General features: G+C 36.1%; 1 protein-coding gene across 1 annotated transcript; it reads right to left on the bottom strand.

The window, feature by feature from the left end:
* Positions 1-52,013: 52,013 nt before the first annotated feature.
* Positions 52,014-53,922, bottom strand: LOC149197285 (senescence/dehydration-associated protein At4g35985, chloroplastic-like). The gene is made up of 4 exons (XM_089408636.1): positions 53,024-53,922; positions 52,459-52,628; positions 52,287-52,371; positions 52,014-52,173 (listed from the first exon to the last, which is right to left on the bottom strand). Exons 1-4 carry the CDS (start codon positions 53,920-53,922, stop codon positions 52,014-52,016), a joined length of 1,314 nt encoding a protein of 437 aa, XP_089264762.1.
* Positions 53,923-72,089: the final 18,167 nt, after the last annotated feature.

The raw sequence follows: 72,089 nt of genomic DNA, 5'->3' as shown, positions 1-72,089 counted from the left end.
TTCCTTTTGCAAATGCAACCAGACTTTGTCGCCCACCTGAAACTCGTGTGGCACCCGATGTTGATCATGTCACTGCTTGTACTTGGCATTTAATTTCTCCAGAATGTCATGGACTTGCTAGCGAATATGTTGGATGTGCTCAATGAAGCTGGTTGCCTTATCTGTTTCGGACTGGACATGCGTTGAATCTGTGTGAGTAGATACAAGTAGCATGGCCACATCAATGGGGCATAGTGGTTGGAATCCCAAGCCCACCTGAAAAGGGCTGTGGCCAGTTGAGCTGTGAAGAGCTCGGTTGTAGCTGTGTTGAACATAGGGGAGGCTCTCATCCCATGTGCATGGATGCTTTGAGTTGTACATGCGCAGAATGTGTACAATCATCTGATTGACAACCTCTGTCTGGCCATCAGTTTGAGGATGGAAGGCTGTGGACTTAGTGAGTTTTGTGTTCAGCATTGACCAGAGACTGGACCAAAATGTACTGAGGAATCGACTGTCCCGATCTAAGATGATAGACTGTGGGATCCCAAAGTGCACTCACACTCGTTCAAAGAAGAGTTTAGCAGTGGCTTCTGATGTGATATTCTTCTTGCAGGCCGCCATAATGGCCATCTTCAAGAACCTATCGACGACCAAAAAAACACAATCATTTCCATGCTTAGTGGAAGGAAGACCTGACATGTAATCCATGGAGATGGATTCCCAAGGTCGACTAGGGGTAGGCAACGGGGTATAGAGGCCTTGCTTCTTGATGGTTGGTTTGGCAATGGCATAGGCAGTACATGATCTGATGTACTTCCCGACATCCTGTCGAAGATTTGGACAATAGAAATACTTTTGCAGTACTGCCACCATTTTCTCAACCCCAAAATGCCCACCAACCCAACTATAGTGTGCTTCCCAAATCATCTTGGCACGCTCGCTTGAAGGAACACAAAGGTGACCCAGGTGGCATAACAATGCACCTTGGAGGTGAAAATCTGGAACATGCTGACCCTCCAAGAGTGTCTGGTATGTGTGGCCAAATTCTGGGTCACTTTTGTAGAGAAGTGGCCAATTAGAAGTCTCGTGCCCACAAGAGTTGAGCACAGTGGTTAACGCCATGATTGGTGGTCGTCTGAGGCAATCTACAACATTATTTGTGCTACCCTTCTTATACTTGATATTCAAATGGAACTGTTGCAGATATGTAGACCACTTCTGATGGCGATCATTCTGCAATTTCCCTTGGGTCTGTATGAACTGTAGGGGTCGGTGGTCTGTGTGGATGACCGTTTCCTTCCCCAAAATGTAATGCTTCCATTGTCGGCAGGCCTGCACAATGGAATACATCTCTTTATCATAAGTGGGATACTTCTGGACTGTGTCTGAAAGTGTTTCACTATGATATGCCACTGGATGCCCGTGTTGAGTAAGGACTGCCCCAATAGCATAGTCAGAGGCATCTGTCTCGACCTCAAATGGTTGTTCTAAATCTGGTAATGTGAGCACTGGTGTCGTGTAGAGGCAATCTTTCAACTCTATGAATGCCTTTTGTTGAGATTCAGACCAAAAGAATTTCGCTTTCGCTCCTCCCTTGGTGACTTGACTCAAGGGCCAAGTGATATGAGATAACCCCAACATGAACCTGCGGTAGAAGTTGGCAAGACCTAGAAAGCTGCGGAGCTCTATCAGAGTGGTCGAAGATGGCCAATCTTGAATGACTTGGATCTTGGCTGGATCCACATGCACCCCCTTTTCATCAATAATGTATCCCAGATATTGAACCTGGGTCATGCCAAAAGTGCATTTCTCCAAATTGGCACATAGCTTGTGTTGCCGCAGTGTTTGAAGAACCTGTCAGATGTGGTGGAGGTGCTCTTCCAAACTCTGATTGAAGATCAGAATGTCATCCAAGTATACCACTACAAATGAGTTGGTGAATGGCCGCAAGATGTCATCCATTAGCCTCATGAAGGTTGCGGGAGCATTCATCAATCCGAGAGGCATAACCAACCATTCGAAGAGACCCTCCTTGGCTTTGAAGGCAGTCTTCCACACATCATAGGGTTCGATTGGTACTTGGTGATATCCTAACTTCAGATTGATCTTGCTGAAATATTTTGCCCCCTTTAGTTGGTCCAAGAGGTCATCAATCCATGGGATCAGGTACCTATTACGGACAGTGATCTTGTTCAGCGCCCGATAGTCAATACAAAGTCTCCAAGTCCCATCCTTCTTCTGTACCAACACGATCGGGCTCCCACAAGGCGATGAACTCGGACGGATGTGACCTTTCTACAACAGCTCCTGAATCTACCTCTTGATTTCATCGTTCTCTAGAACGGACCGCCGATAAATTGTCCCATTGGGTAGCGGCGCACCTGGGGTTAGATCGATGGAGTGCTTGACCTGACAGTGCAGAGGAATCCCTGCGGGGGAGGTGAAGATGTCCTCGTACTCCTTCACGACCTTATCCATCTGTAGTTGTCGTGCGGAGGGGTCCTGTCTGGAGGTCGTGGCCACCATCTTCTTCTTTCCTTAAGGGCGTATCATTAGGAAAACAAATTTCCCAGTCTTGGAAATGAGCTTACTGCATTGTTTTTCAGTAATCAAAGAGATGGCAGTAGGCGGTGCTACCTCTGGTATCCTGTACAACTTATTCCCCAACGTAACAATAACAGCCCGGGGCCTTGATTCATACACAGCATGTTGCTTCCACAAGTATGGTTGTCCTAATAATACATCACAAACTTCAAGGGGAGCAATGTCACATAATACCTCATCCGTGAAGGGCTTGATGTTGTACAGAAGGCGACACTACTGGCTCACGCGAAGATCTCGTCCTTGGTGAAGCCACCCGATGGTGTATGGTTGTGGATGTGCTGTGGTCGGTAAGCCCAACCACTTCACAACCTCTGCCGAAATGAGGTTCTTTTGGCTCCCGCTATCGACAATGAACTGTAGCGGGGAGCCCTTTACCCACATCTGGGAGTGGAAGAGGCGCTCCTCCTCTGGATCTTTAGGTTCATTTTTCTGGATCTTGGCGGTAGCAACAGTGGCATTGGGATCCGCATCAATGATCTGCTTCCCTTTTTCATTCCCCTTGTCGGGTTCTGACTTAGAGTCGGAACATGCATCTGATTCTGGAACCTTTAGCTCAGCCACCAGTGACTACTTGGCCCGACACTCACTGGTGTTGTGAGTGGAGCTCTTCTGGAACTCACACCATTTCCTTGTGTCCTTTTTCGTCTTCGCGGCGCTGTTCTTTGCCTGTAGCTTTGGCGGGTTGTCTTGGGCTGCCCCGCCTTGGCTTTGTCCTTTGTTCTATGTTTTAGGGGCACCTTTCCCTTTCTTCAGATTCGTAGATCTAAAGTCTCGCTTCTTTTCTTTAAACTTTTGCTCGACCTTGACGGCATATCGGTATGCTGTGCCGAGCGAGGAGATGTTCAGGAATTGTATTTCTTCCTGGATGTACTTGTGCAGGTAGCCATGGTGTTTGAGTATCAAATGCTTCTCTGTATCCTTGATACCCAACTTTGTACGAAGGGTATGGAAAAGATTGGTGAACTCCGGCACGTCTTGGTCCCTTCCCTGCCGAAGCGTGGTCCATTTTATGTATTCATCCTCATAGCTTCCGAGAGGGTAGTACTGCTCCTTGATGGCATCCCAAAATGAATTCCAGGTGGGTGTGGGTGAAAATAGTGAGCCAGTATTTTCATCCTTCTTCTCGCAGTAGGTTTCCCACCAGTCCTTGACGTGGGGGGCTGCTTTGAGAAGAGCGAAAATAATCTTTTCCCGACTTGAAAATTCATGAACAGAAAAATAACCCTCCAGCATATTTAACCATTTATCTACGGTATCTGCATCTATCAAACCCTCAAATATGGGGATTTCAAAATTAACTTGTACCTTAAAGGGCGTGGTGTTTCCAGAGTCGTTGCTGGAAGCCGATGCGTCGCTTCTGGGTAGCCGTTGAAGGATTTGGGGAAAACTGTCCATCGTCGCGTTCCATTGTCGCTCGAGGGCTTCTTCAAGCAAGATTTTGATAGGATCTCCTTCCCCCTCGTCTTTCTTCTCATCTGCCATAGGAGGCCGTCAGGATTTGCGAGGCTGGTCTTGCAAAGGTTCGAGCAGTTCAAGCCCTAACTCCTTATATCCCGACCTCGTTGGGGACATGCAAAGAAAAACAGAGAAAAAGCAGACCGCTCTGATACCACTAATCCGGATTTAAACAGGAACACAATAAAACACAAAGATAACCATAAACATAGATATGCAGTGGAAATAATACTTCACTTCATTAATGTAAAATACTGAAATATGCTTACAAACAGTAATGGAAATAAACCAGCTAGGGCGATGGTAACTTATCTCTGAGAAGAGATGTGGTGGCTACATGCCTCTGAACTGTCTTACAATGAGGCTCGAAGGCCTATTTATTGTTGAGAAACAATGGAAAACCCATAACATTCCCAAACATAACCCTAGAAGATGAAACACCAAGCTATGGGCCCCATTTGGGTAAATTGGTACATCAACTTCGCGGGGTGGTAACTTTGGCATACGATCTCTGTTTGGCGCGTACAATAGCTCATTATAAAGATCTATCCGAGCACTACCACTTTAGGATGCAATATGGGTCCATGGACCCATGTTACCCCAGATATCCCAAAAAACGTTGTTTAGGGCCTCAAAACGGCTCCGAAAGTTCAGGACCCGAAAAACTGCTAGAAATAGTAAGTTGTGCTACAATTAAGGAAACTGAAAATGCTGAGAAAAACAATGGTGGGGGTCCAGGTGGACTTGGTAGGTGGCTACCAAGATCCACCTGGATCAAAACATGCTCTAGATAGATAGTTAAATATTAAAAGGATATTTTTTTGTCCATGATTTTTCTGAGAGGGAAAATATTACCTTTTCATTCCTTAAGGCCATCCCCCATGTCAAGGACTAGTGGGAAAATTATTGTGAGCAAATGGATGAGGAGGATTCCTCACTAATTTTAGGTTCACCCTCTTGGAATAATTTCTGGTATGTTGTTAATATTACCTATTGGTAGCTATCAAGACAAGTACATAAAATGGACCACACTACGATAGGAAAGGGACCAAGAAATACTGGAGTTCACAAATATTTTTCATACCCTACACATGAGGTTGGGTATCAAGGACTCTGAGAAACATCTAATACTCAAGTATTGTGTCTATATGCACAAATACATCTACTAGGAAGAAGTGGAGTCCTTGAACATCTCCTGACTTAACATAGTGTATCAATATGTTTTCAAGATCAAGAAGAAATTTAAATAGAAGAAGAGATACTTTTCATATGCAAACATGAATAATGGAAAAGGCACCTCCAAACCGAAAAAAAAGGATAGTTCCAAGGTGGAATGACCCAAGAGAATCCATTGAAGCCAAAAGCAAAGGATAACAATAGGAAGAAAAGGAAATACATTGTAAAGTGGTGTGAGTTCCATAAGATCCCACTCACAAGAAAAATGATTGTCATGCAAAGCAGTCACTGGTGGCCGAGCTAAAAGATTTAGAGTTTGATGCATGTTTCAACTCTGAGCCAAAATCCGACAAGGGGAAACATATCATTGATACAGAACCTAGTACTACCATTGGCACCACTAAGGATAGGAAGGTTGAGCCTGAAGATCCAGAGGAGGGTGATAGTATATTCCACTCACAAATGTGTGTGAAGGGATCTCCACTACAGTTCATTGTTGATAGTTGGAGTCAAAAGAACCTCATCTTAGTAGAGGTTGTTAAGAGGTTGGGAACAAATCCACACTCACTGCCATACACCATCAGGTGGATCCAACAAGCTGGGTGAGATCTCTACGTCAAACAACAACGTCATATCTTTTACAACATTAATCCTTCCATAGACAAGATATTGTGTGATGTTGCTCCCCCTGAAGTTTGTGATGTTTTATTAGGCTAAGCATACTCTTGGAAGCATCATGCTGTGTAAGAGTCCAAACCTCATACTATTATTATTACTTTGGGTAGAAAAATATATAGGATAATGGAGGTAGCCCCGCCTACTACCATTTCTTTGATCTATGTTAAGTAATGTAGTAAGATCATCTCATAGACCAGGAAAATTGTTTTCTTCCTAATTCACAGTCAAAGTAAGGGGAAGATTGTGGCCATGTCCATGGCCCTAAAAAAGGGTTCCTCTATGCAATAGACGAATGCTGATAAGGCCATGGAAGAGTAGAAGGACATCTTCTCCTCAACCGTAGGGGTACCTTTGCACTGTTAGGTTAAGCATTCAATTGATATGACTCTCATAGCACCTCTACCTAATGGGTCAATATATTGTCACCTCTTCTAGAAAATGAGGTAATCAAGTAACTGATCCAAGGGTTCATAGAATAAGGGCACATCTAACTAAGTTACTCATCTTGTGGGAGCCCAATTGTACTTGTACAAAAGAAAGATTGGGTTTGGAGACTCTGCATTGATTATCAAGCACTGAATAAAATCACTGTCAGGAACAAATAAATGATCCCATAGATTGATGACCTTATTGAACAACTCAAGGGGGCTAAGTACTTCAACAATATTGTTTTGAACTTTGGATATCACCAAGTTGATATAGAACACACAAATGTATGGAAAATCACCTTCATGTCCAAGGAGGTCCTTTTTGAGTGGATGGTCATGCCCTTCGGGTTAACAAATTCCCTTGTGACTTTTATGAGGTTGATGGATGACATGTTGTGGATTTTCACCAATGTTTTCATGGTTGCATATCTAGATGACATCCTCATCTTCAACAATAGTTGGGAAAATTGCTTGCAATATATTGGGTACATCCTTCAAACCCTGTAGTAGCACAAATTATGTGCCAACTTGGATAAATGCACTTTTGGCATGGACCAGGTCCAATATCTCGACTACCTAATTAATGAGAAAGGAATTCATGTGGATCCACCTAAGATCCAAGTCATTCAATATTGTCCATCCCTGACAAATCTAACATAAATTCTCAACTTCTTGGGCCTTGCCAATTTCTATTGAATATTTGTGTTGGGGTTCTCTCATATTGCTTTCCCATTGAATAAAGTGACCAAGGGTAGAATGATTTCTTTTTTTTTTCTAAGTCACAACAAGAGGAATTTTTTGAGCTAAAACATTGACTTTGCTTAGCACCATTCCTCACATAGCCAAAATTGCAACAACCATTTGAGATTGAGACAAATGCCTCCAATGATGTTATTAGTGTAGTACTCACCCATCAATGGAATCCCATGGCATGTGACAGTGAGAAACTCTATGATATTATTTTTAAATACCCCATCTATGATAAGGATATTTATTCCATCATGCAGGCTTGCTGGCAATGGAAACATTACATTTTTGGGGAGGAGATGATCATCCACACAAATCATGAACCTCTTTAGTTTATGAAGAAAAAGGGAAAGTTGCAAAATAATCACCATTATAAATGGTCTACATATCTACAAAAATTCCATTTGAATGTTAAATACAAGAAGGTTAGCACCAATAACACCACAGATTGCCACAATCAACCCCTGGTTATGGTGTTGACAACCATTCTCAACCCTTGCAGGCATGAGACTTATGGATGCTTGCAACTATACAAAAATGGTGTAGAATTCACCACCACATACTAGATGTCGATGGATGACAAGAAAGTTCTAGACTTACACCTCTAGGACACACTATTATGCTACATAGGACACCTTTGTGTTCCTTCAAGTGATCATACAAAGTTGATTTGGGAGGCACACTCTTGTTATGAAACCAACTCACAAAAAGATATAAAAGATAGATGAACGCCTTAGAAATCAGCCTCTTCGAGGGGGAAACCTCCTTTACATTACACAAATGAAAAATTCTTGGATGATACAAATGACAAGACCTCCTTTCAATATATAGGAGTCTAAGGGGAAATAATATAATCAGAGCCGACATAACAATAATAATGTAAGGGAAGAATAATAACAATAGTGGGATTCTATGGGGCACAATAATAACAATATGGGGATTACATGGGCACAACAATATAATAAGGGGGTTGTACTAATAAAAATAAGGGGTTAAAATCGTAGTATAGGGACCTAACATGCCCCTCTCCTTCAAAAAGTGTTGTCCTCAATGCTTGAGTAGTTATGGATGATTATGTATAGAATTATCGTCGTCCCATGTGGAATCTTCAGTGGGTAACTTCTTCCACTTGATGAGATACTCTAAAATTCATCTATTTTGTAGCTTTCTATTTCTTGGTTCTGTGACTCCTTCAGGTTCCAATATGATTTTTCCTTCCTTTTCAAGTTCTCGCAATACTATTTGAACTAGGATCTTCTGCAACTTTTGAATGAGTTCCCACTATGCTTCGTCATTCTTCCATTCATCCCTTTCTTCATTTATCGAATTTGGTTGGATAATTATACCAACCTATAGCATTTCGGCAACCATACATTCAATTTCACTCCTTTGGGCATATGGATATCTATAAGGCTTGATGTTTGGAGGAACACTTCTGAGAATCAAATGAATAGCATGATCATGATCTTGAATAGGTGGGAGGCCTTTGAGAGTCTCAAATACCTTGGAATGATTGTCCAAGACTTTTTAGAGATCTGGAGAAATAGATGATTTTGATGTGGGAAGTGAAATTAAAAGAACCAGGGCAACGTTAGACAGGCTCAATCGCTTGGCCCTTTCCTCCCATCTAAAACTAACTATGAAAATCAGCTTTGATCTTTGGAAAATAATTGATGCGAAAGCTGCATTGAAGGCCCAGTCAGAGGGTAGAATCGCCAGGGAAAGACAGTCCAGGAAGCTGGCCAAGTTAGAGGAAGGCGTGGGTTTATCTACTGTGGAAGGAGACAACACATATTCAACAGCAGAAACAAGAGACAATGCGGACAGTGCTGAGGATGTTAACGCTGAGAATGTTAATGCTGTAAGCAGAAAAGAGTTGAACATGCCAATCTCTTGCGCTGTTCAAACTTCCTACGTTGTTCCCAATGCCATGAGAATAGCAGCAGAATAGGTGATCCCTTGCGATGTTCATCCGGACAACGCTTCACTAGCAGAAGAAGAAACAAATTCAGACAGCGCTGATACTAAAAGCAGATCTGAATTAGAATACGCTGAAATGAAGGTGCCATCAGAATGCAGGAATGCTGTTTGGGCTACCTACGGTGATCAACTTGTTACCTCCTACACTTCTCCCTACAACAACTGCGCTGTGGATGATACCAACTGCGTTGTGGAGCACGCAGGCAACAACAATAGCATTGTGGATGATATTAGATGCAATGTGGAGCACGCATGCAGCAACAACATGAACATGGTCTCCGACGCTGTCCCTTATGGTGATTCCAACAGCAATGAGAAGAAGCGCATTGAAGGCTACCCTAGCACTAATAACATTACTATCACATCATAATTCGTTAGTAAGGATGTTGAGATTAGGGATACCAAGAACATTAACGTGGATGCTAAAAGAATCATGGATGATTATAATATATATAAGAATGAAAGCAACTTAGAAGGTAAAGATCTTGATGCTGAAGCTAATACGAGCTATAGAATTATTAAGAATGATAATGCTACCAGGGATAATTCTGACAATGATAGGTTTGTTATTGGGAACCCCATTGTTCCAAATAAGCATGATAGGAGAGTCGTGAATCTCTCATCCATAATGCTCAACTCTGAAGAAATCAAAATCCTGAGTAAAGGATTGGGATTTGCGGTCTCACCTAAGAACATTCCTTTTGAAAGCATCATTTGCAACATTGAGAATGGGACTCAAGGTCTTTCATCAAACAACAGGGAGATATTAAGATAGGAATGTTCCCTTGCTATGTTGAAGTCTAAACGCCCAAAGAGTAGCCTGAATAAAGAGGGGTGAGAGGCTCTTAGATCTTTCTGAAATAATGATAAGATAGTTGTTCTTAAAGCGAATAAAGGTGGAGCCACCGTTGTGTTAAATAAGGAAGATTACATTCATAAAATGAATGAGTATTTGAGTTGTGGAAGTTATAGAAGAGTCAACTCCAACCCTATTCCCAAGGTGATAAAGCAGGTCAAGAAAGCCATCATGGAAACCAACCTGGAAGATAAAATAAAAAAGAAGTTGATTCCCTCCAGTGAGGTTATTCCTAGAATCTATGGATTACCAAAAATCCATAAGGAAGGGGTCCCCCTTAGACCAATTGTTAACACTATTGGTTCCCCTACCTATGAATTAGCTAAGTATGTAGCTAAGATCCTAAAACCTCTGGTTGGTAACATGGACTCTTTTATAAAAGACTCAAGTGATTTGTAAAGCTTATTAGGAATAAAAGGGTGGATAAAGATGATATTCTAGTAAGCTTTGATGTCGTATCTTTGTTTACAAAGATTCCTCTTGATGAAGCTGTTCATGTTATAAAGATGGCCACTGACCCTGAAACAACAAAGCTTTTTCAGTTTTCAAGATCACTATTATGAACAAATTTGTAGAGTAGCCATGGGTTCCCCGCTCTCACCTATTGTCGCCAACCTATACATGGAGTACTTTGAAAGAAAAGCCCTTGACTCATTCCACTTGAAGCCAGCATGGTGGAAAAGATTTGTCGATGACACCAACCTGAATTGGACTCATGGTAAGGTAGATCTTGAGAAGTTATTCAATCATCTTAACTCTATATCTTCCAAAATCAAATTTACTATGGAGCTTGAGGAGAATGGTAAGATCCCCTTTCTAGACATTCTCATCAGTAGAAAAGAGGATGGTACTTTGGGACACCAAGTCTACAGGAAGAAAAATCATACTGATAGCTATCTTCATGCTGACTCTTACCATCATCCCTCCCAAAAATCTGGCGTCTTAAACACCCTAGATGTGAGGGCTTTCAAGATTTCTGACCTTGATCACCTAAAGGATGAGATTGAACACTTAACCTTTGTCTTCAAAAACATTGGATACAAGGAGTGGAGTATCAAGAGAGCTATAAGAAGGGCTCAGGATAGGGCCCTCTCTGAGCGTCCCCCTGGAGACAAGAAAGAAAATCATGGGAAAGTTTACCTTCCATTCATCCAAGGGATTACAGATAAGATTGCAAAAATTTTAAGGAAGAATGACATAGACACTCAATTTACAACATGTGGAACGATAAGGCAAATGGTGAGGTTGGTTAAGGATAACATTGATCATCAACAGCTCAAGGGAGTGTACAAGATCGATTGCTCATGTGGCAAGAGTTATATTGGGGAAACAGGTCGGTCTCTAAAAATAAGACTTAAAGAGCATGCTGCTGACATAAAGAATGAAAGATCCAGTGCATCAGCCCTTGCAGAGATTTCGTCCAAGACCAAACATCATGTGTGTTTGGAAGACGCCAAGGTAATTGCAAGAGAGGACAACTATCATAAAAGAAAAATCAGAGAGGCCATTGAAATTATGAAATTTCCTCAAAACCTCAACAGGGACAATGGGAGTGAAATCAGTGGAAATTGGCTTCCTTTGATCAGACAAATAAACCCCTCCGGACCCTTGGAAGCATAGGATAAAAAAAAGGGGGTCTTTCATTTCGAAAGTTTAATTAATTAATTAAACAAATTAATTTAATTTAATTAATGATTTAATTCTAAAAAACATAACTTCTCTAATGATTAATAATAACCCAGAAAAATAACTTTGATTATGAAATTAATTTTAATTAATAAGAATAAGATCTGAATAAGATCTCTCAAATAAATATTAATCAAATAAAAAATTTTAGAATTAAATAAAATTAAAGCATTAGAATGAAGTTTGAATTAATTGATTTTAATTAAATTCAATGAGGATTATTTAAATCAAAATTAATTAAATAAAATAAATTAATTGAATTAATTAATTATATTAGAAAAGAGAGAAATTAAAAATTAAATATTAATCAAATAAAATTTTAAATTAAATTAAAATTAGAGCATTAGTATTAAAAATTAATTTCTTTATCAATTTTAATTGGATTTTAATTAAATTTAATGGAGACTAATTAATTAATTGAAAACAAATTTATTTAATTATTTAATTCTATTAATTCTAAAAAATGGAAATTAAATAAATTTAGTCAATTTATTAATCAAATAATAAAAATAACTTTGATTATGTAATTAATTTTAATTAATAAGAATAAGATCTAAATAAGATCTCTCAAATAAATTATTAATCAAATAAAAAAATTATAGAATTAAATAAAATTAAAGCATTAGAATGAAGTTTGAATTAATTGATTTTAGTTAAATTCAATGAGGATTATTTAAATCAAAATTAATTAAATAAAATAAATAAATTTAATTAATTAATTATATTAGAAAAGACTGAAATTATAAATTAAATATTAATCAAATAAAAATTTTAAATAAAATAAAAATTAGAGCATTAGTATTATAAATTAATTTCTTTATCAATTTTAAGTGGATTTTAATTAAAATTAATGGAGACTAATTAATTAATTGAAAACAAGTTTATTTAATTATATTAATTCTAAAAAAATGGAAATTAAATAAAATTAGTTAATTTATTAATCAAATAATAAAAAATTACTTTTAATTTATAAATAAATAAAAATAAAAATTAGAAAATAAATTAGATAAATTAATTAATTAGATTAATTAATTAACTAATTAGTCGATTAATTAATTAATTGAATTAATAATGAATAATTAAATAATTAGTTAAAAAGTTTTTATAAAACTTTTATAAACAAAAATAAAAATTTTATAAAGATTTTATAAAATTATTATAAAAAGGAAAATAATAATTAATAATTAATAATTAATAAAAATAAGAAATCACGAGTTGGTCTTTATAAAATTAGGGTTATTGGTTTATTTTTATATCCACGTCGCAAGGCTTCCTTCTCTCAATAATCTTTCATTCATATTCTTTCTGATTTGTCCGATGATGGACCCCCTTTGAGGTTTGAAATGTCAGCAGAATGAACTAGAAATTGTGGATAATCTGGATCATGACACTACAATATAAGAAGCAATTCAATTCCTTGGCTATCTTACAATGAATAAAATTATGGGTACTACCCAAATCAATCAACACTATTACCTTTTTATTCTTGATATATCCTTCTATCTTGATAGTTTAAGGAGTGGTAATTCCACCCAACGCATTACAAGATATTTTCGGATTCATTTCTTGATGCTCGATGTGATCTTTTGCTTCTTGAACCTTTTTGTTCTTGCTATGTCCTTCTATGTTGAGAGTTTGAGGAATGGTAATTCTTTCCAATGCTTTACAAGATATGGTTGGATTCATCTCTTCGTTCTCCGGGGTTGTTTCCTGGTGTATATCCTCTTCTTTTGACGTTTCTTGATCCTTTTCTTCCTCCGCTTCACAATATATGTAAAATAATTTCTTCTTAGCACACTTATGATCTTTAGTGTATTTTCTATCACAACTGTAACAAAGCCCTTTTTCTCTTTTTTCTTTCAATTGCTGTCATGTAAACCTTGTAGGTTGTGGAAGGCTAGGAGAAAAAACACTTCCATTTTTATAGTTGTGAGTGGTAGGATTCCTTGTTTCCATAATTTCGCTTTCAATTTTTCTTGCCAACCTGAATGCCTTCTCCAATGAATTAGGTTCCCAAAGATGAACCTCACGTTAAATGTTATCCTTTAAAGTCCCTCTAAAGGCATCGATCATTTTCTTCTCGAAATATAATTTACCCTTATATTCAATTTTTGGAAGTCCTAAATGTGCTCTTCCATTGAACCCTTTTGTTCAAGATTTATCAATTGGCTAAAGAAGGTGTTTCTCTTTGTATCCTCATAATGTGCTATCATTTCCTCCATGAAAAATGACCACGTGACAAGTGGTTTATGAGAACAAAGCCCTTCATACAATAAAAATTGATTTGTTTGTAGATATAAAGATGCAGTACGTACCTTTTGTAATAGTTTCACCTCATGTAGATCAAAATATTGTTCCATCTTTAGTATCCAATTTACTGGATCCTTGCCATCAAAATTCCTCATATCCCCTTTTCTTGATTTTAGGAGCTCAATCTTGAAATGAATGTAACTTGTTAATTTTAGATCTTCAAGTTCTAAAATTATGACCTGCAGTAGCCCTCTGTGTCCTCTTGCCAATGCCACTAGTCTGGTCGAAATTGGATTCTCTAAGAAAGATTTATGCACAATCTCCTAAGATGACCTCATTATATACCTTTTTAGAACAGAGAACTTGTACGAAGTGCCACATGCCACTTTTTCGACCTTCAGACCTAAAACTGATATAAAGATATCTATAGGCCGTCCTCTTTTTGTAACTTCTTATGAAACTTCAATCTGATGCTCAAAAGGAAATTTATGATGATTTTCCCAATGTCACCTGTTTGGGATGTAATTCGGGATATTACAAAAACCCTAAATGTCTTGGACTGTATCTCCGAAAAGATAGCGGAACAGAATCTAACATTTGGGCCTGAGCTTCACCAAGATTGCAACTCAAATGGGTTTTAATTTTGGATTCTAAATCTTTGTAGAAAGCAAGTTATAGTGAAAATTCCATGATGACCTATTTGAGATGGAATTATGGAGCTTGTAAAAACCCTAATTTCTTCAAATCCTATCGCCAAAAAAATAGCGAGATAAGATCTGAAATTCAGACTCGAGGTTCAGTGCGAATTTGGCTCAAATGGGTTTTTTTAGCTTCTTAAATGTTTCTGAAAAATAGTTATAGCAAAAATCCCATGATGACCTGTTTGGAGTAGAGAAACCCTAGAATCCAAAGCTCTGATACCAAATGTTATGAAACTAGCTCACAAAAAGATAGAAAAGATAGATGAATGCCTTAGAAATGAGCCTCTTAGAGGGGGAAACCTCCTTTACATTACACAAATGAACAATTCTTGGATGATACAAATGACAAGACCTCCTTCCTATATATAGGAGTCTAAGGGGACATAATATAATCAAATTCAACATAACAATAATAATGTAAGGGCAGAATAATAACAATTGTGGGCTTCTATGAAGAAAAATAATAACAATATGGGGACTACATGGTTACAACAATATATTAAGGGGGTTGTACTAATAACAATAAGGGGCTAAAATAGTAGTATAGGGACCTAACAAATGTAGTCAGGTCGTAGAACATTGTAGTGTGCAGAAGATTGTGGAAGTACAGTAAAATTATTTTTATTGGCCAAAACTCCCACAAGATGTTGGAAACTATATCAAATCTTGCATTGCCTGTTCCATCGCCAATCCAACCATTAAGAAGCAAGGCAAGTACATTTATATTCTTCGTCCCAGCCAACCTTGGGAATCCATCTCCAATGACTATATGTATAGCCTTATTTCTATCAAGCATGGTAATGACTATGTATTTGTGGTCATTTCTAGATTTTCTCAGATGGGCATATTGACTGCTTGCAAGAAGAGTATCACAACACAAGCCACTACCGACTCTTCTTCAAATAAGTGTAGATACATTTTGGGATCCCATAGATGATTATATCATATCAAAATAGTAGGTTCCTAATCAAATTTTTGTCGGGGCTCTTATCATTATTGGACACAAAGCTCACCGAGTTGATTTCATTTCACTCCCAGACTAATCGCCAAATAGAGGTTGTCAATACGATGATAATGCACATACTACACATGTACAACTCTAAGTATCCATGAATATGTAACATAGCTCTTGATAGGTTGGCTGAGCACAATCCATTTCAAGTGGGCATGGGATTTCAACTATTGTGTCACATCGATGCAGTAATTCCTCTTGCAACTACAGAAGAATAATTTGCACATGTTCGTTCCAAAGCTAATAAAACCACCAAGTTTATTGAATGCATTTAGCACACCTACTAGTAGGTTCATGATATCTTGGATAAATCTAATGCTAAGTAGAAACAATATCATGATCAACATCAGGTGCCACATAAATTTCATGTGGGCAACAAGGTTATTGAATTTGTAGAACAAATGCCATGCCAGATCCCATCGAAAGCTTCAACCACTCTGATATGGGCCTTACACCATCACCAATATTATGGGTGACAACACTTTCAATCTAAGTATCCCCCCATTCCTTGGCATATACCTAGTCTTCAACGTGGATCACCTTTGGCCATACATTCCATCATTATTGGACATACCAAACATTGTTGAGCAACTTAAACCAGTAGAGCTCAACCTAGATTGCATTGAATGGGTCACAACTAATAAAATCATGGACACACATATTAAGAAAAATTTCCAATAGATTATCCAACTGTATCGGGTTGTCAAAGTCAACCAACTCTTGCACTAAGGAAAGTGGCTCACCAGGGACCAATCTCAACAAATTTTTTCCCATTTTATGGAGGCACTCAATGCAATTGGGAACATTGCTTCTTAAGGAGGGAGGAATGATCCAGGTGGATATTGGTGGCTACCCACCTATTCCACTTGGACCCCAAACACTATCTTTTGGGAAATAGGTAAACATGGATACTTGCATTCAAAATTTGTTGTCTTTGGATAAACCTTCCTAATGGGCTAGTGTGTGTGCCAAATAGAGATCATATGCCAAAGACATAATCCTAGGAAGTTAGAATTCTAACTAAATCAATTGGGGCCCATACCTTTTGGCGCTTCATCTCCTAGAGTTAGGTTTTTGAATGTTTATGGTTTCACATTATTTCTTCATGATAAAAAGGTATTTGAGCCTCATTGTAACATAGTTCAAAAGGTATGTATCTCTCACATCTCTTCTTAGAGATAAGCTACCATCATCCATGCTAGCTTGTTTCTAGTTCACATGTAAATAATTTTAGACAGTTTCTATTTATTAATTCAAGTTTTGTTTTATCGTATCTCTATGTTTTTGTTTAAATTTTCATTTCATTTCATTCCTTCATAAATCTAGATTATTCAACCCGAAAAAGGAATTTCTTGAGGCAAAAATTGTAACAATGACGATGATCGAATGAAGAACAAGAAGAGATCCTTTCTCTTTCAAGGACAAAATCTTCAAAGGAACAATGTACCCAATAAAGCATGTAATATTTCAAGGATTAGATATGTCAACAACAATAGAGGTTATGTTAAGAATAATATTAATCCTTTTTCTCCTCTCTTAAATCATGTTTAGTGTTACATGTATGGTAATAATGGGGAAAAAGAAACTATGTGTAGACTTAGAAATAATATATCACATTTCCAAAAAAATTCAAATAGAGTCATGGATCATGTTAAGGACCAATAAGGACATCATCATATCAACAATAAGGGTAGAATGCTAAAAGGGAGTAAGAATGCAATAAATACCTATGTTTTAATTTAAAGAAAGTTAGAGGTAAATTAGCATATATGATTATGGTATTCTTATGGTGGACCTATATGAAAGTATCATCCACAATAATAATAGTCCTCAAGTAGCATTCCAATTACAACTGTCCTCCATCACATAATAGGAAAAAAGAGAGCACAATGAAGAGGAACTAAAGGAAGTATTCGTAGCTCTATTTGGTGACAAGAAGAATGACCCATGGTATAGATTCTTAGGTTGTAGTAGTAAGTTACTCGTTATAAAAAAGGAAAATCTTACTCAAAGCATGCTATCATAATAAGGTGATGACCCTATCAAGACTTAACACAAAAAGGTACGGAAGAAAAGGTAAGATAATTTACTTAGGGGGAGGATATCCCTTACACCTCTTCATTGAAAAGAAAAGGATGGCTTCAAGTGGAGCCAAAGATGTTAGATGTAGCATGAAGGAATATACTAAGTGCATCTACATGTTTAAGGTTATACAAGGGAAAATTTCCTTTTGCTTTAAATTGTTATATAATTTTCCAAAGTTGATGGTGTGCATGTAATGTCATATGCTATGCCTATTATGATATTCTACTATAATATTATCATATGACCACATGTTTTTGAGCATAATCAAGATGTTAAAAATGAATGTTATGCTGAGTTTGAGATCAATGTTGTTCTAATGAAGTTGAAATATATCTCCCTCCAATAAAGTCTATGGGGTATGTACCTCTATTCATCATGTTTGAATTAAGCTACTAGCCACTACCCTTATACTAGCGGCACAGTACCAACCTCCACACATAGTTATTTTTGGTTTCAAGATGATGTAAAAATGAAACCTATTGCAAGCGTGATTTTCTCTTTGTTTCAAGATTGTGTAAAAATGAAACCTATTTTGAGCTTAGTATTTATTATTTATTGTTCTTGTAAATACATGATAATAAGTTACTAAGGATACTTTTATCACTTTTTCAGGATTGTAAAAACTATATGGAGAAGGGACCCCCTGAAGTTTCCTTTAATATATTTTCAGACTCTCGAAATATGGAAAATATTGTCGAGTGAGCTTGTTTCTTTTCACACTCATTAAATTATTTGAAAGGACATATATTAAATATAATTTTATCCCTTATTTGGACTAAGTAGACTAATTATGAAAATGAATACTCTAGTCAACCATAATTAGAAGTGTTCTCCCTTGTATTGTCTTATCATTTTTTAGCCTTGGGAGACTAAATTATGAAAAATAAAATATAAAAGTTTTAATCTTATTTCTTTTCAAACTCTCTAAATATGAAAAATACATCAAGTTACCCCTTCACTAGACTCATAAAATTTAAACAATGAAGGACCCATCCATTGTGTTTGGATCAACCATACCATCTTTGGGCTCATTAAAGAATACATTAATGAACTCATCCATCATAATGAGACTAAACCACTCCTTCTTAGAGTTTGTTAAAAATACTCCAAAGAACTCATTCAAAGGATAATCTTATAGTTCGATCATATGTTATCGTCCTCAAGCTTGTGTAAAAAATAAAGAGATACTTTCCATAAATGGTGGGGGAAATTTGGGAAGGAAATTTGTTAAAAAATGTATATATTTTATCGATGCATGTAAATCTTGAACATGACACCCTTTTCACTCTTTATGTCAATGTTGGAAAATCCACTTTTCTCTTACTGATAATTTTCTATGAAAAGTCTTAGACCTCAATCTCTGATCCCTTTTTGAGTCAGTGCTTCCAAGACAACTGTTTTGTCACCAATATGTTCAAGATAAATTCAACCTTAGCTGACTTTCTTTACAATAATTTAAGACTTATATTGCATCGAAAATCCTTGAGTTAGTCTTGCATCACTATGCTACATTATAATTCAAAACTTGATACCTATTTCATGCCATTGATGGGGGATACATCAAGGTCTTCTTATGATGAATCAATTCCTATTGACTTCAACACATTATATAGGAAGTTTATTTAGAAACAATTTCAATACCTTGGGACTTGCATGGCTTAATGGCAAGTTTCTTCACCTTCGACAACATGTTTTCATCATTGGCCTTTGATTGATTGATTCTACAAGTGTTTAATTTCAGATCACTTATTCACGCTTGGTAGAATGTACTAGATTACCTTAAAATCCATTTTCATTATTGGTGGTTCCTTTTCCATCTCTTAATGATTTTCATTATTGACCAGTAATCATATGGCTTATACCATATTTGACTCTGACACATTTGTTCACATGGTTAGATTCATAATACAAATAGATAGAGATGAATACCTTGGATCTTGTCTTTCATATCTAGGTTGCATGGAATTTTAAGTACTTGTGACTTTTATAGAGATCCATAATTTATATATGGTGGCTACGTTCATGTTGAATTTTCCAATCATGGATACATGATGTGTGTCTGGAAGTCAGGAATTCATTTTATTGACATGGATCTTTGTATGTTTTCATATTTATACTTAGAGTTACTTATATTCTAAGTATTGTGATGCCCACCTGAGTGATATTCATATGATATTATTGTGTTATAATCCTTGGATTGTTGATTGATAGTTTTCCAACTAGTTTTCTCTTGATTCAAGACTTTGCATGATAAAGAATTTCAATCATCATCGTTTTTCTGACTTCATACTTTAGAGGGAATTTTGTTAAACATTATTTTGTTGATTCTATGGAAAATGATGTTTTACTGCTATCATTCACTATCAAAAGTATCATTTCCAATAATCCCTTAAGAATATAGAAGATATAACTCTTTATGGGAAATAATAATTTTGTGAAAATATCATTAAAAACCCTATTCTTGAAGGTCAACACAATTTTCACCATTATAGCCCATGACAATGTAGGTTGAATAGCTAAGGAATAGTGTCATTGACACAAGTTTTAGCATTACATGTTGCTTCGGTCTTTTAACATGAGTAAAAATTAGAAAGGAGCGAGAACCTTCTATTCTAGAATCCTCATGCATGTATCCTTCAATACGGCGTGAATATGAGCTCGCATACCTACCATAGTGGATTTCACCCCTACCTAAGTGGATCTTAACCTCCATCTATTATCTCCTCTTACCCTTTTGTACTGCATAAATTCAATGGACTCTCATGGAGAAGGGGTTGGATTTTTTACTCTTGAAAGAAATTTGGCTCTCATACTTCCATTGTATCGTGCTAAATTATCCAATCTATGATCATACTAATTTTGAAGGCAAGGCTTGGAGTGAATCTAGCTAGACGAAGCTTCATAACATCAAGGCATCATTTATAATATGCTTCCATATTTCATTAATACAAATACATTTTTCTTTCCCAATTTTTTTGTTATAATGATTGGTACAAGATTCCTTGATCAATTTTATAGGTTATGTTAAATCATTTGTGTATCATGTGTTTTGATGATTTTCTATTGGTGTCTTTTTAGATCTTGACTCAAAGCATCAAGAACTAAATTGAAAGCTACAAAAAACAATAGCGAGAACAAACATTGATTAAAATCATGTGATTTATTAATGCCATTTCTTGAATTTATGATTTAATGGTAATGAACCTAGAGAGAGCTTTTATGCATTTGTTTATTTTTTTCTAGACTTGGTTTCCAAGCCTAGGGAGATATGTCTTGTCTACAAGATAATTTTTTTCCATCAACAAGGAGCAATCACCATATTTATTAAGGTAGTGTTCCATGAAGGCCCTTCATGAACAAAATTATTCCAATAACATGATTAATAAAACAATTGAAACCTTCCCAATCTTGGTAGGTATCACTTCCTGCCCAATTTATTTATGCTTGGAGCGTATATTCGAATCATTTTCTGATCATTGATCTCAAATGAGAACATAGTGTTGAGTTCAAATTGATCACAACATCTATGGAAACCAACTGGTATTTCCTAACAAATTGCACTTAATGATATCGACCATGTTGTTCATAAGTGCCCAAGCCTCTAGAGAATCATAATCAATGTAGATACAATTGCAGAGGAAAAATGATCAAAATAAGCTGATCTCCTTTTCTTATCTGCTTTCTAAATAATCCTAGTACACTATATCATCTTGTTTCATAAGTTTGAATATAAAACAGAGTAAACTTTCCCCCATAATATGTTGGAAACTTTTGAGCACTACTGGGGGTGGAGGGGGTGAATCAGTAGTGTGATGTTCTTACAATTTTTACCAATTATTACTTCAATTACTGAATCACACATATGTTATAAGAAACTCATTAACCATCATAGAATGTGAATTGCATAAACATAAATGAAAACCATAAGCAATTACAAAAAAACATTCACATCACATCAATCACACATGAGACACAAGATTTCTGGTGGAAACCTTTCCAAGAGAAAAACCACCCTTACTGCTGATGCTCTGCTTAGAATTTCTATTATGTCAAGAAATTGATCTTTTACATAGTTTTCTGACTCCCATAAGCATGGAGACTCGACCTCATATACACATTGCCAACACTGGTCAACTAGGAGACTCGATACTACTGATAAGATGGAAGAATTTGCTCTTTATAGATCTACGAACTACCATTCACTGAAGGCCACCATGTTCAACGATCGTCACCTAGTTCATCCTAAACTATCAATCGACTCTACAAAATCTGATCTACTGGTCACCACAATGATTAATGAGGCTCTCCCCATTTCTGCTGAACTATCCAACCACCATTAGATGAGAAACTTGTTCCTTTGCTGAAGCTTCGCTATCACTGCTCCTCCCTTATGAAGTCATTGTTGATCTAGCACTATGTGTACCTCCTTTCATGTATTCTCAAAATGGATCCCATGACACTATGCTCAACTAGAAATAAGCTCTGGATACATTCTCTCAGCAAGAAGATCTCATCATCAAACAAAATATGAACACCACAAGCAGAGTGCTCTCCAAAATAGAAAATATTGTGGCCACACATATATAAATACAATCAAATCCTCACATCAAAATAATGTTGCATAATGCACCTAACAACAAAATACACTATGTCTATGTGCTAAATGCATCATCAAATCCTACAAAAAACAAGTGTGAGAATCACCATCAAAAACACTGCCCAACAATATACATAAACTCTCCAATCAATCACTACACCAAATCCAATTGTGGTTTCTATTGAAACATGCTTTAGATATGCACATTATTATTTCATTAGTACTCATGGACTAAATCATCTAGACTCTAGTCAAGGTATGAAGCATAAGCTCCTTCTTTGATACCTTCTCACTCTCATACATACATTCTCAACTCAATCAACCATCAAATAGCTCCAAGATCGTTTATATAAAACCTGTAGGGTGAATTTGAGTATGGGGATAGGATCAAGAGTGAAAAAATTGGACAAAATAAATCCATTAAGGTCACTACTAGTGTAATAAATTAATTCACATCATGAGAGGATGTTTTCAAACCATTTCTGACTTTTCCAAACAATTCTTGAATCCTCTAGTAATTCCCATCTTAATTTCCTTTCGAACAGCACGAGGAATGCAGAGGAAAAGTCATGAAATTCCTCATTAACATGATTGACACTGTATGAAATCAAATGTTGCTATAATCACTCCCATAGGTTGGCCGACATGCGAGTGGAGCATTCCAACTGCTCCCATAGGCCTCTATGCATGTGACTATGACTAAGGAAGAGGAAAACCATCATGTCTTCACCTTCCCTTGCATGTGTACTAGCCACCAAACCTCTGACCTATCCTCTAACACATATGCAAGTAGACCAAACATGCCTCCCATGTGTCACTTCCAAGTTGACCAAGAAAGGCCAACAAACAAGTTTGGAAAGTGTGCCAACAAGTCCTCCACTCTCCATCAGACCTTTGAACAAGTTGCAACACATCTGAATAGAATTGAAAACCTATGTATCACCTATGAAAAATCAACATCATCATCATGAAGACATCACACTATAACAAGTCATCTTCATGAATTAAGCATAAGCATGAATACATAGTTGAAAACTCAACTACTGTGCCATGAACCATCTCTATCATATGCAGATCTTATCATCACCTGTAGCAACCTCCTCTACTTGTAGTAACATCAATAAACCATCACGACATGTATAAAAATGCACATTCTAACACATTCTAGCTCCTCCAAGATCATCATGCTACCATCAAGCTCCATCAAAGCCAACACATACCGACAGATATAATGGTCCATCAATCTGCATCATCATGAGGTTGACATAAGTGCATCACCTATAGAGTTGAAATCAATGCCAACACTACCATCTCACTATCAATACATAAATGGAAACCAATAGGGCCACGAAGTCAACATCCATCACACATGCATATGACAACTATGGCCATGGCCATGACCTTGTTGACATTAATGCCAACACAACAATGCGAACATAATACAATATCATTATTAAGACAATCACTATATATTTTGACAATATGTTTGTGTATAATTTCAACTCTTTCAATGCTTTATATGAAAGAGGAAAATATGATCTTTACAAGTTTGCATTTTAAAATTTGGAGGCACAATAAATGAGAAGATTGCATGCATAAGCTAGTTAAGTAGATCAGTTCCAAAAAAAGGATTTTGTATATACACCAAAAGAAACTTCCAAATAATTTTACAAATACGACGACAAAGATGTTTCAAATTTCTTTCCTTGAAATAATGAGATGCAATGAAATTATTATCATGATGATGCCATTAGTATGTCTACAGATTTCCATGAAATGATCATGAGAATGCAAGTAAATCATGGCTAGAATCTTCATTGATAACATGATAATATAGATGTTTAAAGGTGCAAGAGTGAATCATTGATTCCATGAAACATAATGCATTAATAAGAATTATAACCATGGTGAATATAGGTGGGAATAAGTAAATTTCCTTATGAAAACATGAGAACCAAAACCTTCCATGATAACAAGGTCATTGAAGGATCTAACTAATTTAAGACATTGACATACCTGTTAAAGCCTTGAAAAGTAGGCACTTCATCCAAGACATGATGCAAAGAGGAGAAAGAGAGCTCCAACACATATATACAAATGAGAATATTGTGGACATACTTCAATGATGAGCTTAGTGTGATGTTGAATGCCTCATCTTTGTAGGATTGGGCTGACCATCTCCTAAATCCATAAAGGACTTTGGATGGGTCAAAAATAATTTTGACCAAGAGAAGGTGAATACATTCACCCAATACATTTTTTGGAATCTAGGCCACTGAAGCTTCAACACTAGGATAGCTTCAAGAATTGATTTAATAAAGACTGAGCAACTTGCTCTAGATAATTAGTGAAATTTCTAATTGTTAATTAATTTTTCCATGTTGGTTATTAGCTAGAGACAATCTAAATTTATATAGAATTTGGGTTTTAGATGGAACCCAAAGTACTTCAGCCCTACTTCCAAAATATTGTAAACATACGAAAGGAGTTGTAGAAGGTGGTGAGATTCAACCTCAGATATATTATGAATAGTGATGGTGGATTTTTGAGAGTTAATAGTCATTCTAGTAGCTTTCCCAAAGAGTGACAATGTCAAAGCAAGTGTGCTAATTTCCCAAGGCTTTCCATTGCAAAAAATAAGAATGTTATCAATAAAGAGAAAGTGGCTTATATCCAAAGTCCCTGTAATGAGAGAACCATGGAATTTCCCTCTTTGTTTTTCCTCTAATATAAGGTGACTGAAACCTTCAACCATTAGTAAAAATAGAAGAGGCGAGAGCTGGTAGCCCTTCCTGATCCCCTTTTGGGAATGAAAAAGGGAGAGGATAAATCATTTATGAGGAAAATAAAATATACAATATGGAGGTAGCTCATCATCCAATTGATAAAATTAATAAAAAATCCCACATGGGTAAGGAGAAGCCTTAGATATATCTAGCTAACTTGGTCAAAGGATTTTGAAAAGTCGATTTTAATGACAAGTCCCTTCTAGTTCTGAGTTTTCATGCTATGCAGTCCTTCCTGAGCCACTCTAATGGCTTCATGGATTTTTTCCCCTCTAAAAAAGTAAATTGTTCTAGAGAGATGGATCTTGAGAGGATCGGATTTAGTTTGGAAGCTATGATTTTAGAAAAGATCTTGTAAATAGTATTACATAAGGAGATGGGACAAATTTATGAGGAGGATAGAAGGTGATCCAATTTTGGGATGAGTAAAATGAAGGTAGAGTTAAAAGTAGGATGGGTTTTTTCTTCCCTTCTAGATTCTTTGACCACTATCAGGTGGTCAAGGCTGATGATGTCATAAAATTCAAGGAATATTTCAATGGTGAAACCATCTAGCCCAAGGATTTTTTCCTTCTAAAAACTATGCATAATATATTTGAGCTCCTCCTTTGAGATTTCTTCCATAATTGTTGGATTTTACTCTCCCTCAATCATTTAGGGGAATATTTGTTCTTATCTAATCACTTCTGCAATTGAAGCTTCCATAGGTGCTTGATAGAGATGAGCAAAGTGGTTCTTTCGCATGTTGGCCAAACCTTCAAAGGAAGAGACTTTCTTACCTTTGACATATTGAAGACTCCACATGGTGTTTTCCATTTTTTTTTCTTTTTCATAGTAACAAAAGAATTTTATGTTTTCTTCCCCATTTTTTAGCCAGATATCCCTACTTTTGAGGCATCATTATTCTTACTGAGCTTAGAGGATTTTGATTTTCCTTTTTTTCCATATTGATAAGAGGCTCCATGGAGACTTGAGAGTTGAAACCCTCCTCATTTTAGTTGGAAATATCCATAATATTATTTTCAATGGACTCTAGCTGCCACACTTAAGCCATTTTCTTATTTTTATCCCATTCTTTCTCTTTATGTTTGATGAGCTTAAGGTTTGTTGCAAAATGGATAGTAGCTGAGGCATTTGAATGGAGTTCAAGATATTTACAATATGATTTTATGAGGGATAAAAATCCTCCTCTTTAAGCCATGTAGAAATAATTGTTAAAAGGGATGGTGGGTTTCTTGAAGTGGCCTTTGATTTCCAGAAAGATAGGTGAGTAGTCCAAAATTCCCATAGAACTTGTCCATTTCTTGATCATAGGTGGGGGTTTCACCATGGATTCAAATATAAGGAAGAATTAAATTCTTTTGGTAACCCTATCATCCCTAATTTTTATTTTTTCCTAGTGGAGGTGAGTTTTCCCGGTTCCACATCCACTAAATTATTATGAACTAATATGCTCCTAAAGAAGATAGCAAAGGGATCCCGACTTGCTAGTGGTCCCCATGATTTAGAGGGGGATAGTTCTTTTTTTAGGTCACCTCCAATTATGTTTGAATTAGATCTGAAGAGAGACTTATTTAAAAGGTTATCCCATAACTTAATGTGATTTTGGGAAGGCCCATAGATGTTGATGTTGATCAAAGATAGAGAGAGATTTCGATCTACTAGATTATCCTTGACTTCTAGAAATGTCTCCATACTCCAAAGGTTTGTAAATTTGAAGAACCTAAATAACCACCTCACAACAAGCCCACTTGACCACTTGTGTGCATCCAGAGATGAGAAACTCCACATTTCTAGAAGTGATTCAAGGAATTTAATGATTATATTCCCAAAACTTAGTGTCTCTTGGAGGAAAATGATGTCATGTCCATTTTATTCTATAATTATTTTGAGGGAATTTTTTTTGGGGAGCGTACTAACCCATGAAAATTGAAGGACAACAATTTCATTTGGAGAGCCCAAATGAGGTTGGACTCACTCTAAGGGCCCCTTTAATGGACTTACGTTTTCTTGCAACAGGAACAACTTGGGATTTTTCTTTTTCTTTTGATAATAACCACTTGCGACCTCGATCTCTACCTTCAATTGCAATGGAGGGAAGCATGCCTAAGCCTCAAGACATGCCTTCCTTTAGGGGGATCACTTGGTCTAAGAAAAGGCTGTAGAGGACGTCCTTAGGGTATACAAAGTTTGATGAAGAGAGAGAAACTAAGGATGATATTGAGGGGGTATCACTCGATGCAAAGAGACAAGGGAATATAGCTTAGAACAGGAAGGAAGGAAGAGACAAGTATAGAGAGGGAAGGTGGGAAAAATTCTAGGAGGCAAGGGCGCTAGGACATTAGGGGGAAGGGAAGAGAGGGAGGTGTTACCTCTGGGAAGAGCTAAGGGAGAGAGGGACACATCCCCACAGGAGGGGGTATCCATTACTAGAAAAATTGTCATTGATGTCAAAGGGTGAACGAATAAGCATTCATTTGATGCTTTTTATGCACAAATCAAATGAATTTGGTTTCAAGGAACTCCTAAATTGATATCCTTGATCATGCCATTTTGTTTAATATGTGGCACATTTTAAGGGTCCTCCAACTTGAATATATATTAATTATTAAAGTCGAGTGCTCCAAATATGGGCTTAGCACCATCACATTTTCCCCAAAAGGATCATGACCCTATTATTCATTGCTACCATATAAGGAAGGCTAAAATTGATAATTTAAGAGGCCTAAATCTGAATTTCTAATTGGCCTTGAAAAGAGATATTATAGAGAACCAAAATTAATATTTTTATAAAGCCTAATTTCCCCTTTAACTCGTCATTTCATCTTCATCAAGTCTACATCTGTATAATTATGACTTTTCAAAACACTCACTATTATTATGTTTAGGTTGGCTCCTATATAAGTCCCTTTTCCAAACACTATTTATATCCTAGTTGTGGAGCATCAATGACAAAGAATTCATGGATTCTATAGCAAATAAGTAAGAAGAAGCCCAAGGAAACTAAGGCTAGAGCTTCATAGAATATCTAAAGAAATCCATAGCATGAAAAATTTTTGGAGAAATTTTTTGAGGCAATGTTTGGATCATTCAAATTCTGGAGCAAAGGCCGAGTCTCGTACCAGATTAGAGAGAAACCAAATTTCTTTTATCATTCTAGGAAGGTTGAGATCATCCAAATCAATTTTAAATATTTGGCATGTTTTGTAGACCTATTTTAACCCTTGACTTATATTTTTTGAGGTCCTATTTTGGGCATGTACGAGGCTATTCAAAGGGAACTTTTTAAGCTGGTCTGAGACACAACAAACCAAAATTTTAGACTCCTACCTCAGGAAGATTGCAACCTATCTGAGGGTTCAACCTGTCTCAACCCTAATTCAGGGCTATAATTTGAGGTTGATTTTAGGATTTTTTAAGGGTTATCTCAAACTTCTAAGAGTAGAATTTGGAAAGCATCCTGTAGTAGAACTTTGATTTCTTCGAGAAAATTTTGGTAGACCTTGGGATGTGATTTGTAGCTAACCTTGTAGACCTCTTCTGAAGCAAACTTGGACACATATTGAAGAATTTTTTTTGGAGTAGGCTTGAATACATTTTGAGGTACTCTTGGGAAACCATTTTTAAGTAGTCTTTAAGTCTCTTAGAGCAAAACCAAAATCATACATTGAAATGACTTTAGCGAATACTTTGGAAACTCTTTTTGGAGGATATCTTAAAGCCTTTTTTGTAACAGACTCTTTGGACTAGCACTTGAAACAATCAATGAGTATTAAGATAAGAAATTTTGAGCAGATCTATGAATCCCTTCTAGAAGCATACCTAAGGTAGAGTTGGTTAAAATTTTGAATACATTTTTTGAAGAAAATTTGGAGATGAACTTTGGTGCTTATTGTAAAGTCTTCGAGAAACTTTTTGAATACAAGTAAGGGTATTAATGATCTAAGGTATGAATTTTCCTTTCATAAAATTATGTTATTTTTGTAATTGGGTCATTTTCCCTGGTACAAGAGCCCAATAATTTTTAATTTTATCTTATGTTATATAACGTGGTAGGGTGGTGCTAGGGAAGGAACTTCCAAGGAAAATTTTAAGGATGGAAAATTTTCTTGAAGTTTAAAACATTGGCGAATCTCACTAATCCCTAATATGCAAATTATAAATGTTTATTGATATATTTGTAAAATTAATCAAATTTATAATTATTTTATATATAGTCTCTCTATAATGTTGGCGATTTTAAGGTAAAATAATTTTATATTCTAAAATTTGGGCGAATCGTCTTTTATAAAATTGGAAATTGGCGAATCTTTTTTGTGGAAAAATCATGGAAAATTAGCCCACTGGGCGAACATTAGCCCCTAAAATTTTCCATGGAAGGAAGTTGTAGCTTCCTTTAGGAGGTTGTCACCTCCTTCCAGTAGGAGCTATTTAACCTTGGGGTTGTTTTTGTTCGAGTTGTAGTTGGTAACTAGAAGTCGTATCTACCTTTGTAATATAAAAATATTGTACACACACACACACATATCTTGTGTTCTTTTGATGGGATATTATTGGTTAATTGTTTTTATACTTAAATTTTTGAAATATTCATTCCCCTCCCCCCTCCCCCCAAGTATTTCCAACAATCAATATTAGAGCATGTTATCCTTTAATAGTCTAATCACTAGAGGGAAGATCATGATAAGATATGGAAATTGAAGACATATCTTCAAGAACTATTCCAATGTTTGATGAAAATGATTATCCACTATGGAGCAGTTGCATGGAAACCTTCTTGAAGGCTTTAGGAGTGTATTCTTGTCTCTCCATCATAAATTGTTATAAAGTTTCTAAAAATAATCCAACTGATCCTGGTGAGAAGAAATTATTTAGCTCCATATGTACATCATATGAAATGAGAATATATACTGAACATGGAGATTGTTGGAAAAATTGTCATTAATGTCAAAGGGAAAATGGGCCAGCACTCACGTGACGATTTATTGCACAAATAAAGTGAAATTTATTTCAAGGGAATCCTACATTAATAACCTTAGTTATGCCATTTTGTTTGATACGTGGCACATTTGAGGGTCCTCTTGGTTGAAGAGATATTAATATTCTATGTATAATGACCCAAAGATGGGCTTAGCACCATCACATTTCCCTCAAAGGATCATGGCCTTATTATTCATTGCTTCCCTAAAAGGACAACTAAAATTTATAATTTAAGAGGCCTAAACCGAAATGCCTAAATTGGCCTTAAATTTTCCCAACACTCTTACAACATAAAAAATGAGAGTATATAAAAATGATGGACCATCATCTAGAGAAGAAACTTTAAAACCATAACCAAGACAAGAAACAAAGAGCTCAACATCAAAGGAACTCTAGATGATGATTCAAATGTAGAAGAATGGAATTTCATCAGGAAGCTAAAAATGGGAACCAAAAAACACAAAGATAAGTTACCTTTTAAATGCTTCTAATTTGATATAATAGGTCATTATGCTAAAATATGTCCTTTTAAGGAAAAAAAAGTTTACATAAGAAAATTATTTATTCCAAATAAGACAACAACTCTTCAGGCAAAAGTGATATACAAGAACCAGATGCAAGAGAATTCCTTTTCATAACCGAAGAAAATCATGATGATGACAAGGTCAATGATTTAGATGATGAAGAACCAACTATGAGAATATATTATTTTTTGGGGACTCAAAAAATATTCAAAGAATAAACATGAAGATGGAGATTTTAAAGAAAAGTTGAAGAGTAGTGAAAAGGAAAATGTCTATTTTAGAAATCAAAATAGAGAATCAAGAAACTTTCTTGAAAAGCATGATGAGGAAATTGTCTCTTTAAAAGTTAATCTTGAAGAAGCAAAAAAAAATTTGAGGAAGTGATGAAGATCTAGATAAACAAGAATGAAGAAGAGTGTAAGAATCTTGAAGAGGAAGTTTTTACATTAAAAGATGAAGTTAATAAGCTTAAAAAGAAATTGAACAACTCACCAGTGCTAGATAACATTCTTAGTTGTCAAATATCTCTAAGAAATAAAATAGGTCTTGGTTATGAAAGAACATATTCAAGCAAGGAAGAAACAAGCTCCAAGCCTCTCAATTAAGAAATTAAAAGTGAATTTGGAAATGATGCTACTTTAAAAAGTTTTGCTGACGTTCCCAAGAACACCCAAAATCAACAATGGTTTGAAACTTCTGTAATATAGAACAACTTTAGAAGGTCATCCTACGCTACAAGGTATAAAAATATTTCTCTTGTTGATTGTTACTCCTAAGAAAAATTTGGGCATAAAGCAATCTATTATAAAATCAATACAAGATACAATTATGCAAGAAACAAGAATGATTATAGAGGGAACATATTAGGAAATGCTCATGTTTCTACCAATAGAAAATACAGTCCATTTGAACCACTAATGAATCAAAGTATTTTGTGCTACAAATGCAATAATATTGGTCACAAGGCACATGATTGTAGGCTTGAAAATATTCCAATCATAAACACAATAAATCCAACTATGAAATGGGAAAGGAAAAAGAAGGAAGATTGTAATTTAGCATTAATCACTGGAGATAAAGAATATGAATGGTGCATAGACTATAGATGCTCAACACATATGACTAGAGATAAAAAAAATCATCTTAAAAGAAAAGAATGACAATGTTGAATTTGGAGATAAGTATTCTATTAAAATACTTGGAAAAGGTGTGGCAAGTCTTGGAAATTAAGATATTAAAGAAAAACATGTTTTTCTAGTTAAGTATTTGAAGAAAAATATTCTTAGTGTTGGAAATATTTGGATCAAGGGTACAATCTCTTGTTTGACTCTCAAAAGTAAGAATTCAAATAATAATACTCAAGAATATTAATTTCAACAACCATAAGAAGACCAAACAACACATACATTCTATACCAAGTAGAGAAAAATAAATTTGCAGCCAAGCAAAAGAGTCATATGAATGAAAAGGAAGGAAATGATAAGAAGAAATAAGTCATTCTAAGTTCCATATGTTAAGGGGGATCATCTCCAAGGACATGAGTAACACTTTACCATTGATGTTTAAGGGGTAGAGAAATGGAAGTGCAGAATGGAGATGACAAAAGTGAATCATGGAGACAAGGGGAGCATGCATGCTTACATCAATAAAAAAGGGTGGGGGGATTGTTGGAAAAAATTTCATTAATGTCAAAAGGTGAATGGGCCAACATTATTTTGATGATTTCTATGCACAAATAAAGTGATTTTTTTTTAATAACCTCCTAGATTAATGGCCTTGGTCACACCATTTCATTTGATAGGTGGCACATTTGAGGTTCCTCCTAGTTGAAATATTAATTTTTGAAGTATAATGACCCAAAGATGGGCTTAGCACCAAAAAGTTTTCCCCAAAGGATCATGGCCCTATTATTCATTGATTCCCTAAAAATAAATCTAAAATTTATAATTTAAGAGGCCTAAGTCGAAATATATAAATTGGCCTTAAAAAGAGATATTATAAATAACCAAAATTCATGTTTTTACTAAGCCTAAAGCCCCCTTTAATTGGTCAATTAATCTTCATAAGTTTAACTTCAATATAGTCATGACTTTTAAAAAAGTTTATTTTTATTATGTTCAAGTTGACGACAATATATGGTCCCTTTCCAACCACTATTTATATCCTATCCATGGAGCACAAATGACAAGGAATTCATGGATTCTATGGTAGATAAGAAGAAGTTCGAGGAAACTAAGGCTAGAGCTTCATAGAATATCTAAGGAAAGACATAATGTGAAAAATTTCTGGAGCAAACTCATGAAGCATTGTTTGGATCATAAAAAATTCTAGAGTAGATATTGAGCCCCGTAGCAGAGACATAAACCAAATTTCTTTTATGACTCCAGGAAAGTTGAGATCATCCAAAATCCTAGAGCAGAGATTGATTCCTACAGCAAAGACATAAACCAAATTTATTTGATCATTGTAGAAAAGTCGATATAATACAAAGCAAGTTTGAATATTTGGCATATTTTGCAGATCTATTTTAACCCTTGATCGATCTTGTTTGAGGTCCTATTTTAGGCTTCCCTGAGGCCCTAATTTGAGTATGTCTAAGGCTATTCAGAGGTCTCCTTTTAGGCCTGCCTAAGACAAAAGAGACCTAAATTTTAGACCCCTTCTTGAGGCATACTACAACATCTCTGAGGCAAGCATTTGAAGCCCATATTCAATCTATCTGAAGCCGAATTCAAGGTTGTAATCAAAGGTTGATTTCAGGCTTGTTTTAAGGGTTATCTTTTTCATACTAAGAATCATGCAAAAGATCTAATGTATATCCATTAAAAAATGAGAGATATTTATTACATGTCAAACATGTGGGCTATTAGTTTACCCAACCAACTATCCATTACAACTATCTGTTACATCACCTAATTTTACACCTAATTATTTTTAACCATAATCCCAAAGGATGACAGTGTCTAAGATTGCCCCCCTTAATCTGAAGGGGTGTTTGCGAGCCCAAGCATTGTTTTAAATTTTTCAATTTTTTCTCTGCCAAGTGCTTTAGTGAAGATGTATGCAATTTTCTCAGTCATGGACCAATGTCTTGATGAAGAGTTTTGGCCTCTACCAAGGGCTGGCCTATGCAATCTTGTGCGTTCTATTACAATGGTCCGTGGTATAGGGGGAGGGGTTTGGGGCATGGCCCACCCCTCCATTAACGTTATGTTGAAGTTTTGGGGTGGCAGGGTTGGTAGCCCACCACCCTTTTTTTATAATTTTTTTTTTGTTATACAAAAACAATATGCCCCTTTTGAAAAATTAGATTTTTGACCGAAGGAGTCATTTTAACCAGGCGACAATTTTTCCCAGAATCTAGTCGGAGTTAGCCAAATTCTATCTGCTAGAAAATGTCCAAATTATGCCTTCATTAATCATGCCGAGTCAGCAAAAGTCAACCCAACTTTGACTGTCTCTATCTTCCTTATTCGGACTAGGATTGGAGTTCCGTTCACACTGTTGGAATAAGGGTGACAAGCACTTCAATCTGATTTCAAGTTATTCATCTTTCTGCCACTTTGAATTTTGAGCCTTTTCAATGCCACTGGTGTCTGGAGATTCACCTGGATCAATACTCCCCATTAAGGAGCTTTTGGACCGCCAAAAGCTTTATCAGTCAATTGGAAAGTGAGGGAATTGTTCCCTCACTCTTTCTTTTTCGAACCATTTTTCCTTACTAGGGTGCATCCCCTTGAAACCAATTCAAAGGTATTCCACATCTCCCTGTCATGAAGTCCCAGTTCTTCTATCAAGGATGATGTCCTCAGGTAACTCATCGAGATACTCTGGTTCAAAGTCATTAACTATAGGAACTATACCCACCTCCTTGATGTCCATAATCAATGGTGGCTCATAAAGCTTTAAGTTTTCTACCTTCACTATGGAGTACATTTGCATATATGTCAGAAAATTTAGATGGAAGGCATTTTTTCCAATCTTCTCCAAGATGGTGAATGGGCCGTATCGAATTGGTCACAAATTTTTCCCTTCTCCCTTCATCCTTTCCTTGCTTATATGGAACCACACTTTGTCGCCCACTTGAAATTGATGGTCGACTCGGTGTTTGTCATGTCGAGCCTTGTACCGGGCTTGAATTTTCTCCAACTACTCCTGTACTACTTGGTGAATCAACTAGATCCACTAAATGAACCGCCGCACTTTTTCCTTGTCATCACATCCACTGGAGTCATCTTCCCTTCCAAAGACCATATTAAAAGGATCTTTTGGTAGGTAGCCAAAACATGTCTCAAATGGTGAATGATGCGTAGATGAGTGTACTGCTCAATTGTAGGAATGATCCACATATGGAATATGCTCATCCCACAAATTAGGATATTAACCACAATAGCCTCGCAACAAGTGTACCGTGGTGTAGTTGACAACCTCTGTCTCTCCGTCAGTCTGTGGATGAAATGTTGTGCTTCTTTTCAACTTGGTGTCCATCATCTTCCACAAGATGGTCCAAAACTCTCTGAGAAAGTGAGAGTCTCGATCTAACACAATCGATGTGGGAAACCCAAAATGGACTCACACATGCTGAAAGAAAAGACAAGCAGTCTTCTCTGCAGTGATCTACTTTTTGCAAGGCATTAAAATACACCTCTTACTAAAACGGTCAATGACGACATACAAATAGTCACGACCTTTTCTAGACAAAGGCAAACCTCCTACAAAATCCATTGACACACTTTCCCATGGATGACTCGGAGTAGGGAGTGGTGTGTAGAGCTCGAGTTTTCTATTAGAGGGATTTGAAATAGAACACATCACACATCCCTTTACATAGCAAGTTACAATGTTCTCCATATGATGCCAAAAAAAAAAATATTTGTACATGACACAAAGTTTTTTCAACACCAAAATGACCAGACACGAGGGAGGTGTGGGCCTCCTGGATTACATGTACCCTTTCTCCTATGGGTATGCACAATTTTCCAAGGTGATACAACAGTTTCCCCTGCAAGTGATAGTTGTCCACCTATGAACCATGGGTTAGCTTTGCATAAATCTCCTTAAAGTCATCATCGTTATCATATTGTTGAGCATAACTTTCAAAAGATAACGAAGCATTATGCAAAATAGCAGAAGCAGAAATAGGAGGGCGAGATAGGATATTGGCCACTTTGTTGCTACTGCCCTTCTAATACTTTATTACTAGATTAAATTGATGAAGAAAACCCTTCCACCTGATATGACGAGATTGTTGAAACTTCGTTTGTGACTAAAGATACTACAAGGGCTGATGATCCTTATGGATGATGGTCCCCTTGTCGATCAAGTATGTTTCCACTTTTTCACACTCTAGACCAATGCCTATAAATCCTTGTCATAGGTGGGATAGTTTATCACAGCCTGAGAGAACTTCTCTAAATGGTAACATATTAGCTTCTTTTGCTGCATTAGTACAACTCCCATGGCATATCGGCTGGAATTTGTCTCGATCTCGAATGGCTGTTGGAGATTTGGTATGTCCAAGATTGGTGTGGTGCTGATACTTTTTTTCAATATTTCGAAGGACTTCTGTTGCTTTCCTCCCCATTGTAAAACTTTCTTTGCACATGTCAATGTGTGAAAAGTTGCTGGAATAATAGAGAAATTGGCAATAAGTCTCCTCCAATATTGTATTGCACCCAAAAAGCTACGAACCTCGGTTACACTAATAGGCTTAGGCCAATTTACAATTGCTTCAAATTTAGAAGGATCAATTTTTAGCTGACCATGACCAACAATATGACCTAGGTAAACCAAAGAGGTTTTCCCAAACTCACACTAACAATTTCACATGGAGTTTTTCTTTTTTCAATACATCAAGCACTTTCTTCACATGGCATACATGTTCATTCCAACTTTTACTAAAGATAAGAATATCATCTAGATATACAAGAACAAATTCATCAATGAAAGGCCTAAAGAGATCGTTCAAGACACTGATGAAAGTGGCTGGAGCATTGCAAAGTCCAAATGGCATCACCATCCATTCAAACAACCCTTGTTTGGTCTTGAAGGCAGTTTTCCACACATCCTGCTCTACAATTCAGACTTGGTGATAACCACTACGCAAATCCAATTTGGTGAAATAGATAGCATTCTTTAAATGATCTAATAAGTCATCAATGTGGGGAGGAGGGCAACGATTTTTCAACGTGATTTTGTTTAGTGCTCAATAATCCATGCACATACTCCATGTGCCATGTTTCTTTGGCACTAAGACAATCAGTGAGCCACATGGAGAACTGCTCACTCTAATGACCCCTTGGTTCAATAGTTCATGCCCCTACTTTTCGATCTCCTCCATTTCAATGGTTGACATCCTGTACATGTCAATATTTGGTAATGGAGCGTCATGCTGCAAATGGATCTCATGTTGGATTTCCCTCTTCGGAGATAATCCCCTTGGTTCTTGAAACACCTGATCATAGTTAGAAATTAATTCACATAATTCCTTTTTATGCACATGATCACAACCCTGGAAAGCATCGGATAATTCTGCATCTTTTCCCCTTACACCCATAAGCATGAAACCATTACTAGAACTCACCAACCTCTTCATTTTTCCTCCACTTACGAGGATGGAACTAATTTTAGTTTGATGAGCCCTTACAATATATTATACCCCATATTTTGTGATTTGGTATTTGTTTTCATGACGGAAGAATATTACCTTTCTATCATATAGATATGGGCTCCCTAACGCTTGCCACAGATATCCAATGGTATCACATCAAGTCTTACCTCATCCACTAACTTAGAAGCGATCACAAATTTAACCTTGCATTACTTAGTTACATTCAATTTTTCTTTATCATGTATCCATCCAAGTGGGTAAGGTTTTGGATGTGGTTTGGTTTCCAAGCCTAACTTCTTTACCAAGGACTTTGAAATTAAGTTTGCTTGGGATTCGGTATCAAATAGAGTTTCCATTTGTGTATGATTTATGATAACTCTAATATGAAATAGCTCAATTCTCTTTCGTTCATTAGGAAGAGACTCATCTATTGAACTAGTGCCTTCATGCGATTCAAAATTAACATGAGGTGTAAGAGTACCTTTTGTTCCTACTGCTGTGATCAATGCTTCATCTCTCGAATCGGATCCGAGGTATTGCTGCACAGTTGCCATTGTCTTTTGCTTGCCTTTTCCTCCATACTTCTTTGGCCTCTTGTCTGGGTACAGTTTCCAACAATTATTGTCGTCACGACATTCCTTTTTGCAGTGAGTGCAATAAGGTCTTTCTCCTTCATCTTTCTTGGTTGATTCCATCCTCTTCTCCTTTCCTTTTTCTTTCACTTTGGGTTTGCCATTTGGAGGTTTGACATGTGGTTTCTTGAAATGATCATCTCTTTCATTTTTGCCCTTGTTCTCAAAATGAATGGCCTTTACACTGGCCGAGTCAATAGTAGTTGGTTCAAACAATAATAATGAATGTCTAAGGTAACTATGTAATGATCCAATATACTTAGTTACTACTTCAGGTGAGTCAAGTGCAATGCCCAAATTAAGTGCCTATTTTCTAAATTCCTCTGTAAAGCTTTGAAAATTCTGACCTCTGCCTTGCCTTAAGTATTGCAAATCCATTAAGGGTTTTTTTTTGTAACCCAAGGGATAAAATTGTTCCTTTAATGCAGAAATGCAACTAGGCCATGAGGAAAGAAGATTACCCACACTCTTATTGCTTCACAGTTTTCTCTCCCACCAAACGAGAGTGGTGCTACTCAGCCAAAGAGAGGCCAACTGAATCTTTGCCTCATCCTCTTTGATCTGCTGAATCCTGCAGTATATTTCAATTTTCCTAATCTAGTTGTTAAGCTTTTCTACATTACTTTCACCATTAAACATGGGAAGATCAAATTTGACATCTAATTTAAATAAAGGTTTCTTAGATGCATCCCTTGAATTTCTATGATGATGATGATGAGAGGAAGATGAACTTTCACTCATGGAGGGAGAACGAGGGGGTTCTTCTCCACCATTTCCATGCACTGAACATTGTTCTTCTAGATTTCTCTCTTCTTCCTTCTCCAGCCTTGAAAGCAACTGACCGTCATTTTCTGCCTTTGTATAGAAGATTTTGTGGAATTTTCACTCCTCTTCATGACGAGCCTCTTCATCTACCATGTTTCTCCTTCGATGTGCACACCCTGCTTTGGGATCGTAAGAATTTACTTTCCCTTGACCTCTTCAGAGCCTGTTTCTTGTTAGCATACAAACATGCAATTCACATCTACAAAGACTTGCCCTGATACCACTTGATCCAAGATATTTTGCTTATAGATGTATTAAAGAATTACATGCATAAATTTTAGCTAAACATAGAAATTTAATGTGCACATGACAGAAGAGGAGAAACACATAAAGCATGAAAGAAGACAACAAAAATTGATAAAAGAGTTCATCTGACTTGGACTATGTCTTTGGGCCTTGCTCGATCAATGGGGAGGCCTTCATTCATTAAGTGGCATGAGAAAGAAGAGTACAAGAATCAGTTACAAAAAAGGAGTTTTATACCTCCATACTAAAAAATGGCCAAAAAATGTAGAACTCTGATGGAGAAATGGACAACACCATTATGTTCGTGATGTCGAGAAATGCTGAAACCATATAACATTTGTCAAAATCTGGCCCTCCTGCAAAAATCTGCCTCGAACTACATGCGCTCCCTCCTCTGTGTTAGGCGCACTGATGAACTGAGTGTTAAATAAAAATAGGCTAACTAATTTCTCAAGAATTGCATTGGCAGAGTTGGTTTGAGATCAATTCATTACAGAGGAGGTCGGGTGGTCAAACCCCGCCTCCTTTTTTACATACGAAAATTCTTTAATGGGAAGGGAGGTTGGGATAGGCTTACCTTGGGTAGACTATCCACCTCACCTTTCCCCTCTCCTATGGCCTACATTTATTTTTAATAGGCAGCGAGTGAAGGTTGGTTCTGTTCCCCAAGGGCCGGCCCACCTTTAATGCACATTGTTTTCTTTTCAACAGGGTTGGGTTCGTGCCCCAAGGGCTGGCCCACCCAATCTTGTGCATTCCATTATGGTGGTCCATGGTATAGGGGGAGGGGCCAAGGGTCATGGCCCGCCCCTCCATTAAAATTACCTTGAAGTTTTGGGGTGGTGGGGTTAATGGCCCGCCACCCTTTTTTATAATTTTTTTTTGTTATACAAAAACAATATGCTTGTTTTGAAAAATTGGATTTTTGACTGAAGGAGTCATTCTAACCAGGTGACAATTTCGTCTGTTGGAAAAAGTCCAAATTGTGCCTTCATTAATCCTGTTGAGTCAGCAAAAGTCAACCCAACTTTGATTGCCTCTATCTTCCTCATCCGGACTCAGATTGGAGTGCCATTCACACCGCTGGAACCAGGGAAACAAGCACTTCGATTTAATGTCAAGTCAATTGTCTTTCTGCCACTTTGAATTTTGAGCCTTTTCCATGCCACTAGTGTTTGGAGATCCACCTAGATCAACCAAATTTTCAATAGAAATGACATTCATCTTAAGAACATGTTCATAGTCATGTTCAACAATAGACACCCTCTCCTTTCTCTCCTGCATGTGGAGCACTTAACTTTGTTACCATGTCAGACTAAGGATCATGTGAAAAAATCCAATGTATATTCATTAAGAAATGAGAGATATTTATTATAATGAAAACATGTGAGCTATTAGTTTACCCAACCAACTATTCATTACATCACCTAATTTTACAAATAATTATTTTTAACAATAATCTCAAAGTATTATAGCATCTAACAATCTCAAACTTTTGAGAGAAAAATTTAGCAAGTATTCTATAGTAGACCTTTGATTTCAAGAATAAAAGTTTGGCAAAACTTGGGATGTTATTTGTAGCAAACCTTGTAGAACTCTTCTAAAGTAGCCTTGGACACTTGTTGAAGCGATTTTTTTGTAGTTGACTTGGATACATTTTGAAGTACATTTTGAGTGACTTTAGAGTAGATTTTGGAGACCATTTTTCGAGGATGTCTTAAAGCCTTATTTGTAACATATTTTGGCCCAACAGTTGAAGGAGCATATAAGAATTAAGAGAAGAAATTTTGAGCAGGCCTGTGAAGTCCTTCTAGAAAAAACCCAAGGAAGACTTGGAGTAGATTTTGAGGAGAATTGTTAAAGTAGAGTTGGAGATGATCTTTGGTGCTTATTCTGAAGTCTTAGAGCAAGTTGTTGAAGAAAAGGGTATTGATGATCTAAGGTATGAAGCTTCCTTTATAAATTTGGATGTTGTTGTAACTGGGTCATTGTCCCTAGTATGGGAGCCCAAGAAATTCTATTTTATCTCATATTCTATAGGGTGGCAAGGTGATGCTAGGGAAGGAAGTTGTAGCTTCCTTCAATAGGTTGTCACCTACATTGAGTGGGATCTTGTAAAACTTGGCCTTGTTGTGGCCATTCTAGTTGTAATTTCCCTTTATATATGTGTGTGTGTGTCTATATATATATATATATCTATGTATGTATGTATGTATGTATGTATGCATGTATGCATGTATGTATGTATGTGCGTGTGTATATATATATATATATATATATATATATATATATATATATATATATATATATATATATATATATATATATATATATATCTTCTATTCATTTGATGTGATGTTATTGGTTAATTGTTTTGATACTTAAAGAGTTGAAATCTATGAAATACTGATTCACCCCCCTCTCATTGTTTCCAACATCCATAAGAGGGGGGGAACACTAGAAGTATGTATGTAGGTATGTGTGTGTGTGTGTGTGTATATCTTTTGTTCATTTGATGTGATGTTATTGGTTAATTGTTTTGATATTTAAACAATTGAAATATACAAAATACTGATTCACCCCACTCTTAGTATTTCCAAGGGGAACATTGGACATATGTATGTGTGTATGTATATATATGTGTGTGTGTGTGTACATACATACATACATACATACATACATACATACATACATACATATATATATATATATATATATATATATATATATATATATATATATATATATACATACATACATACATACATACACACACACACATGCATGCATGCATACATACATACATACATATATAGATATAGATATATCTTTTGTTCATTTGATGTGATGTTATTTGTTAATTGTTTTGATATTTAAACAGTTGAAATCTATGAAACACTGATTCATCACCCTCTGAATATTTCCAACACCCATAAGAGGGCGGAACACTAGATATAGATATGATGATGGAAGGTGGAAGGTTTAAATTATCAAAATTTGCATAATCCATCAATAAGAAAAAGAGAGACACATAAAAGAAAAGGAATGGGGGGTAATTTAGAATGTACCTTTAGAGGGTAAGGTCAATTGTCATGGTCGAGAGTGTCCTATTATGTGAATGCTTTCTTCAACAATATTTATCGTCCAAAAATGGGTTGGAATCTTGGTGTTGGATTGATATCTAATAACTCCTTCAATTAAGACCTCCTCTACTTATAAGAGTGCCTGATGCGGTGGTATGCTCTTTGAAATTAGACCAAGGGTTCTACTAGCCCTCTTTTGGGATGAGAGACTGCAATTTATGATGATATTCCCATGCTAGTGAAATCTCCAACTTTAGAATTGATAACCTTCATAGTTGAGGACCAAAGGCATGTCCTCCTTGTTGAAAAATGTGTAACAAGAAATGCTAAATTTAGAATGTGCTAAAAATAGAGCTGCTAAAAATAGCATGTCTAAAAATAGAAGTTTGGCCAGTGAGGTCATTGGCCACATTGGGTGAGAGGTGAAACTACTAAAAATAGAAAGTTATAAAAATAACATTTCTGGGTCCCTTCCTATTTATAGCAGTCCCTAGTCTATCTATAGGAAGTAAAATTAATTTTGGTCTTAATAACAGTTGGAAATATTAATTAATTAATTCAGTTGAGTTAATTAGTCAAGGAAATTCAAATTTGAAGTCTTTGTGAGCATGCACATTAGTTGTCCCACTGATTGAGGAATTTATCCTTAATTTCTTCCACTGATTGAGGTAATAAGTATGAGTTCTATAATGAGAGAATAAGTTGACTTAGTTCTTACTAGTCAAGTCCAGTTAAATTATTTTAACAAGTTGTTAAAATAATAAAATATAGTTTGTTAATTCTTGCATGCATATTTGAAGATTCACTCATGGATAACTATTGCATGTCAGTTCTGTTAGAGACCCAGTTGATATCAAATTAGGGACAATGTACTATTGGATGCTAACATATTTCTAGTAAGTATTCCTTGCATGAGGAAGAAATCTATTTTCTTCTATGACTACATAGGTGGACCTGAGGTGACAACAGGTATGATTAGGCCAATTTTCAGCCTATATAATGAGGCCTAGATAGTCCATGATTTTCATCTTCTAATTGAAGATCATCAGGATCCTCTGATTACAGAGAGAGAAGGATAGCTATTGAGTTGATTCTTTTTGTATGTTGTTGAGGATCTACACTTGATTGATAATACATGGTTGGGGTTTTATGTTGGTGCTTTCCCCTGGATATGTCTTGTGTTATGTGTGTTTGATTTCTCCATATCAGTTATATGTGTTCTTATTAATGTTTCTCATGTTAGATTAAGCTTCTGCTAAATTGGTTGTAGAAGTAGATCAAGTGTTTTGCTTTAGTACATTGCATTGCCATGTTGATCTACAGGTGGGAAATTTCTACATGGTATCAGAGCTAATTGATTTGTAGAAAAAATCTACGAAAGTTCTACATGGTATCAGAGCACAGGTGATCAAGCAAGAACAATATACTAGCGGGAGAAATTCAAATTTTATTATTTGGGAGGCAGTTCTGGAAGATAATGGCCTTAAGGATTTCATTGATCAAGAAATCCCTAAGCCTACTAACAATATTGAGCAGGTGGAATGGAGGAAGTGTGTGGCTAGAGCTAGGAGAATTCTCTTGGAGGGAGTGCAAGATCACATTATCTCGAGCCTCCATGGGAAGGAGAATTCGCATGCAATGTGGAAAACATTGAAAGATTTATATCAGAATAGTAGTGATTAGAGGAAGTTGGAATTGAAGGACAAACTTTGAAATATCAAGTGTGAAAGGGATGAGACGATCTCTATGTATCTGACTAAGCTCATCACATGCAGGGATGAGCTTGCAAGTGTAGGGGTCATGACATCAGATGAGGATATGGTGAGTCTAGCACTCCTTAGCCGTCCTAAGAGCTGGCATAGCTACCAGGACTCGATGAATGTAAGGGAGAAACTGCGAGATTGGGAATGACTATGGTCAGGTTTGATGCAGGAGGATATCAGATGGAGCACTAGAGATAGTTCTTCATCCATGCATGATCAGGAGAATTGTGCCTTAGCAGGTAAGGTGAAGAAGGGGAAGGAGAAGGTTTCTCTTTCTGAATCCAATTCTTCCAATGATGGGAAGAAGGTTGACAAATCGAAAGTGTGATGCTTTCATTGTCATGAGGTGGGCCATTATGCTACGAATTGTCCACAGAGGAAATCCAAGAAGGGATTCGGGGAAGGATCTGAAGGTGAGGTACTTTCTTCATAGTTTGTGTTGGATTTCACACTCTTCCCATGAATGGTTTCATCCATGGTGGGAAGTGGTTGGTTTCTTGACAATGGAGCTTCTTTCCACATGACCGGTGATAAGATTTTGTTTAGTACTTTGGAGGAGAAGATCTCCAGATACTCATATCGATGGGTAATGATGAGAAGTATAGTGTCTTAGGTGTAGGCACGATTATTTTTCAGAGGGAGCATGGATCTTGCCTTACCTTGACCGATCTCAAGTATGTACCAGGACTGAAGAGAACTTGGTGTCAATCGTAATGCTAGAAGACAAAGACTATGATGTCGTCTTTAGTAAGGGAAATGTTTTCCTTAGACACATCATCACTAGACAGGTGAAGCAGATTAGTTCACAAGTCAAGAACCAATATGCTCTTGAGGTTCAAGATGCATGCAAAACCTTGAGCAGCAAGGCAACTAATGGATACTTGGTGGTTGAGAGGGAATGTATATTACCTCTCAACTTGTAGAGCTAGAAGAAGTCTCAAATGATTGTCGAGGAGCCACAATTGGTGCAACAACTTCAGGAGGTTGTGGAGCAGCCATAACAAGGGAAGCTAAGTGGAGATCGAGTAAAGACTTCTACTCATGCAGAGACCTCCAATAGGGAGAAACTTCAAGACAGGTAGGCAGAGGGATCACATGCAACCATACTTATAGGTAGGAGGTGGGGCGATATAGAGTGATCGTCCCAAGGAAGAGGGGTAGGATCCTTGAGGTACCCAACCTCTTGGATGAGACCTTGCTATAGGAGCCTCGATGTGGAGTAGCAAGAACTGACTGATTGGGTAGAGACAAATGCGGATGGAGTGGCAGAGAGAGCAACAATGCAGGGAATCCCAGGACAATGCATAGCTAGCACGCTGCAACAATGTGAGAGGCACAAGTGTTTTGCACAGTGCTAGGTGGCACAGAGAGGTGTTCAATGGTGCAAGATGCATGGAGATGTTGCAGTAGTGCACATGTCAGAGAGGGAGCCCTTGTCAGTAGCAGGTAGAGCTTCAACATCAAAGTATGTTCCTAGTCCAACAGAGCGGTCAGTTGGGAGTGTTTTTGTTCCAAGTGTTATAGGAGCAAGTGGATTGGGTAGATGTGTTGCATGCAAAACATTCCAAAGTTACAAGATCAGTTTCGAGAGGAAGCCTTTCTTGTTGAGAGGGAGTGTTGAAAAATGTGCAACAAGAAATGCCAAATTTGGAATGTGCTAAAAATAGACCTGCTAAAAATAACATTTCTAGAAATAGCAGTTTGGCCAGTGAGGTCATTGGCCACATTGGGTGAGAGGTGAAACTACTATAAATAAAAAGTTCTAAAAATAGCATTTTTGGGTCCCTTCTTATTTATAGCAGTCCCAAGTCTATCTATAGGAAGTAAATCTAATTTTGGTCTTAAACAATTGGAAATATTAATTAATTAATTCAGTTGAGTCAATTAGTTAAGGAAATTTGAATTTGAAGTCTTTGTGAGCATGCACATGAGTTGTCCCACTGATTGAGGGAATAAGTATGAGTTCTATAATAAGAGAATTAGTTGACTTAGTTCTTACTAATCAAATCCAGTTAGATTTTTATTTTTTATTTTTTATTTTATTTTATTTATTTATTTATTTATTTTTTATTACATAGGAATCGGTAACTGGAGCAGCCTCACAACTCGTGTAACATGGGGTCGATTCTAACTGCTACCACTATAACCCCTGGAAATTGCGCTCACCCCTCTCCATAGCTCCAGGCTAGTCTGGGGGATTTGAACTCATGACCTTTAGTACGGAGCTCGCCTTTCTAACGAACTTCACCGCATTGTGATTACCAACTTGCCTACCCCCGTGGGGCTCAAGTCCAGTTAGATTATTTTAACAAGTTGTTAAAATAATAAAATATAGTTTTTTAATGCTTGCATGCATGTGACAAATATTATTTTAGATAACTAAGGATTCACTCATGGATAATTTTTGCATGTTAGTTTTGTTAGAGACCTAATTGAGATTAGATGAGGGATAGTGTACTATTATATGCTAGGATATTTCTAGTAAGTATTCCTTGCATGAGGAAGAAATATATTTTCTTCTATGACTACGTAGGTGGACCTGAGGTGACAGCACGTATGATTAGGCCAATTTTTGGCCTATATAATGAGGCCTAGGTAGTCCATGATTTTCATCTTTTGATTGAAGATCATCAGGATCTTCTGATTACAAAGAGAGCAGGATAACTATTGAGCTAATTCTTTTTGTATGTTGTTGAGGATCTACACTTTATTGATAATACATGGTTGGGGTTTTATGCTAGTGCTTTCCCCTGGATATATCTTGTGTTATGTGTGATTATTTCTATTGATGAGTTATCAATGTTTCTACTTGATGTTGCTCATTCGATTATGCTTTTGCTTAATGTTTTGTAGAAGTAGAACAAGTATTATGCTTTAGAACATTGCATATATCGGTTTGTTCTACAGGTGAAATTTCTACAACCCAACCTATTACCATCTCCCTAGTAAAAATACCTCATAAGTATATATTTATGAAAATCCTTACCATAGATTTGTCTCTTGATGCTATATATGAGTTATCATGATCTAGGTAAGTTCCTAGGGAGTCCCCTACATCTCTCAAGAAAAGCTTGTGCCATAGATGAGCTAAAAGATCATGCATTCATACCCAAATGGGAACTAGATCCATACATTCACCCTTCACATTGAATAGAGGGTTCCAGAATTTGAAGATGGATGTGGAGAAGTCAATCTTCCATACCATTTGTAAAACCAATTTTTTATCTTCTTGAAAATGAAATACCAGGTGTATACAACCCCATGCCAAAATAATAACAATCGATGTGTTTTACATGAAACTTTACATCTTCTTTGACCCATCAATTTAGGAAGGGTTATCCAAATTTATCTACCCACAGTCTTCCAACCAAATATTTGAAAGCAAATTCCTTTGCCTGGTGCATTGTAACATCCTCCCCTAGAACTAATCGAACTCTAGCCTGTTCAACCAACTTAATGCATCCATCCTTTTTTTGCTTGCTTGAGACTACCTAACTAGGCTAATGTGGTGAAACCTCTTTAGGAGTTGAAAAAATCATCTCTTTAGGGGGTTTTATTCCAAATCCCTTGCTAATATGGCTCACTTCCTCTATAGAGACGATAATATTTTTTACAAAATTGCAAGGTAGTGAATAGATAGAGGACCAAGCAAGGTGTGATAGACCAATAAAACCTCTCTTTGATGAATCCCTCACTAAAATTGAAACCATCATACAAAGTGATGTGTGTAGAAGGAACTAGAGGATCATTTCTTGGTAGCTAGGAAGATGAAGGTAGAAAAATTTGAGCAAGAGGAGTAACATTTGTGCCACTCCATGTATGATGGATGAGAGCCTTTCTTGTAAGAAATTTGTTGTGACAAGCCTTCCATGGATTTTTTTATTCTTGGAACTAAATCCACAAGAGGAGGGATCATTGATACGCCAGATGGAAGGGGATCCACTATCTAGTTTATTCCCCCCGCCCACCAACCCCCCCCCCCCCCCCCCCCCCAAAGTTCCACGATGTGAGAGTCCTATGTCAATATGTAATTCTCCTTAGTGGTCATTTGCTTGGTACTAAGGTTTGACAACAAAGCCTAAATACCTTGAGAGTCATTTTTGTTTGGCTCATAATTGAGAAATTCCTCTACGTACATCAAGCATGGTGATAGGTTGGCATCCATATCATCCAATTGACCTATCCAAAGGGAATCCACTTGCAACAATAATAAGGTTATCTGTCCAATATTGTCTACTAAAAATTGGGGGACATTGTAGGAATCCCGAAAGAAAGATCATTGACAAAGGGAACAAGAGGTAGGATAAACACAATAAAACAAAAAAAAGTGAGTTCCTTTCACATATATAGATAGGAAGAATAAACAAACTAAAACTAAGTAACCTGCATCGCATGACCAAATTTTACATGCCATAGTATGTGATTAGTTTCCTTAGTTGCAACATGAGATCATAAAACCCTTTTGCAACTTCTCCATGTTTTTATTCATCGTACCTTCATTTGAACTCCACAGAGGAATCCTCAACTCACTTGTAATTATAAATCCTAAGTTTAATTCTTTGGTCTAGTAACTTGATTTAAATTTACCTTTCAATATTTTGGATAGTAAGGGTGTCAAGTTGGTTGTTCCCTTCATGAAATTCATCATGAAGTTACAAGGGTGTTGTAACACTTTCTCTTCAAGTATCTCAATACCAAGGGTGGTAAGTTGGTTGTACCCTTTACGAAATTTCTTGAAGTTCCAAGGTGCTACAACACTTTCCCTTCAAATATCACATGACTAATTAGGAGGAACATATGCATGAAAATAGAGACAACTTTTAACTCTACGTTTCCTTTTGTTGTGGATTAATGGTGAACAAGAATCAAGGTGTCTCCCTTGATGTGCACTCCTCAGTGAAAACTTGTGACTAATTGAATCTATGGTCCAACCCTCACAACATCATGCCACTTCAAGGTGAAGGTTTCCAACCTTCCAACCCAAACCATGATTGGAGTGTTAGCTAGTGGAGCCAAGAAAATTTTCCCCTACCTAACCAAGAAATACAATAAATTCCATACAACCCCATTACCCATATGTGAGTCATTAGGTAAACACTTAACTTGCACCTACTAACAACTCATCAATGTATATAAGAAAACCAAAATCATCATCCCTTACATGATGATTCACCATCCACCTCCTTTCACACACTTAGACAATTTTCAATGACCTCTAATCATAAAATAAGTCATCACAATATATGTGTGCTAAGTGACATTAAAATATTCAATATTAACTATTAGCATAACCATCAACATAGTTCACCTAGAATTAAAGAACTATATAAGTCATTGTCACATGAAATGTTAATTGGATCATCAATGTCTAATGTCCTCAAAGAATAAGGTGTATATCATAATATTCATCATAGAATTCAAGTTAACTCAAACTATCTATCTCAAATCAATGAGGAGAAGACACTACTGTAGGACAACACTACAAAAAAGATTAAAAACATGAAAAGTCATGCCTTATTTAAGGTAATTAGAATTGTTAAATACCTTGAAGGGACAATTATTGAAGTTCTCCTTACGAATACCAAATTATTAATTAGAAGAAGAACTTAGTGTAATAAGAAGATCATGGGTCAATGAATTCAATTATTTCACTGATCTCCTGGAAGATGAGACTAAGATATGGTTAGCTACTATTGTTAATGATAATAATTACCACTTGGCAACCATTGATCAATTACATCCAATACAATTTTCTCATGTTATAAATGGATGGGAAGTGATGGAATGAGTTAGTTATTTCTATTTTGATTTTACCATCTTTTTCATTATATTTGAAGCATACCACCTAGTCCACCCATAAGTGTGGAGTTTTAAATACTTTATTTATTTATGAGTAAATTATTTTAAAATATGGCTATGAAATAGGAGTACCAACTCTATAAAAACATGGAGGGAATCACAAAAATTCCCTAAGATTTTGAATCTTGCCCTTCAAATAAAAGGAGATCAATAGTAATGTGAAAAATGCTAAGATAAATGAAAAATTCAAAGATAAACCAATAAGATTCGAGATAATGATGTCAACCATGGGATGATTCACCATTTTTGGAGTAAAAAAGTAAAAATATTAAAAAAATAAAAAAATAAAAATACTACTTTTTCAATTCCTATTTTTAGCTTGTAAAATTTCAATAGACGATGCTATATGGAAAATGAGAAATACATGAAAAAAGATGATTGCAACAGTCTTTTACATGTATTTCTTATTATTCATGCACCAAGATCCATAAAAAGTATGTAATCATTGGATGATGAATTAAATTCCACATCCAACAAGTGGTAATGCTTGCAATTTGAGTAAAACCCTAGGTAGATAAGTTGAAAATACAAATTAAAAATGTAGTTTTTTTCTTTTTTCTCTCTAAAATTAGATAATGTAATGTAATCTTATTTTATTATTTCCACTGTTATTTTATAATATTCCTTAGAAGGCCCATTTTAAACCTTAATTTCTATAATGTTTAGAAATCATGGAAAAAAGTCATATTACTCAAGACTCATTTAAATGTATCAAGAGGGATATATTTGTTGTAACACTAGATACATGTGCACTTTTTAGTGATTTGAAAAATAAAGTTCAAGAATAGTTTGAGGAAATGCACATTCATTCTAAAAAAAGGTCTCTTATATAGGAACAAAGAAAATAAAATTAAACAAGTTTAAAAGAAACAATCCTTATGGCCTAAAAAATGCAACAAAGAAATATTACAAAAAAAATCTCAACAAGATATGTTTGGATTAACTCAAGGATTTGAAGAGGAATATTCATGGCTCCTAGCTAATTTTACATCATTCTAAAAAGAAAGAACTTGAATTCTTTTTTTATATATTATTGTGATCAATGCTTGAGTTGGATCTTATGAAACTATAACAAGATAAACTAAAAGAGAAAATGACATCAATTTACCTTAGTCCAATGGTAATTTTGGATATTTTGATTTAAATAGAAGAATAATGTAAATTAAAATTAGTTAGATGTATACTATTTATAAAATAAAATAATGTATTTAAGAAAATTAAAATTAAATTATTAGGAAAATTACATATCAAAATGGAAATTGATAATTTAATTATATCTTTCTTATTATCAAAATAGAAATTGATAATTTAATTATATCTTTCCTAATAAGAATTAGAATTATTGTTAGATTACCTAATTTTATCAACATCTCAACAATAATTTTGTAGTACACCATTAAAGCAAAACCCATGCTATTACAAAATTTACCCAACTACCACCACAATTGAGAAAGAAAGGGATAATATCTAAAACTAGTTGAAGTGGGTTTTAACACAAAATAATAAATAAAACAGATAATCACACTATTCAAAATATTTTAATAAGTCTCATTCAAAAACACATAATAGATATCATCTTTAAAAATTAATTACACATGAAAATCAAAATTGATAATTTAATTATGTCTTTCCTAATAAAAAATAGAATTATTGTTAGATTACGTAATTTTATCATCTCAACAATAAATTTTGTAGTGAACCATTAAAGAAAAACCCATGCCATTACAAAATTTACCCAACTACCACCACAAACAATTGAGAAAGAAGGGCATAATATGGAAAACGAGTTGAAGTGGTTTTTAAGACATAATAATAAATTAGTTGAAGTGGTTTTTAACACATAATAATAAATAAAACAGATAAGGACACTATTCAAAATTTCACTATTCAAAATATTTTAATAAGTCTCATTCAAAGTGAGGAAAGAGGGGAAATATTTCCAATCATAGCTATTGCAGCCCTGAAAACAACTATTTCATCAGCTTGGCATGGCAACTTGAATGGAAAAAAAAAATATAAGAGTAGAGGGTGAACTTTCACATTACTAATTAAATCCTATTTAACTTTTTCCGGGGTAGATACTTCAGCTACTATATCATGGCGTGGCAACTTGAATGGAAAAAAATATAAGAGGAGAGGGTGAACTTTCACATTACTAATTAAATCCTATTTAACTTTTTCCTAGGGATAGTTACTTGTAAGGTGATAGTTACCTCTTATGGGCACTTCAGTGAGGTTATGGGCACTTCAGTGAGGTTGTAATAGCTTCGGTAGAGGGATAAAACCAAATCACGCATTTAATACAAAAATGAGAAATATACATCATATCAGAAATCATCCCTCTCATCTTAGATTGATTTCACTCAGAAAGACTCCCAGAAGTTTAGCAAACCATGTGAATTTTAAGTAAGGCCTTCTTTGATCAATCTCAACCCAAAGCGTTGAGATGGATCTCAAATAAAAAGTGTTCATTTCAAGCTTTTCTTTATGGTTTTTCTGAGACTTTTCACGCCAAATGAAGCAGGATTGATGACATTCCGAAGTTTGGCTATATTCCTTGCAGTTGCCATAGTATGTCCAGCAACAGCAAAAGTGTCACGAGCAACCTCACCTACTTCGTCTCCAAACCTGCATTCAAAGCACACCAAATAATGAAAACCCTAGTCATAAGTAATTTTAAATCTACTTCAAATCACAATGTTTCAACAATGTCGATCATTTCTTCAGATGTCTGCACGCACCTGTGTTTGACAATGTCTGTTGCCACCGTAGAAGTTGATATCAAAGCATCCTTCCCAGCCTCTTCCACAGCCTCCATAATTTGGTCTGCAATTTACAAACGCAAACCAAATCATTACAATACTTGATGATGAAAACATGTTTTGCACGTAAATGAAAGAGGTATTCACGTACTGAAAGACTCCCATGAAACAAGAATCATCTCCCCGGGTAACGTTTTGAAGAATTTTTGTCCAGCCTTGGAGTTGTTTGCAGATATTCTAACTACACCAGTTGTTAAATCATGTATACTCTTCAGCGCACTCTCACTAATATTCTCTGTCGCCTTTGATAGCCTTTTAACCCTAGCCATGCATATACACAGACAGAATCAGACAAACTCCACTAACACTGATAAAAACTCTGAACATCTTGGAATTTTTCACTCTTTTCAATAAGGGTTTTGAAATATTCCAAAGTATTTAATCTGAATCTATCATATTTTTAAAACATTCGAAAATCCATAATCAAATTAGATTGAATTCTTTAATCAAAATTTAAGTGAGTAGAGAATCCACTAAACATAATTTAATTGGCCATGACGATATTATAAAACATGGTATAAACCATAAGATTTAATGTTCAAATCATTAATAAACCAATGTTCAAATCCTAATAATAAAGGAATGAAGCTAACTAAGAAAACCTGCCAATTTATAAAAATAAAATCAACAAAACACCCCCATTAAATTTATTTTACCTTGCAATGTTTTTCACCAATCGAGGATTTATCTCTGAACCCTTCGTCACATTTTCCTCCATGCAATTCTTAAGGAGTTTACCACCTTTTTGGACCTGAGAAGAATAAGCCCCACTACAAAAATACAGACCATTCACGAGCTGTCCTGTGCCAGCAGCTATTGCTTTAGCTAACCTACTACTGTAGCTTTTGCGTCGTGAAGATTCCTTGTGCATAACAGATGAATCAGTGAATTGGGCATGTTTCTGAAGTAATTTTTCCAACAGAGCCAGTGAAGAGGATTCATGTTTCCCCTTGAACGAGACCACGTAATTCAATTCCTCAGCGGGAGCAACATCTGACACAATAACAATATCCCCGACCTCTTTGAAGATCTCCTCTTCTGGCGGACTCACAATCAAAAATAGATAGCGCAACTTATCGAGTTTAAACGCACGCACAGCCTTGGAAATAGGCCAGCGTAGATTATCTCCAACTTTAGCGACCATAGCTAAATCTCTGCGTCCCTGAACAATATGGCGAACTATAGAAAATTCGCCTGTGCCCACTTCAACACTCCACTCTCCATCCACCAGGTAAACAACTGCTAGAGAAATTGTTAGCAGAGTTTCTCCGCCGGCAACAATTTTCAGGTCTACCCAATCAGAATGCAATCCATTCTCATCATCGGCACAATTTGCAATAATTGCAGTCTCGCCTTTCTCAGTATCTTCTGAATATTTTTCAATATATCTCGATTCAAGGGGCATGTCTGTCCAAACGGAATAGAATAGATCATCATTGTCGATATTTACACCTTCCTCAGAATTTTCCAAGTCTGGTTCAATTTGTGAATCTGGCTTATTATCTTCAGCCTCCTGGATCAATAAGGGTTTCGGCATACCAGGTTTATTGGCCATTTGGCAAGAATGCCTACCCTTCCTTCGGCTTCCTTAATGAAAATGCGTGGCAGCTGCCAAGTTGGAGTCCTTTTTTAGGGTTTCAAAATATCGGAGCTTCCTTAATGAAAATGCGTGGCAGCTGCCAAGTTGGAGTCCTTTTTTAGGGTTTCAAAATATCGGAGGATCCGAAGCACTAATTTGCTTTTCGTAATTCAGATCTCTTCGATGCTTGTACCTTTATAATAATTTTTGTTAAGGTTTTTCCAGATATTCACAAAGGAGTCGGGCTACCGACAGCCTAGGAGTAGAGAACACGACAACCAAGATATGGTTCATCTTAATTCCCTAATTCCCAAAGGTTGGTTGAAGTTATAGGGAGATTATGATTATTTTCAATGGTTATGAATGCTTAGCGAGAAGTAAATAAATAAATAAATAAATAAATAAATAAATAAATAAATAAATAAATGAGAAGCATATTAAATTTTATTATTATTATTATTATTATTATTATTTTTATATTTTATATTTTATATTTTTGTTGAATTTAGTTATTATTTGAATTTTAAATAGTTATTTTTTATTAGTTGTTTAATTTTTTTGTAGTAATTTTAAATAGTTATTTTTTTATTAGTTGTTTAATTTTTTTTGTAGTTTGAGAAATCACGATCAATAAGCTTGTAAAATTATACAAATTATACATCTTATTCAGCCTTTGCTACACCAATCCACAAAGTGACCTTTACATTAAGGAATGACTTAACAATGCACACCATCATCGTTTATTCTAGGGCTAGTAAGCATTAAATCTCTAATTTTAATATAAGAGAATTATATTATTATTAATCTATTACTGTTATTGTGATAATAATGGTACATTTTTTTTGTTGACTTAGCTATTTAATTTTTTGAATATTAAATGGTGATTTTAATATTAGAGAATTACTTGATTTTTTTTTTCTTATTAAAGTATATGCAAAACACATAAGGAAATAACTTGGGTAAACAAACACATATTTAGTTTATGGGTTGGTGCAAGATCATCATATCTCATGCCTTGTTACTAGTAATGAAAATGTGAAAAAATAACAATCTAATTTAGAGATATGATTTGAGATACTTCAACAATGAATTTGAATATGGTGTAAAAATATGAAATGTAGGAAAACATAATTAGCCTTTTGAATATATGATTTTTATCTACAAAATGAAATTGTGTATGAGTATGAGAATTTTTGGGTTTTCCCAATGGTTGTATGTTGTTTTCATGCAAAATTTAATGCATATGCTTAGGTTAGTGCTAACTCTTTTTTTCTAAGTTAGGTTAATTCTATTACTGAAAAAATATTGTACAATGACGCCGTAGCATGTGCATAGCCATGCCTGATAGTTGGCAAAAGATAGCAGAAATAGAGTCCGAACTGCCCAAAATGGGAAACAAGTCCAAATTAAAAATAGAGTGCAAAATAACTTGCTACCCATGCAGGGGAAACCAACAATTACTCATAATTGTTTATCATTTTTTCAAAATTAAACAAAAAACCATCCAAGGATCCTAAAACTATCAGTTCTTCCTGAACCCCCATTAACTAAGCTAGAAAGCACAATTCCAGTAAAAACATGAGAAAAAGCAGACACGTGGTAGGCTGTGTGGCGGACCAAGTGGCGAACACGTGGGCTAACTAGGAGTGAGACGGAGGCGATGGGTGTTCCTCCACAATGAAGCACCTGTACTCCTCCATGTTGACATCTGCACGGTGGAGAGCCTCTGTGTCGTCAGGTTGCTGCGCCTTCCTCAATGAAACAGCTGTAAGGTTCCACCTCTTCTTCTGCCTTCTGGTCCGCTTCCATCTCCTTCCCTATTTATCCCTTTTCCTTCTCAATTTGCCACATCCTTAATTCGTGGGTGCTCGTGTGAGCCATGTCCAAAGGTGCTTTGTTGTGGCCACCTCCATCATTGGCTTGCTCCTTAATTATGCTAGTTTGGCCACCACCTGCAACGGTCTGTCCCTCGATTGCGTACTTCGTCTCATGAAAGCTAATGGAGATAGTGGTAGTGATGAGGGGCCTGTTCATGGAAGAACGAAAGGTGAATTGGGCAAAGTGGAGATGCGTATGAGGATTTGAGGGAGTACCACTAGGGAGTGAAGCAGGATTGGAGGGACTTCCGTTGGGAGGCGAGGCAGGGGGCATCAAATGGTGGCTGTGAGGTTGAGAGCAGCCTCTGCCTCTGCCACTGCGGGTGTTTGGGTAGTACCCTATAATTTGTTGGGCCAGAGAGGAGGTGGACTCTGAGACTGGGGAAGGTGGGGGAAAAGCGAGGCTTCCTCTGCTTCCGCCCCATCGAATGCGCATACGATGATAAGTTTTCATCATGTTGGCTCCAGAAATTTGTGAATTTCTTCCAATTGGGCTCAGGGTAATGCAGAGGCTTAGTGAAATTAATGGATGGCTCTGAGGAGGGACTGGCGCCGAGTGGAAGATGTAATGGTAGGCCAGGCTCTGGGAGAAGTGAATTCTTGGGCCTAATTCAATATAGCAAAGGAGATAGCAGTGACTACTAGTGGTAGTGCGAGAGGTGGGTGCAGCAGCAGCTTGAGGGCAATGACATTGCAGAGGTAGAAGATGATGGACATGTGCAGTGGTAAGAGTATCGCGGGTATTCATTTTTGCGTGGAGCCGAGGTGGGTGGTTGCAAGCAGGTTGGAGACGAAGTCCCCTTAATTGCCATTTATGGCTGTTATTAATATCATGTTTAGACCAGTGTGCCAAATTACGGAGGGCCATGTGGTTTAGCCACATGCCATTCTGTTCAGCCGCCACTGCATTATTCCTTCTGAGCACCCGCATCCGGGGGAGGTTAGTGCTAACTTTGAGTACCATAAATAATGTAATTCCATTACACAAACTAGTAAAATTGTAAAAAATAGATTCTTCTTGTGCATATCTATTTTTTTAAAATTATAATTATAATTTTATCTTCTTCTATTCTTTTTTAAGGTCATTATATCCCTAAAATTACAAGGCCTTTTGTGAGCACTATGTAAAAGGGTCTTTAACATTATCAAACAATTTGTTTTATTTTTCTAAATTCTAGGTATCAGTCTTCAATACTTCATCATATATTTTTATTTCTTGTTGAAAATGTAGCAAGGGATGACTTATTTGACTTGTGTCTTAATCAGAAATGCCAATTCCAATTCAATTCCATAGTTGCTTGAGTTAGATTTTAGCTAACCTCTGTGATGTGGCCTATCACTGAGCTATAGTGAGTTAATTAGAGTTAGATGGCATGCAATGAGTTGTAGACTAATTGTTGACTAAAATTAGTTATCTAGTGGAGTTAAATCTAGTGTCTATTAGTTAATTGATCTCTAGTTCTAGAATAGAGATAAATATGAGTTTAGTTGAGTAGTTTGACTTTCTGTTAACTCAACTTACTCTTAGTTAACAATAACAACTGCTAAATTTAGCCCTAATAGGTCATGCAATTGAAGGAAGGCACAATCGTAATCATTATTGGATACTAGTTTTTGTGTAATGGTTAGAGGGTCAAGCAATGTTATTTCTCTCTTGGGATTTGCAGAAGGAAATAAGGGATTTTCCTATCTTTTAGGGAAAATTTGTTAGTGTCCAACCCTAATCCCTTTATTTATGTAATAGGGCCAAGTCATAGTTATAGTTAGTTAAAGAGTTAATAAAGCCCGTATTAATAATTGTAAGTGCTTGACTCGCATTTAAGAAAGGGACCACAGTTAGTTGCAAATGGGCCATGGTATTAGATAGATGGTATTGAGAGAACCATGGTAATGACCCATGGTATTGTATGTATGAATCCTATATAAAGGATAGAGACTCCCCATTGAGGAATATCGAGTCTTACTTTGTAATTGAGCTTTGCTCTGTTGGAGGTTTCCCCCTCGAAGAGGCAAGTGAACATTGCTTTCATCTCTGAATAATAAAATACTTGCTGTTTTTCTCATTTTGTTCTGTGTTCTGCGTTGCATTTCTTCGCATATTTGGTATTATGGAATTTTTCGTAGGTTGAGAGCATAACAAGTGGTATCAAAACACTTTCTAGGGCTGGTGGTACCTCCATTTTAGGCATAAATGTTTTTAGGCTAGAGACGTGTTTCGATGTCTTTAAACCACAGATTTGTCATTGAATGCATAAACCTGTGGATTTGGGGAGGCACACATGCAGGAAATACAAGAGGTGGTCACGCTTGTTGGACTCCCTTGTAACCCTTGTGGGTACCCCTTCGAGTAGTAGCACATTAGATAGAACCGCGCATAGACTGTCCTCCACGTACCCTCTAGGTATATCAGAAACCCCTTAGGCTCACCTGAAACCTCGCCTTAGATAAACCGTCGACTGTCTTGTTGCTATAGTACACCGAGAACAACACTCGGGGAGATTACTCGTGTGTACGATAGGGTAGTCAGGAAGTACAACTTAGGGTACGGTTGATCCTCCTTAGTTAGTTCCCTGAAAGATTGGGCTGAGTACTATTGTTGGACCCTTATGTATATTACAATTTGTAGCACCTGACACTCCATTGAGACCATAGTTCCCTCGATTCTCTGAAGATTGCCCATTAACTTATTTGGAAGATCAGATCTAGCAGTTGGGGTTCTGTTGTGGCCGCAACAATGAGATCCACCATTTGAGGGTCTACCGCCATAGTACCATTTAGATCTAGTAGTTGGGGTTTGGTCGCCGCTATAGTACAACTCACATTCAAAAGTTGGGGGTTTCACAGGAAGATCAGACCATTTACGTAGTGAGGCTTGTGGCTCCTATAGCCTAGGGCGATTATCACAAGACATTGGGCACGATCAATTTTTCAAGAATTTGGCCACTGCAGTATTGATAAGTGGGGAGTGAAACTCCATTAAAAAAAATTGAGACTTAGCCCATAAGAATTAGGATGACGAGTTGATCACAGTGGTACCATTCACTTGTTACCTTCAATTTTTGGGCGGTCCCAAATTTTTTCAAATTGACGACAAGCGACCAAGATTTGTGTATGTTAGAAACCGAAGCTCAAGTCATGGCCAACAAGAAGATCGGGCGCCTTGAACAAAAGTTAGATAAATTCCAAGGCCTAATGGACCAGATGCAGAAATTCATGGACCAATTCAAACCAAGCACGTTGGGGTTGCATCCAGAAGCACATGGTAGTGATGAATACCTGGAAGGAGAATCTAGCCATCATATTCACTTCCATGGAAATCACCAACATTCCCACCCTCGGCCACCCAAGCTGGACATGTATAAATTTGATGGCTCTAATCTGATAGTATGGGTAGCATAAATGGAAAAATATTTCATTCTGAATGATATGCGAGATGATCAAACTAAACTACGTGTGGGAGCCCTTTACTTGGACCAAGAGAGATGACAACGGTGGCAGTGGCATAAAAAATGCTATCCTGAGAACATAACTTGGTAGGTGTTCTCAAAATTTCTTTGTATCTGCTTTGACAAAGAATCTAATTTTTTGGGTCGTCTTACTAAGCTTCGATAGACATGCATAACAAAAGAATACATTGTAGCCTTTGAGACATTGGCCTTCCACACAGATGGTCTAGGAGATGAATTCTACTTGGAATGTTTTATAAGTGGCCTCAAAGAAGCCATCCAAGCACATGTCCGAATGCACCACCCACCTACATGGATTGATGCTTGAGACAAGGCTGTTGAAGTGGAACGTGTTGTAGCTACCTAGTATCCTCATCCACTTTTCATAGCCAAGGGACGCCCCACCAAGGCTTAGGGCTCTACCCAAATGCTTAAGGTTCAAAAGGTGTTTCCAGCAGAAATTGCTGAAAGAAGAAAACAAGGTTTCTACTACTACTGTGATGAAAAATATTGCCCCGGGCATAGATGTAAGGAACCCAAATTCTTTCAAATGGATGTTACTAATCACAAATCATCTGAGGAAGCCCCACCCCTTGAGGGACCAAATTGCTCCCAAAACAACAACAGATCGAAGTGCTTGTTGCCTTGATTCCAACGGTGTGAATGACACTCAAATATAAGCTCGTATGAGGGAGGAAGATCCAGTCAAATTTTTGGTAAAAGTTGGGCAGTGGGCCAGGTTTAAGTGTCCTACAATTTGACTGACCTCAGGGCATGAAACCTAGCTCCCGAAAGAGGGAAAATTTGTTGGGTACTTAATTTGTCTAATATCCCTTATATTAGACAAAATCAAAATAATGGCTATTTGTTATAACTAGCATTTGCACCAGATGTTGCAAAGAAAACGCCGTAAGGCATAAATTGAAGAACACAAATACAACAAAAAAAATACTTATAAAGGATAAAACGCTCAAATCAATATATTGAAAGCTCAACTCAATGAACTCATTGACTAAACCATTTAGTAGACACATCTATCTAACATAGATAGAGCAAAAAATACTTACTTTGATAAATGATACAAATATATTGAATGCTCAAATCAATACCCTAACAGAAGGAAATTCCTCTACTTACCAAAATGTTGGCTCTTACAGCACAAATGATGCGTCATCAACACCCAACATATACTAAAAATGACAGTACAATACAAAATATATCACAAGATAATAGCTGAAAAGGAGCATATATCATATGGCCAACGGTGATAACACAGTTGCTCCTGATCATTCAAAGGAAAATTAGTTTTACAATGAACATATTAATGGAGGACGTATTCCCTTCCACTTTTGCAGCCCCAAACCTTCTGAGTCTCCATTTCCTTCTTAGAAAAATCATTCCATGTGAAATCTTAGTTTTACAATGAACATATTAATGAAGGAGGTATTCCCTTCCACTTTTGCAGCCCCAAACCTTCCGAGTCTCCATTTCCTTCTTAGAAAAATCATTCCATGTGAAATCTTCTTCTTATAGTGGCGCTAGCAACCATTTCCCAAACTGGAGATTTTCAAGTTTCACATTCTAGTTAATTTTTCCACTACAACATTCAGTTCCAACTTATTCAAATGTAATCAGCGATATTCATTACAGTTATAAAATGGCTATTTGATCTTATCTTCATGGCAACAATTTGTTCACCAATTGCCATGTGTTCTTATATACTTATTTTCTCTCAATTTGGAGAGTGTGTACATGCAACTTGAAATTTGGTAATTTATCTTCATTGCCAAATGTACACGTGCATCAAAGCACTTGAGAGAAGAAATAATGAATTTGGATTAGTAATTAAAAAAAGATACATACACATGGACTGGTTATGATGCTTCATTTTGAACATAATGTATTGGTTTTTTATTTATACTTAATAATAACTAGCGTTTTACTGAAAAAAAAAAAACAAAAAAAAAACAAAAAAGCTTTCGAATTTACAAGGTGTTGCATTTGTTTATGCATTTTTATGGCTTCACTTTAAGAATAAAGGGAAAATGTAACAATTACTTGGTGAAAATGGAGCATTTATTTTACCAGTGTAAAATGAAATATGGAACATTGGAAAATGTAACTGAAAATAAAAACTGATAGCAATCATGAAAATGACGAGAAATCATAAAGCCCAAATCGTTTAAATTATGAATGGCTTAAAGTAAATTCATTTACCCAACATACTAAGAATATGAATTCCCATGACCAATGTCAGGTGAAAGACCATAAAGAAAGTTTGAAAGTTTTTAAAAATTATAGTGACCATTAGAAATCACCTTCAGGGGAATGCAAGAAAATGTAATCAACTATTTGAAAACTTGTGAAATCAAACAACATTTATGAATATGAGGTTTTGGGTTAGGATTCTGGACATACAACATTAAATGAATTTTTAGTGCCCCTTTGATTAACCACCTAAATCAAGATGTTAAGCAACTATCAAATTAGTCACAGAATGATGTATGCAACTTCGAATTTACCCCTGGGTGCTCTGGCACATACGCTATTGGTTTTTTATTTATACTTAATATTAACCAACGTTTTTTTCTTATTGAAAAAAAATCAAATTTACAGGGTGTTGCATTCATCTATCCATGTTTGTGGCTTCACTTTAAGAATAAAGGAAAAATGTAACAATTACTTGGTGACAATGGAGCATTTATTTTACGAGTGTAAAATGCAATATGGAACATTGGAAAATGTAATTGAAAGCAGAAACAGATAACAATCATGAAAATGACAAAAAATCATAAAGCCCAAATCTTTCAAATTATGAATGGATTAAAGTATATTCATTTACACAACATTCTAAGAAGATGAATTACCATGAGCATAAAAAAAACAATGGAGATTTCCTTGGTTGTTGAACATTTTTTCTTCAAAAGTAACACTCTAATCCATTAATTAATATCACATTCTTCTTTTAAAGGAATTTTTTTCTCTTCCTATAAAGAGAAAATGTGTTAAACCTCTTTATTATTGAAAATATAAGGCGTACATTTCAAGTTCAAAGGCCCTCACGCACCATCAAAAATAGTCCACATCCCCAAGATGGGGACTCTACCTACTCAGAATACACAAAGGTGCAGAAGATATCACAACAATCATAACATGATCAGAAACCTAAGATTAGAAACTAAGGTGTGATACAAATTTACAAGTCAATAAGTTTTGGGGTAAGAATTTTAATGAAATCAAATTCTGGAAAAGGGTGGTTTGCGATATACTTGATGGATGAAGAATAGTATCTGTCAGTGTCACTAATATGAAGATAATAATATTGATGATAACCAAGTCCCTGTTACCAATCTTGTACTATCAATTAATTTTGAAGCTATTAATTTCTTCTTGCAACTGAACACCTTCCAAGTATTTTTGTGTAACAACCCCAAATTTGCTAATTTGTGTAACAGCCTCAGTTTTGCTAAAATAATTAAACCCCAGGTACAACACTTACATTAAGCCTATTCTCTGCACCATCAAAATCTATCCAGCATTGAATGCTTTTCTGAGCTTTCAGATTACTAATCTCCAAACTAAGGACTGTAATATAACTAGAAATAAATAAAGTAAATAATAAAATATCTGAAAGATGAAGACCACCAACTGCTTCATTTACCCAACATACTAAGAATATGAATTCTCATGACCAATGTCAGCTGAAAGACCAGAAAGTACATTTGAAAGTTTTTAAAAATCATAGTGACGATCAGAAATCACCTTCAGGGGAATGCAAGAAAATGTAATCAACTATTTGCAAACTTGTGAAATCAAACAACATTTATGAATATGAGTTTTGGGTTAGGATTCTGGACATACAACATTAAATGAATTTTTAGTGCCCCTTTGATTAACCACCTAAATCAAGATGTTAAGCATCTATCAAATTAGTCACTGAATGATGTATGCAACTTCGAATTTACACCTGGGTGCTCTGGCACATACTATACTGGTTTTTTATTTATACTTAATAATAACCAGTGTTTTTTTCTTACGGAAAAAAAAATTCAAATTTACAGGGTGTTGCATTTGTCTATCCATGTTTGTGGCTTCACTTTAAGAACAAAAGAAATGTAACGATTACTTGGTGACAATGGAACATTTATTTTGAGTTTTAAATGCAATATGGAACATTGGAAAATGTAACTGAAAGCAAAAACTGATAACAATCATGAAAATTCATTACAGTTATAAAATGGATATTTGATCTTATCTTCATGGCAACAATTTGTTCACCAATTGCCATGTGTTCTTATATACTCATTTACTCTCAATTTGGAGAGCGTGTACATGCAACTTGAAATTTGGTAATTTATCTTCACTGCCAAATGTACACCTGCATCAAAGCACTTGAGAGAAGAAATAATGATTTTGGATTAGAAATTAAAAAAATATGCATACAGATGGACTGGTTACGATGCTTCATTTTGAACATAATGTATTGGTTTTTAATTTATACTTAATAATAACTAGTGTTTTCTCTTACTAAAAAAGCCTTCGAATTTACAGGGTGTTGCATTTGTTTATCCATGTTTATGGCTTCACTTTAAGAACAAAGGAACAATGTAACAATTACTTGGTGAGAATGGAGAATTTTTTTTACTAGTGTAAAATGAAATTTGGAACATTGGAAAATGTAACTGAAAACAAAAACTGATAACAATCATGAAAATGATGAGAAACCATAAAGCCTAAATCTTTTAAATTATGAATGGCTTAAAGTAAATTCATTTACCCAACATACTAAGAATATGAATTCCCATGACCAATGTCAGGTGAAAGACCAGAAAGAACATTTGAAAGTTTTTAAAAATCATAGTGACAATCAGACATCACCTTCAGGGGAATGCAAGAAAATGTAATCAACTATTTGCAAACTTGGGAAATCAAACATCATTTATGAATATGAGGTTTTGGGTTAGGATTCTGGACATACAACATTAAATGAATTTTTAGTGCCCCTTTGATTAACCACCTAAATCAAGATGTTAAGCAACTATCAAATTAGTCACTGAATGATGTATGCAACTTCGAATTTACACCTGGGTGCTCTGGCACATATGATATTGGTTTTTTATTTGTACTTAATAATAACCAACGTTTTTTTCTTACTGAAAAAAATTTCAACTTTACAGCGTGTTGCATTCATCTATCCAGGTTTGTGGCTTCACTTTAAGAACAAAGGAAAAATGTAACAATTACTTGGTGACAATGGAGCATTTGTTTTACGAGTGTAAAATGCAATATGGAACATTGGAAAATGTAATTGAAAGCAGAAACGGATAACAATCATGAAAATGACGAGAAATCATAAAGCCCAAATCTTTCAAATTATGAATGGCTTAAAGTAAATTCATTTACACAACATACTAAGAAGATGAATTACCATGATCGTACAAAAAACAATGGAGAATTCCTTGGTTGTTGAACATTTTTTCTTCAAAAGTAACACTCTAATCCATTAATTAATATCATATTCTTCTTTTAAAGGAATTTTTTTCTGTTCCTATAAAGAGAAAATGTCTTAAACCTCTTTATTATTGAAAATATAAGGGGTACATTTCAAGTTCAAAGGCCCTCACGCACCATAAAAAATAGTCCACAACCCCAACCTGGGGACTCTGCCTACTCAGAATACACACAGGTGCAGAAGATATCACAACAATCATAACATGATCAGAAACCTAAGATTAGAAACTAAGGTGTACAAGTCAATAAGTTTCCAGGTAAGAATTTTAATGAAATCATTTTTTGGAAAAGGGTGGTTTGCAATATACCTGATGGATGAAGAATAGTATCTGTGAGTGTCACTGATATGAAGATAATAATATTGATGCTAACCAAGTCCCTGTTACCAATCTTGTACTATCAATTGGTTTTGAAGCTATTAATTTCTTCTTGCAACCGGACACCTTCCAGGTATTTTTGTGTAACAACCCCAATTTTGCTAATTTGTGTAACAGCCTCATTTTTGCTAAAATAATTAAACCCCAGGTACAACACTTACATCAAGCCTATTCTCTGCACCATCAACATCTATCCAGCACTGAATGCTTTTCTGAGCTTTCAGATTACTAATCTCCAAACTGAGGACTGTAATATAACTAGAAATAAATAAAATATCTGAAAGATGAAGACCACCAGCTGGTTCATTTACCCAACATACTAAGAATATGAATTCCCATGACCAATGTCAGGTGAAAGACCAGAAATAACATTTGAAAGTTTTTAAAAATCATAGTGACGATCAGAAATCACCTTCAAGGGAATGCAAGAAAATGTAATCAACTATTTGCAAACTTGTGAAATCAAACAACATTTATGAATATGAGGTTTTGGGTTAGGATTCTGGACATACAACATTAAATGAATTTTTAGTGGCCCTTTGATTAACCACCTAAATCAAGATGTTAAGCAACTATCAAATTAGTCACTGAATGACGTATGCAACTTCGAATTTACACCTGGGTGCTCTGGCACATACGATACTGGTTTTTTATTTATACTTAATAATAACCAGCGTTTTTTCTTACGGAAAAAAAAATAATTCAAATTTACAGGGTGTTGCATTTGTCTATCCATGTTTGTGGCTTCACTTTAAGAACAAAAGAAATGTAAGAATTACTTGGTGACGATGGAACATTTATTTTACGAGTGTAAAATGCAATATGGAACATTGGAAAATGTAACTGAAAGCAAAAACTGATAACAATCATGAAAATGATGAGAAATCATAAAGCCCAAATCTTTCAAATTATGAATGGCTTAAAGTAAATTCATCTACACAACATACTAAGAAGATGAATTACCACGATCATACAAAAAACAATGGAGAATTCCTTGGTTGTTGAACATTTTTCCTTCAAAAGTAACACTCTAATCCATTAATTAATATCATATTCTTCTTTTAAAGGAAATTTTTTCTTTTCCTATAAAAAGAAAATGTCTTAAACCTATCTATTATTGAAAATATCTCTATTATTGAAAATATAAGGCGTACATTTCAAGTTCAAAGGCCCTCACGCACCATCAAAAATAGTCCACATCCCCAAGCTTTCCCTACTCAGAATACACACAGGTGCTAAAGGTATCACAACAATCATAACATGATCAGAAACCTAAGATTAGAAACTATGGTGCAATACAAACTTACAAGTCAATAAGTTTTGTGGTAAGAATTTTAATGAAACCATTTTCTAGAAAAGGGTGGTTTGCAATATCCCTGATGGATGAAGAATAGTATCTGTTAGTGTCACTAATATGAAGATAATAATATTGATGATAACCAAGTCTCTGTTACCACTCTTGTACTATCAAATGGTTTTGAAGCTATAAATTTCTTCTTGCAACCGGACACCTTCCAGGTATTTTTGTGTAACAGCCCCAGTTTTGCTAATTTGTAGTATCTGTCAGTGTCACTAATATGAAGATAATAATATTGATGATAACCAAGTCTCTGTTACCAATCTTGTACTATCAAATGGTTTTGAAGCTATTAATTTCTTCGTGCAACCGGACACCTTCCAGGTATTTTTGTGTAACAGCCCCAATTTTGCTAATTTGTGTAACAACCCCACTTTTGCTAAAATAATTAAACCCCAGGTACAACACTTACATTAAGCCTATTCTCTACATAATCAAAATCTATCCAGCACTGAATGCTTTTCCGAGCTTTCAGATTACTAATCTCCAAACTAAGGATTGTAATATATTAGAAATAAATAAAGTAAATAAATAAAATATCTGAAAGATGAAGACCAGCTGGTTGCCTTATTTCTCTTAGTTGGTAACATCATTGAAGGTCATGGATATAACATTTTCCAATGTCATAAAGGAAAAACGATGTTAAAATTTTAACTGATCAAATTATTATTCACCATATTGCTTGCATGATGTACACAACTTTGAACTTACATCTGGGTGCTCTGGCACATACGCTACTGGTTTTTTATTTATGCTAATAATAACCAGCATTTTTTTCTTACTGGAAATTTTACCAGTGTAAAATGCAATATGGAACATTGGAAAATGTAACTGAAAACAGAAACTGATGACAATCAATCATGAAAATGACGAGAAATCATAAAGCCCAAATCTTTCAAATTATGAATGGCTTAAAGTAAATTCATTTACACAACATACTAAGAAGACGAATTCCCATGACCAATGTCAGGTGATGCTTTTTTTAGTTAACGACCTAAACCAAGATGTATGCAGGAAAATGTAATCAACTATATGCAAACTTGAGAAATCAAACAACATTTGTGAATATGAGATTTTGGGTTAGGATTCTGGACATACAAAATGATGGGGCCAACCCACGTGATTCGCCGCCAATGTATTCCACAATGGGTGTGTAGGAAAGTAATAATTAAATGGGGATTTCCTTTACCTATACAGACGATTGTAAACGATGTTGAATTAAATGATGGGTCTGGTGATTAGTACGATGGTCTTTGTTTGCTTGACAACTATCCCTCCTTGGGATTCCCCGAGCCCGCCTTGGTATAGGTGTTCACAATCTCGCGCCTAGACTATTCATTCCATCATTTCTCCTGGTCCTGTATGTTGTGTGCTCTCGGCGGTTCTTTGCGGCTTCAATGTGGGTTTTGTGGTTGCATTTCCCTGCTTCGCTTGGTCTTGGCAGTCTCTTTCACTGGTCTGGCAAGGGTTACATAAGCCTGGTAAGATTCAACTCCTTCTTGGTTCCATTTCAAGCGTCGACTGTTGTTGTGAGCTGATAACCAATTGTTATGCCTCTGCACTCCTTCTTACTTGTTCTACAGTTCCGGTACTTGTGCTTTTCTTGGTCGTTACAGACGTTTGCTGGATATGTCAATTCTGGTAGGGTTCTCTAGTTCCAAGTTCGACTTCTCCACAGGGTTCTCTGGTTCCAAGTTCGACTTCTCCATGGGTTTGACAGAACTATGGTGACGAGCTCCTTCAGTTCCTCCGCCACTCTCTCAGGGTAAGTTCACTTGTTCTATGCTAGCAATGTCTGTTTCTTTTTATTCAGTCACCTAACGTTTCGGCTCCTTGTGAGCAGGGCCAACCTGGTGGAGTTATGGCAGTTGCGGCTTGCCTTCGTCAGGTAAGCAAACCAACTATATTTTTGTTTTAATTACTCTGTTCAGTTTTGAAGTCCTCCTCCTTTGATATTACCAGCATTCACTTCGTTCTTTTTGTTTGTCGTTGCAGGTATGGTCGCCCGAGGGTTTCAGTGCATGGACACTTGACTCCTCCCACTGAGCACGGGTAGTGTCATTCTCTGTCTGTTAGTTGCTTCTGTTCGGCTTCATGCTATGACTGTAGGGTCAGTGGGTTTTTGGTTTTCGAGTCACCTTCGGTGCTCGGTTCCTCTGTAGGTTGTCACTGTTGTTTGGTTGCTGTAATGGACAAGGGTTACTGGGTCTGGTTCCCGCTTGTCTTAAGCATGAGTCATATTTTTTATGGAGTGGTTTCCTTCTTTTCGCTTCGAACAGAATGTATATGCATAAAGAAATAGAATGCTATCTTGCGTTTATATTGATTCAGTTATGAAACTGTGTGGCTATTTATTCACATACCTGGTGACTGTAGAATTTAATTGGTTGGCTGGTTTCGTTAACTCCAGTTTTCGTGACTTTGTTTACACAATTGATTTCAAGCCTGTTTGTTTGTTTAAATTCCGCCTGCAATCTGCGCGGTCACGCTCCTCCTCTGCTTGTTGTTATCGCTCCAATGGCGTTGTGACCTGTAAGGGTTTTACCCAAAATCTCCACAAACGTAATTTCAACAAATCATATACACAGTATTAGGGACACTGAAGAGGTGAATATATGCACAGTAAACTACTACCCTTTTCTCTTTTTTTATTTCTCTGACAGTCGAACCCCTTTACATTGTGTTCTATCCCTCTTTTAAGAACAGGGTTCTGAAACTGTTACTAACTGCTATTAGTTATGTTCAATTGGTTACATCATTTATTTATCATATAGAACTATTCATTGTCTGTTCGCATATATTTTTTTTTAAGTTTTTACAAAAATAAATTAATTGTCTGGAAGCAATGACATTAACTAATTCCTACTGTTCCTAATTACAATTCACTAAATTAACTTAGGCAAATTAATAAAAGAAAAACACAAGTACGTATCCATTTAGCGAATTAACTCCTTCATCCGCTTCAGAGACCATGCCGCCTTCATTTTATCTTTATCCTGTCAGCCAAATGCTCCTGCATCACAAAATTAAATGAAGTTTTAATGCTTTCTTTAATTAACCGCCTAAACCAAGATGTTGGAGACTGTAAATTCTTATAGCTGCCCCGTACAAAAAAAATGGAGAATTCCTTGGTTTTTGAACATATTTTCTTCAAAAGTAGCACTCCAATCGATTAATTAATATCATATTCTTCTTTTAAAGGAATCTTTTCCCGTTCCTATAAAGAAAAGATGTCTTAAACCTCTCTATTATTGAAAATATAAGGCATACATTTCAAGTTCAAAGGCCCTCACGCACCATCAAAAATAGTTTACATCCTCGAGCTGGGGATTCTGCCTACTCAGAATACACAGAGGTGCAAAATATATCACAACAATCATAACATGATTAGAAACCTAATATTAGAAACTAAGGTCTCATACAAACTTACAAGTCAGTAAGTTTTGGGGTAAGAATTTTATTGAAAGCAGAAAAGGGTGGCTTGCAATATACCTCATGGATGAAGAATAGAATGCATCAGTGTCACTAATATGAAGACAATAATATTGATGATAACCAAGTCCCTGTTACCAATCTTTTACTATCAATTGGTTTTTAAAGTATTAATTTCTTCTTGCAACGGACCCCTTTCAGGTATTTTTGTGTAACAACCCCAGTTTTGCTAAAAATAATTAAACCCCACATACATATAATCAAGAAGGGCAACCGAGAGCTTAACCTGAATAGATATCAATGGCCAATCAGGATTGGGTATCCTCGGGTACAACACTTACATTAAGCCTATTCTGTGCACCATCAAAATCTATACAACACTGAATGCTTTTCTGAGCTTTCAGATTAAATGTCTGAACTGTCCCATTACCAGTTCTGTACGCAGTTGTTGTAGACATATTTGATATCAGACTGTTAATATCGATACCTGCATGATTATCGCCAATATCCACAAACTTAAAATCCCGAACGGTATCGAACTCCATGGTAAATATATGATTATAATCCTTTCCATTACTGGAATCATTGAAGAGACCAAACTGGGAAAAGCTCTATGCAATCCCTTAACTGGAAATCCTGCTATACAAGTCATCATGGTCGGTTATTTATGATACAAACGAATATGGAGCTCCGCTCCTGTGATCTAAGAAAACTATTGGAAATGATAAATTCAAGATACCACACTGTAATCGGTTTTGCCAACTAGTCCGCAAACCATTTCCGCAACAAATTTGTAACGAATTTGATTGAATGGCTGAAAATATTGCAATCGTCTAACATGTAATCTTATGGCCTACGAAGATGAAAGGTGGGCAGAGAGGTGAGTTTATTTCAAAGGTAAACGCCTTAGGGTGTAATTATTTCAAAGGGAAACGCCTTACGGCGTAAAAATAAAATATTTAATTAGGTGGCGGGCCATGACCCCTGCCATCTCTACCAGACCCAAAATATTATATAGAAAATTTTAATTAAAAAATGGCCGACGAGCCATGACCCCCACCGACCCCCAACCAACCATATGCATATATATAAAACATTAAATATATGAGGTGGGCGGGCCACCTTTGGTGGACCTGGCCCACACCCCCGCCATTGCAATGTGAACTCCGAGGGCAGCGAGGCTTGAACTCACTCGGCCGGTGTGGCCAGCCTGCCTCCTGGCCACCCTCACACCACCACCCATGTGGCACCATGTCGTAACCAACCATGTATAATGACTAAACAACAAAAAAATCTACGTCCATAATGGTTACAACCGCACCATATTAAAATATGCCAACATAACAGTTTTCCAAGTGCGAGGGTCGGCGGGGGTGGAACTCCCGACCTCCGCCTCATCGCCTTCACGCTTAACCAATACACCAATGAACTTTTCATTGATATTTCCACTTGGGAAGAGTATGTAAGCCCTCATTTTCTCAATGTGTAGAGGCAAAAGAGAGCACAAAAATCGAGACATATATTTTTTAATTAATTTTGCAGGTGGAACCATGACCCTAGAAAAGAGGCAAGCAGAACCATGATTGAGCCCAATTTTTAGGAGGGCGAAATTTTTCGAGTGTCCAAATTGGAGAAACTTTATGTCGATCCTACACCTCTTAGCGACACGAACCTAATTGCGAGACAAATTTTTTATCTAAGCAATAGATCTTCAGATGACCCGGAGGAGGGAATCTTTGATGAATTTAGGGGGAATCTAAAAGATTCCTGTAGCCCTAGATTTTCACTTTGTTAGAATTCAAAAATTTGATAGTCGATTTTACACTATTCGATGCCATGAATCTGATGGTGTAATCAGATTTTCCATTTGGTCATTCCATTTTTCAGCCACTTTTTAAAGTGGAGTGCAAGTGTCAGCATTCAATGTGTGAGCAATCATTTCCATGAGATTCGACACCATGAGATCGATGGTACAGCCAGATCCGGCAGTTTATCATCCTCTTCTTCAGATAACTCCTTGATGTGAGGTATATGCAGTGAGATTATGTACTTCTTTGTCTCTTTTCTTGAGATGCATTATGCTATATAGATCCCTATTTGATGTTTGAGGTGGGATCCTGTTTTGTTCTTGATGTGATATGTA

Source organism: Pinus tabuliformis, chromosome 2_2 (assembly GCF_031772625.1).
Source record: "Pinus tabuliformis cultivar Carrire ecotype Pingquan chromosome 2_2, CPIR1, whole genome shotgun sequence".
In the NCBI taxonomy this organism is placed as follows: domain Eukaryota; kingdom Viridiplantae; phylum Streptophyta; class Pinopsida; order Pinales; family Pinaceae; genus Pinus; species Pinus tabuliformis.
Note: the sequence above shows the minus strand (reverse complement) of the source record. Positions and strands in the feature narration are given on the sequence as shown.

Coding starts and splice junctions, on each gene's coding strand:
- LOC149197285 (XM_089408636.1), bottom strand. CDS start 53,922: ATGGCCAATAAACCTGGTATGCCGAAACCCTTATTGATCCAGGAGGCT. Junction 52,629..53,023: donor TTGGTGAAAAACATTGCAAG/GTAAAATAAATT, acceptor ATGCATGGCTAG/GGTTAAAAGGCTATCAAAGG. Junction 52,372..52,458: donor TGTTTCATGGGAGTCTTTCA/GTACGTGAATAC, acceptor TGTAAATTGCAG/ACCAAATTATGGAGGCTGTG.